This window comes from Plutella xylostella, chromosome 14, assembly GCF_932276165.1.
Source record: "Plutella xylostella chromosome 14, ilPluXylo3.1, whole genome shotgun sequence".
Lineage (NCBI taxonomy): Eukaryota > Metazoa > Arthropoda > Insecta > Lepidoptera > Plutellidae > Plutella > Plutella xylostella.
The window spans coordinates 7769566-7841654 of NC_063994.1; the positions used below are offsets into that span (position 1 = coordinate 7769566).

Genomic DNA, 72089 nt, shown 5'->3' on the forward strand with positions numbered 1-72089 from the left:
TTTGAAGTAATAATAAATAACATGTAAGTATTCCATTAAAATTATTATTAAATTATCTGTAGAAATTAAAGCTTTTTGCAATTCAAACTGATTACGATGTTCATTGACCTGAGTTGACCTGACTGGTAATTAAAATAATTTATAGCAGAATGTAATGTATGTAAAACGACATTCCGATCCTCAATTTTAATTCTGTAGTGATCTCATTCTCTGTCATATTCACACAAAACCCTCTTTGAGTTTTTATTCTTAGCAGTCGAAATAATCCTATCTATACATGAGTGTTTACATAAACGTTCCAAGAAAAAAATCAAACCACTTAACCTTAACCTACGAAACCTTGCACCGCGGGTTATCCTTATACTTCATTTTTAATCTTGCAATGATCTTGTAGTACCGCTGCCAGTTGAGTTTCTCTGCTCGGTAATGTTTGACCGAGTCCTTCTTCTGGCGGATGTCGGCGTGAACCAGAAAGCCCCCGTCGAGAACCACCAACCGGTATTCTTGGAGGCATAGCTCTAGCATCTGGGGAGAGAGGGCTGGTGTTAGTAGAAATATTATATGAGCACATATCTCAGCTATTGCAACACCCAGGCTTGCTGCTTCAGTTTACTCGGGAGCTAGGCTGGCTGAGCTGAAATTAACAGGATTACAAAGGTTCCAATTTGAATAGAATAGTAGAAATATTGTTCTGTGAATACACAAATCTGCCGAAGAACCGATAACCGTTGGGGTAGACGAGTGGAGACCACGAACAGGAAAACGATGCGTGGGGCGCCCTGCTGCCCGCAGATAGTTGCTGGATGAGGAAGGCCGAGGACCGAGTGATGGAAATACTTGAATAGGTCGGCCGGTTTCGTAAAAATCAACCACTTTATACATATTAAAGTTCTTTTTTCAATTACTTTGTATACAGGGGTTTGTATGTCGGGAAGTATATTGATTAACTACTAGTGTCATTATCATGTGTAAGCTGCTGATGTTCCTATTTAAATAAGAAAGGTATTCATTACTTATTTTGCCGAAGAGAACCATAAATATTTATTTCTAAAATTAATAGAATGAAAAACTGGAAAATTATCTTATTTCGTGAATATTTAGAATAGGTAATTTACATTAAAAGAGCCTTTTCGTAACCAGAAAATATCTCCGTGAAAAGAAAGATCTTTTTTCTTTATAAGTGGGAAGTTACATAATTTATAAGTGCGACCCTTCACGTCTACCTAAAAGTAAGTTAAGGTGAAATATGAATCTTGTATTTGCCAATCGAAAATTGAAAACTTAGTTTGGGACAAAATATTGAATGGTTTTTTATCGATACCATATACTAATACACTAATTCGATACATACCTAACATAATTGAATCCTGTGCATTTAAAAGTAAGAATTTTAAATTAAATAAGAATTCACGAAAGCTGTAGATTGATTTAATTGAATGAATACTTTACTTATTATTTAACACTTTAGAAACGATTAAATAGATTCATTTAAATGAAATACAAATTATACATTCAGAGTTTGGGCACAAATACAGATTATAATTTTGATTGCAAATTTAATTTGCGTGAATACTAACTAACCGGTACAAGATTATTGCATTCGAGTTGGTATTTGATTAACAAATGGGCACTGATGGTCTGAAGGGTTTATTATTGCATCGGATATTATATAATAGGTACATCGGTAAATATTTTGCATATTACTTACTAATTAATTTTAAAATGGTTATCTATAGGTATACAAGTTATATATATCCACCTTTCATACAATTGTAGAAATAGCAGAGACACTTTAATAGCTTTGAAATGGTTTCTAGCGGGTAGGCCGGGGTGCATTTGCATTTCTGCACCAATACTTGTTTGCGAGTCGCATCTGTCTGTCTACACTCGCGACTCAAGAGCAATGAAAAAGTTCTACCCACTAAATGCCAACACCAAACGATCCCAATGTTTTCAAACATTTAATAAAAACAGTTTTTAATTGATAATGTTCTGATGCGCTGTTAAATGTACTTACTTCAATAAACGTGTTCTGGAGTGGAGGCCGCGACTAGGCAAACGTAGTGTGGGACGCCCTCCGGCTAGATGGGGTGACAACTTGCGAAAGGTGGCTTGGTATGATTGGATGCGGAAAGCTAAAGATCGCATCCAGTGGCGTGCTTTGGGAGAGGCCTACGTCCAGCAGTGGACTGCTGATGATGATGATGATGATGTATATGCATGCATTACTGTACCTGTGTCATCTTGTCCTGCTTGCCCTCCCAGGACAGCAGCTCATTGTACCAGGGCTCTCGCTGCGTGCCGAAGTAGAGCGGCTCCCAGCGGTGGTACGGGTATTCGCGCCGCCCTATCACCATCGGCTGAGGAGGGAAGCTTTTATTAAACTTTTAGAAACTTCCACTCGCCTTTAGGGTTGCCTGTCCGAACAGCAGTTCAAAAATAGGGATTAGGGATCGGATGTATTATATTCATATTCTATGTGGCGTAAGTACTTGCACCTGGCTATTTAGAATGGAACCTTTGTGCCTAAACTGCCTTCCTAAGCTTGGACCATTTCCCATCACGCTGGCCTACTACGTGTTTGTAGGCTCACATCGAATATATAGATGTGCTTAATCTAGATATGCACGTTTCCTTACGATGTTTTCATGTCAGCGCCGGGATTCGAACCCGCATCTGGATCACCGCTCTGGGATCAATTCAGTGTTTTTTCATTATGTGAAATTATTATGATTACACAGACTGATCGGTGTCAGTCGCTGATTGCCCAGAGTGCAATAGACTACTTATACAGTTTTGTGACTTAAATAGCGTGCACCTAAAATATGAATTGTATGTGTTTGATTAATACGAATAGTACCTACCTACTTATGTATAGTGTGTCATGTGACAATACTGCCAACTTTTCAATTTTATTCTCGTTCAAATAGACACAACACAAATATTCAATTTCATACTTCCTACTCGCATCGAAATGGTACCATGCATACACTTTATATTGAAATTGAAAACGATATTGGATGTGGCGTCGGTCTACCTCGCTCTTTGTATCGAAGTGAACGACGCAATATTGTGTAAGTGGGCGAACACCGAATCATTCAGTCCCTTATGTGTATGTCCATGTTTATTTGAATATATGTAGGTACAGGGTTTTAAAAAATATACCTACCCTATTTTTTATTTGAAAACCGAAAGTGACTCAGGGTGACATTTATTTGTTCTGCGAAAATATTCTCTTAGGTACAATCTCAAATACAGGTACAATACTAATGGAAGAGCAAATTTTTTTTTGCGTATTATAAGAAAAGTTTTACATGGCCCCTTGTATCACCCCTTTTTGGATCACTATATATAATTTTTTACTATTAGGGCTATCAAAGTAGGTAGAATTGTAGTTTTTGCATTCTTATGTTGGTATTTTACCCATTTTCTTCTATTGTTCATTGTATACTTCTTCTGAAAGATTATCCCAGAAATTCATAATGTACTTATGTATGATATTTCAGCAAACGTAGAAAATACTTTAATATATTTTTTACTGCGATCATTACAGGCTGGATTCGGTCTTACGAGCAAAAAAGTAATGTCACAAGAAATATAATGAAACGTCACATTTATTAACCCGTTGACCGCCACATCACGTCTTCATCTACTTGCTTTACACCCGATAAACTAAAATATATTCAGACTTTTTAGGGTTCTGTAGCCAGTCGTCCAATAAGAAAAAAAATTAACTGTTATGGAGTCAATATTGACTGTCTATCCGTCCGTATTTCACAGTCTTGTTTATATATATACCTATCTATAATATTAATATAATACTATTGAATTCTGTAGACAACATTAAAAAAATCTTTCAAAATCGAATAAAAAAAAATACATTGAGGGTTTCATTTAGATTATAAAAAATATAACGTGTTATCAAAAAATAATGAGCTTTTAACATATTTTCTTAACTAAATAGCTTGCGTTTACATGTCTCTTTAGCTGACTGTACTCCTTGTAAAGCTTGCTGGAATGACCTGCAGCTTAACTCTAGACCTAATTAACAGTGATCAGTATTCCAAACAGCCCCGGCCGATATCGATCCCGGCACTTCAGCGTTTGAAGAGCCAACAATTTGCCAGACAAAACGCTGTTTAATTGATTCCACACACACTGCAATAAGGTCTATTTCGTACGGCTTGGCTTGAATGGAAATTTATTATGTACGGGTTTGTGTACGTTGCTGGACGTAGGTATCTCACAAAGCTTCTGTGGGATGCTATCTAAACGTTAGTAATTAAATTTAATTTCATACACACTTATGCATGGATTTTCGGATTCGAAACTAACACTAACATATTCAGTTCAAAAACATATTATTTTAGAGACTGGGGTCTAAAAAAGCCTTTACTACACTCACGGGCAATGAAAAAGTTCCACTGAGACAAACACCAAATTACTCCTAAACGGAAAAGGCTAGCTTAATAACGCCTTCTGCAAGATTGGAGTACATTTAAAGAGCATCAGGATATTACCAACTAAAAACCGTAATATTTTGTTCAAATATTAAATAAAATGTTTGAAAAAATTGGGTTTGTTTAGTGTCGGAATTTTGTGAGTGGAACTTTTTCATTGCCCGTTAGTGTATTAGCCGATAAAACCATGTACCATGTCTACTATCTCTAGTATCTTCCCATGCCTTAGCAACAACCGGGTAACACGACAATTACTTGTAACGAGGCCTTTATCGAGAATTCCCCCGGTTCTAACGATCTATTTGTCGAAAATAACTATTGGTGACGAGTAATGTCGATTTATCAGTCTAGTCACTTATCAGTGTGTGTTGTGTAAAACGTATTCATCATTACAAATTTAGTTGCGAAAACCATTTATAGGCGTACACGTCATTATCAAAGAAATATTAAAGTAGGAGTTTAAACATAAAGAAAATATAACGAACACAAAACATTATTAGCTAAACAAATTATTAAAATTATTTGTAACAAAAACAAAATTATAAAATTACTTGTAACAAAACAAATTATTTGTAACAAAAAAAATTGAGTGAAAATTAATGTAAAAATTATAATTATTTCAGGCATATTTTTTTCTTAAAGATATTGAAGGAATCGTGAAAGATGTCAATATTTAATTTATGTTTATACATATTATAATGGTCACATAACCTATTGATTGGAGAGTGGGATCCAAGATTCGTACGAGATTGAGGTCCACTGAGTAGTTTTTTTATGGGATGTCTCGGAAGGTGATGCGGGATTGGGAAAGAGATAGATGCAACAATGTCAGGACAGTCTAATAAATTATTTAGTTTTATAGAGAAATATTAAATCATGCGTTTCGCGTCTTTTTCGTAAAGAAGTAATTTTGAAGAACTTAAGCCGGTGCTCATAAGGAGATCTGTGGGAAATATTACGGGAAATAAAGGCTAGATGGCGAGTGAAGTATCTTTGTATGCTTTCAATTCGTTGAGAATAAGAGGGGCTCCAAGCAGAAGAAGAGAATTCCAGGTGACTCCGCACTGAATGAATGAATGTCTAGATACAATTCCGGCTGTATGTATTTTTAAGCATTCGTTAAAGAATTAATTTGATATGAGCTTCACGTTTGTAAAAGTCCATTTGTGTTAGTGGCGAATATATTTGGATACTGGAGCAGTATAATGGACATTCGTTAAGAAGGTTTTCATTTTACAACGACTGAAATAGTTCATTTTCATTACTGAACTAACAACTACGCCTACGCGGCTACGACGTAGCCTCTGCTACGACGTAGCAAGTGCTACGAGGCTACGCCGCGCCGTAGCATTTGTAAGAAACTATAAATCTATTCATGACTGGTAATCTTCTTACAACCTATCAAAATTAAAGTAAAGTACGATTTATGTATTAAAAAAGTATGAAAGTTACTACAAGTAGTTAGATATAGTCCTACTTAATTCCAACTGGCTTAAGTAAGACAGTAGATATCTGAGAGGACTTTACGTTTAATTTTGTCAAAATGTAAAGTTGTATCGTATAATATAAAATGCGATTATTATGCGCCCTATTCTGTGATTTCTGTGGCAGTATACCTCTACTGTCTTTTGTGAGGGTAAACATATAACTAAAATAATAAAAACGGCATCGTATCTTATAAATGATTAAAATGCTACTGATGCCTAAGGGGTTCATCAAAAATTGAAATTGTACTTTTTAAATATTTATCAGTCTATATATATTTTTTAATTAAAAAAGCTTAAATTAAATTTGTATTGTGACTAACGAACCATTAAGTATCATCCTTTAATACGGCTCAAAGCAATTATGTAAATAGGGTTCAAAGTTGAAAGCATTAGTCATTCGACATTAGTACTTGAGTAACTAACAATTAGGTTGATAATTTATCAAAGGAGGCTGCTTTTAGCTGAGATAATGACAGCAATTAATAGGGGGACAACTTTAATGAGTTTACTCGAAAGAATGTGTTTACATTTTAGTGCCTTATTATGCGTTAGTTAATTCCGTTGAAGTTCTTCTGACGGAAAATTTGCATATAGTTAATAATAATAATATCGCTGATTTTGTTAGAAAACTGCAAAATTATCTTTTCGTGAGTGCTATTTTTAGTGTCATAGCTTCAATCAAATTACAAAACGCGAAATATACAACAAAGGCCAGCTTGAGAAAGGTGAGGTTCCTTTGGCCCAGACTGTATGAATCCAGTACCTACATTCGGTGTAGTCATTTGTAGATAATTTAGTGACTATCTAGCTACAGTTATTTATACATAAATAAAAGCCATATTTTTATAAATACTAAGTACCTATAACAACAGAGAGAATAGTTTTCTAATCATAGCAACGAAACCTTATAATAAGCTTTTTTCATCATTTCATTTCTACGAAAACTAATTCAACTTTCATAGTAGATTCTACAAATAGAATACTGAAAGTGGGATTTATGTCAAGCTTTTGTGAGCTTTTATTTTATTTCATAAAGGCTTTTGTTTAGTCAATGGGCCGTCCACAATATGACAATAGCTTTTGAGTGGATGTTCATTTTTATTATCCATTGGGCATTGTATAGAGAATTTTGTGTGTCATCGTTTATGAAAATGATAACCTCGTCGTACAGTCACTTATAGTTAATTACCACTACTCTGATGACTTGTAGTACTTGTACCTATTAAACTATCAGAAGGTTTTAACACTCATTTTTGGGCAGTGTTATGTTGTAAGGTAAATTAAAAAAGGTAAGTAAGTATAATAAAGTAAATAGTAAATCTTTTAAAATTCGAAAAAAATCGATTCACCATAATAAACTGTGTGTAGGTCGTGTGACCATGTTTTTTACACAAAGACTTGAACTTCGAGTTATCACGACGACGCTTGCAAGCCTCTTGTAAATTGACAGTTCATTCTATCAACTTAGCGGCCGCTACACGGGATTGTTATCGATGTCAATAAAATCGTTTGATGCGCGTTTCACCAATCACAGCGTCATAATTACTTATGACAAATCGCAATATAGTGACGTTTACAGTAAAACTATTAAGGGCGTGTTTCACAATGTCTGGTTAGTGGCTACCTGACGGATAAAATTCACGCTGATAGGTAGCCACTAACCAGACATTGTGATACAGGCGCTAAGTCTTGAAACGGAAATGGATTCTAACTAATTGTTAAAACCGTATTTAATGGATTTATTATATAATAATTAAGGACAAATCCGTTAAGAAGTTATTATCAATCGTTTTTTTTAAACGTATGTAAATGTAAGTAAATAACTGACAATGATAACAAGTCTTAACAAAATCGCACTCTCTATTGTCATGACTTTATAGTTGGACTGTATCTTCGTCGATAACGAACCCGTGTAGCCGTGCAGCCGTTGTTTATCATCGACAAAGATAAAGAAGAGTACCTCAACTCCATAGGGCGAGGGTCTGTTGAGCCAGGTCTGCAGGCCGGGGAAGCGCTGGCAGTGCGAGCAGATCTTCTGGTGGAAGTACACCGCCCTGTTGCTGGCTGCCAGGCGGATCAACCTGGGGAGCGGAGGAAAATGGTTATTGTTTTATTATAAGGGTCCTAGTTAAAGATAAACAGAATGTTGCGTAAGCGCCGGTTTTATGATCCCAAGTTAACTCAACCATTTTTAAAATTCAGGTGTTCAAGCGTGTATATGAATTTTGATAGTTTTTATTGGTTGCGATTTTTGACCAATGGTTGAGTTAACTATGGGTAAAAAAACTGGCCCTAAGTAGTATAGTAACTCAGATCGTCACTCGAAACAACGTTGGCTCTACGACTTTTGGAAACTGAAAAAAAACTGCTCGCCATAGTAACCTACACGATGGTGTTTTAAAAAAACATATTTTATACTTTGAGACTACCGAAACGGCTCTTTATGTATTGGGTATTTAAGCTTAATGAAGTCGAACTACACGTGGAGGGTACCTATTTATCAAAGAGGTAATACAAACTATATTTATAAAATAAACTCTCCAATTAACTGCCGATAAATACACAAAGTCTTCCCACGTAATATCTACACGTGCGGACGCAAAAGCATGTCGATATATTATTTAAACAGCACATCAAACTTTGTATTGGTAAAAACAAACTTACCTACTTAATTTTCGTTGGTATCAATTGTACTCAGGGTAAGTTATTTAGCTTTCAAGAGGACCTATTTTTGATCTGTTTCCTTTCAGTTGTCATGTCTACAGTTTCGCAATACCTACAATCCAAGACAAAGTTTAAAGCTGAATAAATTGCGATATTTTTACACGAAATGAACTCCCATAAGTACCTCCTTAAATTTCTTCTTCCATAATAAGTTTGTCTGGTAGATCTAGATATGGCTATAAGCAATAAAGCCGCCTTTTTGTACTGTTTTTATTTTTTGGTTTGGTGCAAATAAAGAGGATTATAATTGTAATTAATTTTGAAGGCCATGTAAAACTACCAAGACCCCTTTTCACAACAGGTTGCTAAACTCAGTTGCCATGGCGCTGAAAAGGATCTATTTTCATGATTTATAGTGGCGCGTGCTGTATCTGAACATTCAGCATCCTTGCTGCTAAGCGGATTACGGAAGCACAGCGTAGTGAGTACAGTGGGGTAATTTCGACTTAAGGTAAACCACCTATCGGTATCGAAGGAATACATGGAGAAACGGAGTCGGAAATGCCGATGAAGTGGACGCACTTGTGTGAATTTTTTTATTCAATTCAAAGAATACTGAGTGCGATGCGTCCGTGATGTGCGATGCCGAAAGGTGGACGCTTACCTTAAACGGAAATGGTCCGACTAGAAAGCGACTACTTTTGCGATCATCACGAGATATTTGCGAAAAATAAGCGTACTTGAGTGTCATGAATAATGTTACAGCACGGGGTAACTCCATAGATAGGTACCTAGTAATAAAATTTACAATTTAATAATAAGTAAATACTGACACCGTAAATATTAAGCATCGTTACTGCCCACGACCCGTGCTGTACTATCACACTCACAACACAAGCTCCGTCATCGTTGTCAACTCACTCATCCTTGTCGCGGGGTATCCCCTCCCCCCTCTCCACCTCGAACAGCGGCACAACGAACACCGTCCTGGAGAATATGTACCCCTCCTCCCGCTTCCTTCCCCCCATGAGTTTCCTCACCATCGCCAGGAACTTAGGGGCTAATCCGTCGCTGGGAACCAGCTCTATGTCACTCACTAGGAAGTAGTTAGTCTTAGACGCGTTACGAGCGACGTTCCGCCCCACGTTTATTGGATATGTTAAACTGTGCTCTTTGCGAAACGAGGTTGCGTTCAAGTAGTTTGGCCCCATGCAGTCGGAGAATCTTAATTCGGGCCCGAAAGTGGTTTGCGAATGCACACGCGTCATCATTCGCTTTATCTTGTTCTGACGCACCCACTGGATGTATTCCGCGCGAGAACTGTCGTCTAAACTCCTGTATCTTTCGAGTTTTTGCTGCTGGATTTCTTCGATGGAAATGTTTGCGGTGGTCGTCGGTGTTTCTGTTGTGGTATGCATGAGTTGTTCTCTCGTACGCATTTTAGGTGGAAATCGTATCGGATAAAACAAATGCATGGAGACTTTAGCCATGCCGTGGTAGCAGCTGCACAGATGTGTCATTATGCGCAAGGCAATCTCCATGTCATAGTCAGGAACGAACACAGCCAGGCTGATAGGCCCTTCCCAGAATCTGGCTATTTCCACAACGTGGTACATGAACTCCGGTGTAGCTTGAGTCGCATATGTGACAGCGTTGAACTTGGAAACATTTGCATACTCTGTCCCCTGAATAGCGTTGTAGATGACTCTGTACGCGCTATGCTCACCTCCCTCCGGGGAATAGCTGATAAAAGTTTGGTTTAAACGAAAGTAGTCCGGCAATCCGTAGTTGAACTTACAGTATGTTACATTCTCTGGTTGGTGACCTTTTAGGAAGGCGCCAGGAGCGTATTCTGAGTCACCGGTTCGTGACAAGCCGTGTGTGTCCGCGTGTCTGTAGGCATACATCTGCAGGATCACAGTGATGATGAGGATGAAGGAGGCGAGCAGAAGGACCGTGGAGTGACGCCGGGACACCCTGTATATGTAGGCCCCACATATCCGGACGCATCTCAACATGTTGATCGTTCATTGTTTTTATGCTTCAAAACATCGCTTCACTGACTCTCTTTTGTTTCACCATGTTTATTGCACGGGGATTCGCGAGTTGACATTCGAAATTGGAACAGTAGGTTAGGTTGGAGGTTATGTCGGTTAAATACACATTTTTGTTAGTAAACGACAGCACTTTCTTGCAAATTCCTAGCTGTTTCGCTGGATAAGTCGAAACCAAAGTGTATTTAGCTACAGACACCAATATTCTTCGATTTTCTTTTTAGATATCGGTGTAAATGATTTGTTTATGCAAAGTGGTATTTTTGCGCGGCGGAACTACGTTTGACGTTGACAGTTGCTGCGCGCGCAGGCTGCTCTGCGTTGGATGGAAAAATCAATATTCTGTCTTGCGCATAAGGTTGCTTTTCCCTTAAGAAAATTTTCTTACATTATTGCCTACTTTGGTCTAGTAAATATTCGATTGCAAATATACGATATAAGCATTCAATGTACTCTATGCACATGTAAGGAAAACGTGCATTGATCCAAAAACGTTTTGGCGCTTACCATCACGAATGCATAAAATATACTATTACACATGTATAATATAATCTTGTAAATAGATAGATTATAATTTTGTAATACTCAGATACTTGGTGTAGATTTCGTCGTGTCAACCAACTGTAATTTATGAAGTTAACATAAACATTTGCATTATTAATTTTATAGATATATATAAAATATGCTTTTACACTTGGATTTTTTTATTAAAAAATACCTTCTCAGTATTGTTTTTTTTCTAATCCGGGGACATGTTTAACTTTGTCCTGTTAAATTGGAAAAAAAATGATTTTGTACGAGCTTCGCTTAGGCTTAAAGACGGTATTCCAGTAGGGATTCCACCGTAAAAAGTAGCCTATGTATTAACCTAGGATGTAAGCTTAGTACATGCCAAATTTAATTAAATATGATCCACTTATTTTCCCGTTAAAGAGCCATCCATGCTCATAAATTTCGTAATATTAAATACATAGTATGTTAAATTGAAGAACGTATACTTTCAAATATCTAAATTAAAAGCTCCAGGAGGTAAAAATATGATGATTTATGGGAGAGCCAATGACCCCGCTAGGAAAGCGATTATGAAAACGCCAAAACGATTCCGGATACCCAAACCACACTCACCACTTTTTGCACCAGTTTGTACAAAAACGGTAACCGGACCAACTTCAATATTCCATTCCATCGTCATAAAATATTCGAATATCAATACTGTTTCCACATTCAATTCCAATAGTGACCCAGGGGATTGTGTGCCAAGGAATTTATGTCGAATAAGAAAAGAAGACTTGCTTTTAAGTGAATGGGAAAAATGTCGAAGAAGAAATTGCAATGGCGCTGAAGTAAATGTTGACTAGATTTTAAATGATTAAAAAAAAAGGTTTCGGTGAAAGTTTTACGGTGACATAATTTTTATTATGTCGGTGACATACAAAAGAGCGGGACTAGTGTTGTCACCATGGTTAAGCTTTTACCAGTCAGTCAGTTATTCCCCTTCAGCCGTGTAGATTCATAGAATGATACCGCCAATTGGATAATTTATCTAACCCTTATAATTAATGGCTTTCGTTCTTGGACCCATACAAGATCGTTAACCCGGCCCAACGAATGATAGAGTCCAATTCTCTATTATTCAGTTGGGTAAATCTCATCTGGCGCGTCCACGTCGCGGGAGTGGGCATTGCGCATCCTAGTAGGCCGGGGCGCTGCGATGGCAAAGTTCAGTGTGAGGACCCAGTACTGTGGGGTATAACACGGTCCCCTGCCTAGGGTTACAGGTGAAGACCTCAACGGCAACAGCGGCGGAGAAGACAGGCTTCTGAACGGCAATGTTGGCGGAAGAGGCACCGGATCTGGAATACCGTTAGGCGCGAGTAAAGTCCAACTTGAAAAGCGGCAGTTCCTGCAACGAAACCAGCTCCCCACGTATCGACTTGTTCTTTCCTGAGGATTCAGCTGGGGACGTCGAGAGAGTGCCACAGATGCTGGGCAAGTTTGTGTCACTTAACTGTGTCCCAGGCGATACAGCGCTTGTGGAAAGGTCACTTCACCCGTGCCAGGCACGGATCACAACACGGAGAGCCACAGTTACCAGTTATAAGCTCATATAAATGGACGTATATTATGGGCGCTAGGGGTGTCTCTCGACGGTGGGAAAGTCCATTGCGACTTATTGGCCATTCACCGCCCGCCTTAAACTGGGCAGCCCCCAGTCAATTAGGTACTGACCCGTCCCTCATTGTTGTGCTTTATTGGGGTAAATAGAGCAGCAAGTAAATTGTACAAATGATGAGTCATTCATTTACCCAACAACAAAACAAAACATAAAATTGCACCAAACACAACCGACCTACGCTTTGCCACATGGAATGTTAGGACCATGACACCTGGTCAGGATGAACCTGTCGACGACATTCCATCGGTACGAAAAACAACTACCATCGACAGAGAACTGCTTCGTATGCGTGTGGATGTGGCGGGCCTGCAGGAGACGAGACTATCGGGAGAGGGCAGTCTGCGCGAGGAAAACTACACTTTCTGGTGGAAAGGCAGGGACGAAGGCGAGAGACGTGACTATGGTGTTGGCATAGCTATCAGAAACCATCTGCTAGACTGCACTGAATCACCGGTGTGCATATCCGAACGCTTAATTACTGTTCGATTCATGACGGAATCTGGTCCAATCACAGTAGTATCAGCATACGCACCGACCCTTAAAGCCGAAGCACATGTAAAAGAAGCTTTCTACCAAAGCCTGGGCGAGTGCATGGAGGGAATAAGCAAGTCGGATAAGCTTGTCCTACTTGGAGACTTTAATGCGAGAATTGGTCGGTCCAACGAGAACTGGCCAGACTGCATGGGTAAACATGGAATAGGTAACATAAATGACAATGGCCAACGCCTTTTAGAACTATGTGCCACACATCAGCTTTGCGTCACCAACACCTATTTCAAAAACAAACCTGCACATAAGGTTTCCTGGAAACATCCTCGCTCGGGTCACTGGCATCAGTTAGACCTCATCATCACCAGACGGCGGGACTTACGCGATACGCTTAACTCTCGCGCTTACCACAGTGCGATTTGCGACACCGACCACGCCCTCGTCATTGCCAAGACTCGTCTTACGTCCAAAAAGTTTTATGCTTCCAAGACCAAAAATAAGAGACAAGCCATTCTCAATATTCCACGTAGACCAGATGAGGCACAACTAACAAGGTTCCATGAATTTATAGAAAAACATTTATCGGACAGCCACCTCAAAGGAATAATAGACCTGGAGACACTTTGGAACAAAATAAAGGTGACACTGCTGGTAGCTGCTAAGAGAGTATTTGGCAAGAAGGCTAAAGAGAAGACAGATTGGTATTCAGAGTTCGAAGAACTTCTTCAACCACTCGTTGAGGCCAAAAGGAAAGCACATATAAACCGGAAACGACCACACAAAGAGTGCTTTCAAAATTGCTAAAGCAAACCTCCAGCGTACCGCACGGCAATGTGCGAACCAGTATTGGATAGACCTCTGCACATCCATACAACATTGTCACGACATTGGTGATATTCGAGGCATGCATCAGGGAATCAAGCGGGCCATGGGACCGGTAGCTAGAAAACGTGCGACTATCAAGGACACGGACGGGTCCCCGATAAGCGATAAATCCCTCCAACTAGATCGCTGGGCGCGGCACTACAACAATTTGTACTTTGAGGAGGTAAACATCAGTCCTGAGGCTGCTAGAACTATACCTCATTTTCCTACACTTGAAAGCCTAGATACACCTCCTACATTTGCCGAATTTCTGCGCGCTCTGCAAGCATTAAAAACCGGGAAAAGTACAGGCAGTGATAACATACCAGCTGAGCTGATCAAGCTTCCAGCCGCTACTAATCCCTTATACGTACTGCTGCTTCGCTGTTGGGAGACGGGACGGGACTGTGCCACAGGAAATGAGGGATGCTAACATTGTCACACTTTATAAAGGAAAAGGAGACCGTGGCGTATGTGACAACTACAGGGGAATATCACTGCTTAGTGTCGTAGGTAAAGCTTTTGCCAGAGTCATACTGTCCAGACTACATATCTTGGCTGACAGAGTATACCCAGAGTCACAGTGTGGCTTTCGCGCAAACAGATCGACAACTGACATGATTTTCACTCTTCGCCAGCTTCAGGAAAAATGTCGTGAACAACGCAAACCACTATTTATGGCATTCGTCGACCTAAACAAGGCTTTTGACACCGTCAGCAGAAATGGCCTCTACGAAGTCCTAAATAAAGTCGGTTGCCCGCCGAAGATGCTCGCCCTAATCAAGTCCTTTCATGATAACATGCGCGGGTGCGTTGTTTTTGATGGGGATGTATCAGCAGCATTTGACGTCAACCGTGGAGTAAGGCAAGGCTGCGTTTTGGCTCCAACTCTCTTCGGCATATTCTTTTCGGCGCTTCTATCTGCTGCCTTTGATGGATCCGAGGAAGGAGTGCACCTGCATACGAGACACGACGGAAAGCTCTTCAATATAAATCTTTTGAAGGCCAAGAGAAACCGTCTTGACCTACTCGTCAGAGAACTGCTCTTCGCCGACGATGCCGCAATTGTGGCCAACACCGAAGAAGAACTTCAGCACCTGGTCACGCGATTTGGTCGGGCATGTGACATGTTCTCAATGAGTGTAAATACCAGGAAAACAGTCGTTATGGCACAAGGCACAACTATTCCGCCTACGATTACACTCAACGAGTCCACGCTGCAAGTGGTTGACCACTTCTGTTACCTAGGCTCAACAACCACGTCTAACTTGTCCAATGACAAAGAAATTGACTCCCGCATTGGCAGAGCTTCAACGGCATTTGGGAAGCTGTACACAAGGGTGTGGAGAAATTCTAAGCTCACCACCCGAACCAAAGTCCTTGTGTACAATTCATGCGTTCTCAGTACCTTACTGTATGGTTCTGAAACTTGGACAACCTACAGAAAACAGGAGCGCCGTATTAACGCATTTCACATGCGCTGCCTGCGGATAATTATCGGAGTCTCGTGGAGGGACAAGGTTACAAACGAATGCGTCCTCAACACCACACGCACGACCAGCATTACTGCCATCCTGAAGCAGAGACGCCTGCAATGGCTGGGACATGTCCAAAGACAGGACACAGAAAGACTGCCCCGTAGAGTGATGTTGGGACAACTGGCCAATGCTACCAGACCAGTTGGGCGGCCATTACTGAGATTCAAGGACTCATGCAAGCGCGATATGGACGACTTCGAGATAGATAAAGATAACTGGGAGTCCCTGGCATTGGACAGACCAGTATGGAGACAACTGCTGCATCAGGGCAAATCAAAACACGATGGGAAATGGTTGGAAAAGTTAAAAACTAAGAGGCTTAATCAACATCTGGAAGCATCGCCAAACCCGAATTATGCCTGTGTCCGATGTGGCAAGCAGTGTAAGGCCCGTATAGGCCTGTTCAGCCACATGAGAAAATGTGGCTCTCAAAACCCACAGCCGCTGTAACAATCATCTGTCAAGATGCAGTGGCCAATGATGATGATGATATAATTAATGGTAAGTCATGACGATCCCACTGCTCTCAAATACTCTGTACATGGTAACTAATAGTTAATGGCCTCAACCATTAATTAAATTGGTTATAAACCGAGTGATGAAATGGATGAAATCCATTAGGCATTTACTTAAATTGGCTGATATATTTATCGCTTCATAAATGTATCTAAACTAACCGAAAGGAAGTGACTCAGGGGGTCATTCTGAAGAACATTTGTTCGTATTGCCTATGATTACTGCCTTGGCTAGTCCGCTCCGCTCTGGTGGACAGGCAGCCTCACAATCACAATCACAATAAATAATATGTGGGGACATCTCACACACGGCCATCCAACCCCAAACTAGGCAGAACCTGTGTTATGGGTGTCGGACAGCTGATATATCTACACAGATACATAGATAATGGTAAACCTCAATGTCCCAACCAGACCATCCAGGAAATTCAAAACCCTCCACAAACCCGCCTGCAGCACTAACTTCCGGCAAAATTTCTTTTCTATACGGACAAGTAATGCAATTAACAGTCTCTGCAACTCAAGCGAGGTCGATATATTTGGCAGTAGTTTAGAAACGGTTAAAGCAACTTATATACGCAATTTCGTATCGTCTTTGGCGTAGCGGAGTAGTAGTGAATTATTTTTTAAGCCTAAATCAACTTAATATATAAATCCATGTTACAAATGTGTATTTACAATTAGGTTAGGCTTCATTAGTTAAATGTTAATTTATAGTACAATTAATTAAATCGAACAATTTGGTTACGAAGTTAGGAATGACTGATGTTACTATAATAAATAATATTTTTAATTTAAATTAAACAATCCATGTTTAATTAAGTTATTTAGTAAAAAGTTTAAGATATGTAGTTATTTATCACATTGTAGTGTAGTAATTACAGTAAATTACTATTTAAGTAAAATAACAGAAACTTTGTTAAAATTGTTAGCATAATTAATTATGAGTGTACAATCTTGTGCTTTTTATATTATTAAGTTTTTTATTAGTGAAAACTGATAATTGGCTTTTAGCTATACTTTAAAATTGCAATCCAACTATTAATAGCTGTAAGTTTTCCTTAAATGTAAAATAAAAAATAAAAATAAATACATATTAAATAGATAAACGACAACCAGACACAAGGCAAACACAAGTGCTCATCATACGAATGTTTGCCCTGGGCGGGATTCGAACCTGCGGCCCCATGCTTCGGAAGCATCTTCACTACCGCCTAAGCTACGGTGCCGTCGATACAATACACGTTGTAAAGTAAATACCTACCAATTAATGTCATCCTTATTTAAACAAGTTCCAGTAAATAAAGTGCGTTTCGCTGTAAGGCTCCCAAACTTGGGTAAATCCGATTTACTCTGGATTAGATTCACATCGTTTAGTTTGCCCTTTCAGTTCAAGACCCCCATTTTATTTATCCTCATAGGTAAGAGTGTCTATTTTTGGAAATAGCTAAAGCTCCCACATGAATAGGATAGGATTAGCTAAACATACGTTCAACCATTTAAGTAGCTATATTGTTTATCATATTTTATGTTTTATATTCATCCCAATTTAGGGTTTATTTATTTATTTATTTATCTTTTATTGCACAATTAAATATACTACTAATGTAATTATGGGTTCTGTTTGTAAAATTGCAATACCTATAAATTATAGCTAAAACGTACGATATTTCGTACTTTATATCTGAACAAGGGTTTGTCATTGTGGGGAGTGGTTAGACAGTCAAATCTGTTAGTCTAAACACTACTTACTGACTGCCCAAGTGCCCAGGTGGGCCGGACGTATACAATACAGTACAGCAGCTGCAACACGGGTTTTTTATCGAGGTCGATAAACTATTCCACGCGATATAGTGATATGTAGCGGCAGCTGGTAAAGTACAGTTGGCACCCTTTTTGTGCACCTGTGATGGTATAGTGATGTACAATTCCACATATATTCGTATGTAAAATACACATTTTTAATTTGAACTTGTACCTAAGAGCGATGTCGAAAAACCCTATTACTAGTTAAGGCAGATAGATATACAAATAAACAATATACATGTTAACAAACAATAAACATTCTGGAAAACTCTAACATTTTAAAATGTACACTTCACGGGAATTTAATATTTTGAACTAATAAAAACTACATTCCGGGAAATCTGTGCTAGGTACATTTTAGGAATTTAACTTTACGGAAAATAATATTGATGCATTGAATTTTAGACGAGTTATTGAAGCTACATGAAAATTCGTATCCAAATGAAAGAATTCGTTTTTTTTATAACATTTTATTAATACATTTATCCTTACAATAAAATACAAAAATATGTACCTACTTATAAGTATAAAATTCATGAATAAATATTTTTTCAAGTCCTCAGTTCTGGCGGGAAGCTGAAACAAACAAAGCAGTAATCAGTATGCTAATAATTTGAATAAAATTAAAACATTTTTCACCTCATAACAAAATTTTGAGAAGGAAAAAGTCTTATAAAAAGTTTATCTTTCAGTATTTTTTTGTTACATTTTACAAAAGTATTTTTTAAGATAAGATTTGTTATGGAAATAGATTGTGAACTGGATCACAATCAGCACATAAAGCTTGTGAGAAAAAATACACGTAAAATCATACAACTATTGCTAACGTTATTTTGGTATCACTTTATGGAGGATGCAGTAAGCTAAAATAATTGAACCGTGAGTTATTAGTTTACACAACTCATGATGAATGCGTTTCTAACTTACGAGTACATACAACACCTCGCAGCAGTATGACTCTTAATACCGCTCCGTAAGGGTGATATTATAGACATTTCTTATGTGAGACTAGGTATATGTGAGGTACAGGAAAAGCAGAAATCAAATAAAATAACGTGCTGTATTGGGTAAGTAGCGGCTTCGTCATCCGCTTCGGATCAAAGAAGCGAAAATAAGATCACGAGGATTATTTAACCGTGACCCACATCCTGTATACATTGGTACATAGAGGTATATGTATACATGATGGTGGAATATTATCATTGATTTCACGATATCAGATTTGCCTGTTGGTGGTCTTCATAACTTTGATACATAATTATGAGGTTATTGATACCAATTTTTTTTCGCGAATTTATTCATATTAAAATTAATATCGTAGCATAAAATTTACCAGAATTATGTGGTCATTTTGTGTCATGATTACAATTTGCTTTTAAGAACAACCTGTATAAATTGACCTCACCTTCGTTTAAATAGTAAACACTCTGAGTATTTTTCAGGATCCTATTTTGATTTTTCATTATTCATTTTCCCCTCTCAGAAGACGAAAACATGGTCAGGAAACCTTCGATCCTGAAACATGAAAATACCGAATGAGTTAAGCCATACTTATTTTTGACAGGTAAGATAAAATTCTTACCAAAAGTATGTTTTATTTAGTGGTGGTACATAAGTAAAGCAGGTTCCAAGATTATCAAAAACATTACAACTCTGGCTTAAAACATTCAGGTACTTTCATGTAATTTGGCTACTTCTATTTTTTCATAATAACTACTTTATAACGACAAGAGCAAGGCTCTTACATTTAAGAAGAATAAAAGTTAATTATTTTCTATTTTAAATACAGTGGTCCTGGGTATATAGCTATCTAGCTAGATACCCAGGACCAGATAAGTAGATATACTTATTCATAGTATAATATACAATCTAAGAACTTTATCGCAAACAAGATAGATGACTAAACAATATTTTAAGGTTCAAAAAAGGAGAAAGATTTTCCTATGTATGTGTTTTTTTATTATATTATGTTCATATCGATACATACAAAAAAAAATATTGTCACGGAGTGATCAGTGCACCACAACATTAAGGGTGGGTTGCACCATTTAACTTTAACTATTACAAACGTCAAATCCCTTGACGAGAGAGATTTGACGTTTGTAATAGTTAAAGTTAAATGGTGCAACCCACACTAAGTGTTTGCACTGGAGAAGCCTCTATATATATCTCTTTAGCTAACCGTACTCACTTGGGTTGCACGAGATGGAAGGGCATCCGTCTGACCGCCTCCTCCGCGATGTCCAGGGGGAACGCGAACTCCGCCATGTTCTGATTCAAGCAGTTATTGTATGTGGACGCTAGCTGGCAACGCTCCGTTATACCTGGGAATAGTTAGTTAATTAACAAGAGGTTTGTTTTTTTTTGCCATACTTTATTACAATATTTTTTTACCTCCTCTGAGTTGACTTGTAGAAAATGCTTTTAGCATTAGTCTCACCTTTTGTACATTTATATCCTATATTTATGTAAGAGAGGAATAAATAACTGTACCATAGTGCGTTGCGTTGCGTCGTCAATGCAACATGTCATAATAAAAAAAGGCAAACTACGCAGCAACGACGCTACGACGACGCAACGCCCTAATACAGTGTTTTTCAACCTTTTTCATGATGCGACCCCCCTGGTATAAAAAAATATTTCGCGACCCCCTTGACCCTTTCGGTTTTTTATCATGTCATTCATTCCATACGACGTATTTATGGTCTCCATGATTAGTATTCGAAGTAGTACATACTTATCGGATTTAAAAACACATTATTTTACAATTACTTACATCGGATACGTGTGGCCATGTACAAACGTACGTACGACTAATGCCATTGCGACCCGGAATTTCTTTTTCGAAATTAGCTTTTTCTTTTCTGATTTTTTGAGCATTTAATGTTCTCAAGGGTGAAATGAAAATAAAAAGACATAATATCTGGCTTTACAAAAAAAATTATACTTGTGGTCTTCGTCTTTGAACCAGACAGGAAGGCCTCTCACGCTGCGTTTGCCTATTCGTGGTCTCTGCTCGAGAACTCGTTTACCCCAACGGTTATCGGTTCTTCGGCAGATATGACCAGCACACTACCACTTCAGCTTGCATATTTTGACAGCTATGTCAGTAATCTTAATCCTCTGACTGACGGAAAACCTCATTTCTGATCGATTTATCAGAGAAACCCCAAGCATAGCTCTCTCCATAGCACGCTGAGCTTTAAATCGGTGGACTAGTCCTACCGTCAATGCCCACGTCTCTGCACCATACGTCACACTGGCAGGACGCACTGGTTGAGGGATGGCCAAGGAGAATATGTGCTGACGAAGTTTCCCGAATGCGTGAACAACAGCGCCTTGCAGCCCCCTTGTCGAAGTAACTTCTGCCTGGCCGAATAGTCTGCCAACTTCGCTTGTTGCCTCACCAACGATCACCAGCTCCGGTTCGTCTTGTCCAAGTTAAAACCCCAAAGCCTACACGTTGGGAAGCAGCATTTAAGCCACTTCCATCATCCATCTGAGTTCCTGCAGAGATTCTGCCATAAAAACGATGTCGTCCGCGAAGCAAAAAGGTGTGACATGTACTCGCCATTTAATACATACGCCATGTCTGCTCAACTCGTCGATATACCGCCAATCGATTTGAAATCTCTTCAACGCTTCCAAAATTGCCCATGTCTCGACGGAATTGATGACATTTTCATAGTCCACAAAGGCTAGATACAGAGGCTGATTATACTCTTCCGTCTTCTGTGTAATCTGCCTTACTGTGTGGATGTGGTCTATTCTACTAAAACAGATCCACGATGGGATAATTTAATTAATAAAAAACAAGCTCAACCTTCGCATTTAAGAACATTTTAAGTAAAAGTATTTTTAAAGTAAGAGTCAAACTCAACTCAAACTCAAACTCAATTTTTTTTATTCATCGTACAAATATAAAATTTTCTGATGAACGTCAATTTTTACAAATTACTCTCCGTTCGGATAAGGGGGGGCTCTTTCTGTCTAAGGAGAAGAACGGAGGCAAGAAACTCCTGAGCCATCTTTTCAAAAAAAGACTTAAAACTAGTTGGTATACAATACATATAAGCTTAATAATTATTATTATAATAATATGAGCAGAGCTAACTACTTATCACAGCCATGCATTAACGTCCTCTAAGTAATCATCAATTTTATAATAAGCTTTTTTACTGAGTTTCTCTTTAATGTAACACTTAAACTTATTCTCTGGCATTTGAGCAACTTCTGCTGGAAGCTTATTATAAAATCTAATACAGTACCCTAAAAACGATTTATTAACTTTCGCCAGACGCATCGCTGGAAAAGCCAGCTTATGCTTGTTCCTGAGTCTTTCTTAATAAATGAATACAAATTGTCTTTATTGGTTTTTTACTAAAGTTCCCAGATTTTCGCCTTTGGCGACCCCCCTACAGAAGCTTCGCGACCCCCTGGGGGGTCGCGACCCACAGGTTGAAAAACACTGCCCTAATAAATGCCTCTACACCTAATACTTACTTACAAATTATAACGTTGCCCCACAAAATTCGCTACAAAAATACATATTTTTCTATAGTTATTATTATTAAAAACCGGATTAAGGGCAAAACATATTTGGTTTTCAATTTTGAAAATAGATAGGTAAAGTGTGGTTGGAGGCGAATTGGAGGTGGGTTGGAGACAGATTGGAGGTGTGTGGGATGCGAATTGCAGATGGGTTGGAGGTGAATTGGAGGTGATTGTTGACGAATTGGAGGTGGGTTGGGGAGATTGGAGGTGAGTTGCAGGCAAATTGTAGATCGCAGTTACCTTTGATGCTGCCGAGACACACTCGGGAGACGGTGTTGAGTTTCTTCACCACGCGGGAGTTCCGGCCGTTGACCAGACCCGCCAGGTGCACCAGCAACTCGTGGTTGATCTGATTGTTCAGAAACAAACACATTACACCTTTTAATGACATAATGGTAGCTATTCTGAAGGCAGAAATTCTAATTTTAACACTGTCAAACTATAAATTCTGCTAGCAAAAAATGACATTTACGGGAACACTCATAGAGTCGAATTTTTATTAAAGAAATTAAGGTTTTGACAGCTCTAAAATTAGAAAATCTGCCTACAGAATCGACATCATTATTGCATTAAGTCCATCTTTTGTAAACTCTTTTTTTGTAATATTTAAAGAATTGAATAAAATATCATCATCATGCTGAGAGAGTTGTCGGGTAAGTGGGCAACCCGACTGTCAGATGTTTTCAAGCTGCCCGGAGGCCTCTGACTAGGCTTAACGACTGCTGCCGAAGCTGCAACCGGGACCGACGACTTAACGTGCCGTGGAATAAAATAAATTAAATGAAATAAAAATAATAATGAATAAAATAATAAGCTAATAAATGTTCCTACATACCTAGCGACACATGCTAGGCAATACGCGCGCGACGGCAACACGAAAAAATATAAGGAGCACTTTCTTCTATTTAACTTGCGAAGTAAGTAGATTTTTTAAAATATTCGTCTTTCAATATGAAAGCTATAGAATTCTCGTTCATCATTGCATGCCTTCTAGGTGAACAAATAAGTTTAGTAAACAAAGTAACCACCCGTAAAAGTTGTGAAATCCTTCAAAATATAACTCAAGTAAAAACTTGGAAGTTTAATTAAAAATGAATCTTTCAGGAAAAATGTAGATTTGCTTACTAATGAGAAAATCTGGACTAACTGCGGACAAAGTAACGACATTTTGTTAAAAAATTAAAATGCATTCTCGTTTTTTTTTGTTTTTACTACATTTCAGTAGCTTGTGGCTTGTTTTGTTGTTTTTTGATTTGTTAAAATTATCTGATAATTATACAGAATGCAACATTTTGGGTTAGATTTAAGTTTCAAATATCAATAACATTGACTAATGCCTACACCTACTAGCTGTGGCTTATGGTAATGGTGGTATGTGTTGTTTTTTAATTAAAATTTCTATAAATTCAATTTGCAAAATTTATATAAGTATAATAAATTACGAGAACCTAGTCATAAAAGTTATCTGTAGTTTACCAACAGTAGTTGGACTTACACTATGTATATTCCTTTGAAATAGCAACTAAGAGCGGCTTTGGAGAAATTAATTAACAACAGAAGTTATGCCTTTGTTGTGTGAGCGCAGGTTATAACTCGATGTCAAAGCGGAAAGCGCCATCAAAATCAGATTAGTCAACCATGAAACTAATCAGATATTACAGTTCGGAATTGGAAATCAAATAAACTTGAACAATGAATGAACTCTGAAAGCGTTTAAACTCGGGGAAAGTTTTATTGGGGAAACTTTGAATGTTGTCGACAATTTTAGACAGCGGAGGTATTTGATGACTTGGTCATAAAATTTATGGAGTTCGGAAGAAGTTAAACCTTTTTTAATTTTTTGTATTTTTTACTATGGATAGGTATTATAGGTTACATTGCCTTGGTTGATGACGTCAGACTGCTTCTTATCAGATAAATTACCTGCTCTACGTAGCACCTTACCTTGCCATGGCTAATGAAGTTAATCCCAGCCGTGGTCTATGTCACTCTATCTGTCGAAAAACTAAGTTTAGGAGCGCTGTTGCGCGAGCCACGACTCTATCTCGTTGTACTAAACGTACCGATTGCACGACAGCTGTCGTTCGTTTGTTTTTATCAGTAAGTATAGAGTAACCATCCTGCATCTTACCTTCCCATGGTTGACGACGTCACTCTGCTCCAGCATGCAAGCCGCGAAGCACTGTCCCGGACGGGTCTCGGGCGCGGTGTTGGTGAAGTAGGCGCGGACGTCCTTGGGCGCGGCCTTGACCTTGATGACGCAGGACTGCGCCATGCGGACCAGCGCGTCCAGGTGACCTTGGACCTGGCAGAGGAGAGGACAGAAATTTGATACACGTTGTTATGGTCACAATATTTGCTACCGTACCACCACCGACACATTAGCAATAAACAATCCATAAGCAGCGTCGCTCGCCTGTGAAAAATCTGACAGATCCATACAAGTTACGTCAAATTTGACAAGCGAACGATTGCTTATGTTCGATGGTCTTAACCCCATTGATAGAGTAGTCAGAGGTGCAAGCGAGCCACCTATGAGAGGTATCAACATTTTGAACTTTGTATACTCAATGATGTTACCTCACGATGTTTTCCTTCAGGATTAGGATTTGTGTCTTTGAATTCCAAACATAGATGAGCACATAGATAGATAGGTAAATAGATAGTATATTTAATTGGAATTACCAATACTTTTTTATGTGTTTGTGTGTGTGTATACTCGTTGAACTTAATTAAATAGGATTATTAGATACATAATTTCAGTAGGAATATAAATCAATAATCACCCACATTTGAAACACGAGTTCCCAATTAGCGGCAGTGGTCATATTATAGGGAAATAGGCAGTAAATGTTATTCCAATATGTATTTCCTTTATTAATTCGGACGCCGTAGGTCAAATGTTCGGTCATTCAGAGTAGAGACATATTAGATTATTCGTTTTGCAATAGATGGTTATTTATTTGTGTATGTAATCACAGATATTGAATAACTAGCTTTTGCTAGTTAACTTACGCTTTAGCTTATTATACGTTGGCTTATTAACAATAACTCACATGCATTTTTATCCCGATAAACCTACCCATGAGAAAATCTTTTACAGCGAAGCGAGGGTCGCGATAAAAGCTAGTTTATCATATTCCGTCGCTTATTTAATATGACACGGAAGAGGGAACACAAACATAAAACCTATTTATTGTACTAAATATGGATTATATTCGAATTATACTGCCTGTTCTGCTCATTCCAGCGTTTAGAAGGTTTTGTCACTGTGGCAGATTTATCACATTATATTAATAAAGACGTGTTGTAATAATATTATATAATCTGTTGTTTAATAGTGCTGATAATGGTAATCAAAGACAGCCTATTATCTTGTCTAATGGCTTCGGATATACAATACGTATCTATCTTGATATTGAATCGTGGTGGCGTGGCGTAACGGATAAGATCTTGAATCTCATTCGATAGGCTGTGGGTTGAAATCCTGCCTTCAATAAATTCTTTAGAAACAAGGAATCTAATTAAAATTTACACCACGTGCTCTTACGTTGAGGAAACACATCGTGTGGTAACCTGCACATTAAGATTTTAGATGTGAACCTTGATTGAATGTAGTCAGCTGGCGACCTATCACGTGGGAACAAATGTACAGCGAATAGTAGCGACACTTGAGTCATCTCTGACTTCCCCGGGATAACAGAGTTGTGAGCATTATTACGAATGTCTATGTAAAAAAATGCATAATTGTTTATTTAGGAAACCAAATCTCAATGTAATTTCATAAACAAAACACGATCTTTGCGCATTGATGCATACATAAATAACGACGCCTCAAATCTCAATCGTTCACAAAGTTCAAAGTGATCCCTTTCAGAGTACCTCGGCCACAGACAGTTGTTTTGAGAGATCATTAATTCTATGCCAAATCCTGCTTCCCATTTCGATTCCCATCAATGGGGTCTATTCGGGGTCTGGTTGAGTTCCAGTGATTGATGTAATTGGCTCGTGAATGCCGTCCGGAGCAGGCACGGCCTTTCAGTTGACAGCTTGTTGTAAAATGCCCCCCCTACACAAACATGGCTAAACCCTAAACTACCTAACTGCTACGTAAGCTGCCTAATCGCTATGCATTTTTCCTCCCTAACAACCCTAACTGAAGTGAACGTAACGCTAAATGTGTTTTGCATTATTCGTTTGGCCAATACGTGATCGTCTAGTCTAGTGGTTAGGACTCTACATTGCCGATGTAACACAAGTTCTTTTAGGAGTTTGAGAGAATCCCTAGCCTAGCTCATAATACCTAGCCTATCTATTTGTTAAGACAACAGAACAAAGCACAACCAATAATTATTTCTTAATATTACTATGATTTAGAAAGACAAAATTTATTAAAATAAATATAAAATTATGTACTAAAAATGGTTTGTAGTTAAAATAAATGGTATATATGAATGTGTATGTAAAATTATGTTATAAAAGAGTTTGTAGTTAAAATAAATAGTATATAGGAATATGTATATGAAAAGATGTATAAAAAAGTTTGGTAGTTTGAAAGGAAGGTATGCCCCACCTCGCACACCCTATGAAGTTCGACCAGATCTATCCGCCAGACCCATTTACCTCTCTAGCCCACTGGCTCCTTTCAAACTGGTCTTGTTAGTATTTAGTCAATCTTTAGACATAGATCTATTGATTGGGATTCAGATGATGCTAATGATATATAATAGATATTTGGCACGGGTATCCCCTGAGCCTAGTTATGCACTTTGGACACGGACATTTCCTGAGTCTACTAATGCATTTTTTTGACACGGATATTTCCTGAGTCTACTTATATAAATAATATAATGTGTAATAATTATTTGGCACGGGTATTCCCTGAGCCTATATATGCACTTTGGACACGGACATTTCCTGAGTCTACTAATGCATTTTTTCGACACGGATATTTCCTGAGTCTACTTATGTATTACCTCACAGTACAATAGCTTCCAATAAAAGATATTATTAAAATATTATTACTCTCTCCCATTTCAGCTTGTGTCAAGGGCAATCCCTCAAATGTATCTCCAAATTGTAGCTTTCAGAGTTATGTGACAATTAATATTTTATCAATGCTGACTTGTATCCGCCATGGAATTCCTACAGACCGTTGGAGACGGGACTTCCCTCTTCTCTTGGTCTCACACAGCACAAGTGCAACATTTATCAATAAATAACTGTCATCATGTCCTCTTGTATATAGTAGATCAATATAAAGAAGAATCCAATTCAGCAACTGCTTTCCTTTACCCAAGCTGATAAGAAATCAACTCAATTCACTAATTAGTAATAAGAAGGTTATGTACTATGAAAAATACTGTATTTTGTCTTAATCAATCATATAGGAAGTTTAGTTAAAATATAGATGAGTTGGTGCCCTATGATCATCAACCAACCATTTGACTATAATGATATAAGTAATTGAAGGTATTTATTTTATTTAAATGATAAGGTATAAAGTGAGAACAAAGTTGGTGCTTCTATGCCACCATCAGACTCAATGAACATATTAAATTTTAATTTTGTTTAATAAATATTATCAACTTCTCATCCAAACCCAAATCATCAATCTCTGAATAATTATGTAAGAATTGTTATAGTAAAAATAGTCATAGTCAGTCAGGTTAGATGTATATAATCTATGTACAAATATATATATATATATATATAAATTTATATTTATGTAATGGGAAGGCCGTACATGTACGTTATTCTGTTGTCCAACATTTAATTAACCGTTTTAATTCTAAAGATATATAAAACTATGATTCCTAATGATCCCTGATTTATAAATTAAGCGCCTTTACCTATTTCATACTATAACAAATAACACCAGTTCTCCAAATAGCAACTAACTAATAAGTATAGTAATTTAACAAACGACTAATATATTACCGATTATCAACATAAAACATGCCAGGTCCCTATATCGTAGAATTATCAAATAGTATTCTTCAACACATTTACTACCTATTTATATCGCCATCCGCCATACAAAGTGAACTTTTCTATTTCAATTTGAAGATATTATCCCATTTAACCCATATTAACAAAGAATTAACAGTAATCAAGTCTTCTAAGTTCAATAGATACCGAAATATGCCTGCGTCATCTGTATAATATATTATAATTTTATACCCTATCTCCTATATGAACACAGTTTATTTATTTATAAGATAAGGGCACATAAAATACAGTAAAATATAAAATCAATTCACTGCCAAGGAAGATGAACGGTATATTAAGTAAGCCAATCTTAAGAAGGTAAATTGAAATTAATAGATGCAAGTTCATCAATCCTTTCAATGAATCAAATGCAACCATATTGGACCTTTAGATTCAATGAACCTTAGTTTACACAATATGAGAATTACTACACAACATTCCACTAGTGGGACGGCTCATGTAAAGATTAGGAAGGATGATCCAATTTAGTTTATAAGAAAATTCCACCTACCTGTAGCTTAGAGACCCCACATATTAACCTGTAAGAAATCACGCCATCCCGCCAACTCGTTCAGGAGATGTAGGGTCTCTTAGCTTTACTTAACTCGACAGCACACGATGAAAATGATAAAACCCTCAAATCTCCAGGATCACTGCCCTTCTGAGCTTAAATCCTGAAGGTTTCTTAGGGAAAGCCACTGTTAGATTTTACTTACATTTACCTATTTATTTCTTTATAATTTTAGCATTATAATATTATGAGTGATAATTACCAATTATTCTAACATATTTAAGAATCGCAACCCACCCCCTAATTAACACATAATAAACCGCATTACTCTGGGTATTTTTAGTTTGTTGATTTTGTTTAGTTAATTTTAATTTCTCTGATTATTTCTGGGTTATTAAATTTCAAGAATTTGTTACGAAACATAGTCTTTGTAGTAACAATGGAACAAGTAGTTAATTTCTAGATCCAATAAACAGTCCCAAATTTCTATAGATTTTGCCAACGACCATAATTCATATTATAATAGTAGCCAACACCAATAATCAAATCTTGCTAAAATAATCATCATGACTTAAACCTTTAGATTTTCTCTGCATATTTATTTAAGGTTATAGCCAAGTAGGTAAATAATGAATTACTAAATTATCTTAGACCCTGGTTTTGATTAGCTTACCCTTTCTATTTGTCTGCCTACCAGTACATACTCATAATAGCTACCCTTTACCGGAATAACAGTAACATAACTCTAAATTAAACGTGTCGGATCGAACGACAACGGGGCCGGGGTAAGTAATCGACTTCAACGTTTCATTATTCTTATCAAACTATAATTGAAATAATTATGAATAGTTTAAATCCAAATTCCTCATAAATGCTGTAAAAGCTAAGTCAACTCGTTCGTCAGTACATATTTATCATCATCATCAGCCCTCTATCGTCCACTGTTGGGTATAGGCACAGTATAATAACTAGGCTCTTTCCTTATACCTAGTGAAATATTAATTAAATAAAGAAAGATATAATTTTAAATTTAACGTGTCGAATCGAACGACATCGTGGGTAAGTAATCTACTTCAACGTCTCATTATTCTTATCACTCTGTAATTGAAATAATTATTCATTATGTATATCTAAATTCCTCCTAAAATACTGTAAAACTAAGATAATTCTTACGTTAGTACATATTTAAAGATCTTCATCATCATCAGCCTTCTATCGTCCACTGTTGAACATAGACACAAGATAATTACTAGGAATTTTCCCTTATTCTTAGTAAGATATTAATTAAGTACAGGGAAATATAATTTTATAATAAATGTGTCGGATCGAACGACAACGTGAGGTTTCATTATTTCTGCCAAAGCATAGTTTAATAAGTAATTAACCAAAACCGGAATTTCACACATTCTACAAGAAATAACCTACTTGGCTTGATATTGACCTAACAGTGGCTAGTAAATTTGCCTAAGGTACTTACCTGAGTTCTGCAGCCTCGTGCACACTATGAATATCACTGTAATGTAATTCTATTAATTAAACCTGAGGAGAGAAATTGATAGAACACCCTCTAAAGAAAATAGACAAACGATCCTACAGAGTTTCCACTCTATCAATTATACCCGAATGCCCCGAGCCGAACCCCATGAGTCCCTTTTATAGTCGCTCCTTCCAAGCTACCCCCTAGAGACGACCATATTATCGATCTATTGATTATATTTAGCTCTCACTTATCCAACACCAAAGGGCGCTGATAGTTCTTTAGTAGTCTATTACATGTCGAAATAGTTCACATGTTGTACAACAGATGGCGCTATCCATAGATTATTATTTCTATTTCGATCTATTCTCTATCCTACTTAAAATAGATGCCGCTAGTAGTAGGTTAACATGAATAACATGTTTGTTGAAATTTTCCTATTAGGGAGTCCTACTAGATGGCAGCAGATGGCGCTTTACACAATTAATAATAATTAGTTAAGTACAATCTTATTTTATTTTATTGAACATTATTAAATTTCGGATTAAAGATACCCTGACCAATGTGAGCCCCGTCCTTATTACAATATAATATTATGTTCTATTACAAACATGCATTTAGCTATAAAGCACAACCAATGAAACAATGTATAATACTTGATAGACTACGTTCCGTTACATTGTGAAGGCTTCGAGTGCCAAGGAAGTTGAAATGCAACCTGCTGCTGTTCTATTCTTCTCCTTAAAAAACAGTCTCAAACTGGCATTTTCCATTTAGCTAATTATTTGCCAATATAATGTGCTGCATAACTAGCTATACACTTTTGTACCTTATCAAACTATGTCAAACTATGTATTATATGTCAATATCTGAATGAATAGGTAGTTTGTGATTTTGACAAGGTACAAAAGTGTACTTATAGCTTATGCAGCTGACTGTACATTAATATAACACAGTATACGATGCAAAAATAAGGGCTCTTCCAAAAGGTATTGTTCACTATGCTTTCCCCGACTATACTTACTCAGGCTCCGCTAATATGCACAATAGGTAGTTATGGATGTATGTATGTGTTCCAGTAGCAGATGTCAAGGCAAGCCTCATTTAACCGAGTTAACACTTCAGTACGCACCCTTAGCTTGGATAAAATATTCGTGTCAGGGTGCGTTTTCAGACCATTTACTGTTATTGAGAAATAAGCTGAACTGATGAGTGAGTCTTAAAACACGTTGACTCAGAAGCGGGGAAATATGCAGGGTGACATTTATACAGTGTTGAAGGACGGGTAATGCTCGATATAGTAAAATACCTAGGAACTGCTACATATAATATAACAACTGTTTATATGCATATTGTTAATTTCTTATATAATTAGTAAGTATTATATATATATATATAGTAGTAAGTGTTATAAGTTTATCTGGTTAAGTGAAAGTAAAATCTTAATGAGAAAAAGTGAAAATTCTAAAGCAATCGCTATTACAAGTGAAAAAGATCTTGAGAAGATAAAGTGACATTATTATAATGCGTCCAAAATAACTATAACCCACATGCCTGGAGTAATTGTTATGCTTTTGTTGCTGCATATGCTTAGCTCATACTATATATCCAAAGCGTATTGCTTAAACTCATGGTATGTACAATTTTACACAGCTAGCCCAATCTGCTTTCCTCACAGTTGTCCTACTATAAAGTTAATAGCCAAAACCTTGCATCTAGGTCTCAAATATTATACAAAGATATTTTTTTATGTTATATGTCACAGTAATAATATCACATGCCATATATTATATGTTACATCACATTGTAAAACGCACTTGTTAATTAAAAAACTCAAGCCCAAAAAATATACATGTAAACCATTTCAAATATTAATAATGACCATCATAAACACTTGTAACGCTAATATCCTGTATGTTATGATCATTTATGGGTTACTAAACAATATTATGCCCACACTTGTTGCAAGTGTTATTTATGGCTCTTATTTGGCAAGTCCACTAGGTTCATTATGTACTGTAAAAACAATCTTAACATTCCTTACTGTTATAATGTTGTATCTATTGCACAACTATGTATATGTATACCTTGATACTCCTAAGTTCGCATTAGTGGCACAAACTATAAATCATACATCATTAAATATCAATGAACACTAACAATAATTTATCTATTTATTACCAGAACGTGAGAGGGTCCCGTACAAAATCTCATTCATTTTTCGAAAACGTCTTAATTCACGATTACGACATGATATGTATAACCGAAACTTGGCTTACGGACGGCTTTTACAGCTCAGAAGTGTTTCGCTGTGATCGAGACCAAGTTGCTAGTGGCTGCGAGCGGGGAGGCGGCGTGCTGGTGGCCGTGAGGCGGGAGCTGTGCGCGACGCTGCAGGGCGCGTGGGCGGCGCCCGCTCCAGCTGATGAGCTCTGGGTAAGTATACGCTTCTCCTCCAAGCTACAACATGTTGCTAACCGCGGTTCCGCCGCTTATAGTCCGGGAGCTTTGCATGTTATTTGCACTTACATACCGCACGGTCCTTCGCACAAGGAGCGATTATCTAATTTTTTCGAAAGAGTTTCTGAAAAATATTTACAATTTCCTAATGATATTTTTTTAGTTGTGGGAGACTTTAATGTAAGTAATGCCGTGTGGTACTATGATGAGGAAATCGATAGCATGAATGTTCATACTAATAATGACAATTTAGCCATCTTAACATCAAACTTTATGAATTTATCCGCTTTATCTCAGTACAACTCAGAGTTCAATATCAATAATAGAATCCTTGATCTAGTATTCAGTAACACTCAATGCTTAGTATTATCCTGTGAGTCGCCACTTCTCAAGGAAGATCCTCACCATAAATCCTTGGACATAAAAATACCTACATGTTTTCCTGTTCCTTTAATTCCCAATCAATGGTCCAAAAAAATGTTTTATAAATCAGATTTTGAATCAATTAAACGGGAACTCTCATGTATAGATTGGAATGCTAAATTTTCCGTTCTTAGTGATATAAACCAAATTACCAATTATTTTTATTCTGTCTTAAATGATTTAATTGAAAAATATGTTCCTAGTCGAATCGTGTCATCGAATTCTAGATATCCACCCTGGTATAGTAAATCTCTTATAAAATTAGATAAGGAAAAAAATAAGTTTCACAAAAAATGGAAAAGATATCAAAACTTATCAGATTTCTATGCTTTTAGATGTCTTAGAAAACGGTTAAAGAAAATTGAATTCCTAGCACATCAAAACTACATAAAGTTTAGTGAAGAACAAATAATCGTTGATCCTAAATACTTTTGGACCTACATAAAAAGTAAAAAAAGTAATTGTAATGAAATTCCTAGCGAAATGATTTACCAAGGAAAAACATTAACCGATGGGAACCAAATATGTAACTCTTTCAATGAATATTTCCACTCAGTTTTCGTAGACGACACACATGACCAGGCCAGATGTTCATCAAATCCCACCACACCAATGACCTTTAGCTCAGCTATTAATATTAACTCAATACCAATTGACTTGGGCAGAACTCTGAAGGAACTTAAATCAGTAAACGTTAATAAAGGAGCGGGCTCTGACAGAATACACCCGCTAATGATATCTAAATGCGCAGAAGAGCTATCAAAGCCACTATTCCTTATCTATAAGCAGTCACTCAGCACTGGCATCTTCCCAGCTATCTGGAAGAAGGCTCTTATTACACCCGTTCCCAAAAACGCCAAAAGGAACTTAATCACAGAATATAGACCCATCTCAAAATTGTGTATTTTTGGTAAGATCCTGGAGAAGATTGTAACTAACAATCTTACATCACTCTTGTCTAACTTTATCTCTAACGATCAGCATGGTTTTAGGAAATGTCGTAGTGTGGAGACAAATATGCTAACTTTTACGGAATTTCTACTAAGTGCCATGGACTGCAACCTACAGGTAGATGTCGTGTACACCGACTTCTCCAAAGCCTTCGATAAAATTAATCATAATCACCTAATCAATAAGCTGTGGAGAGCCGGTGTTCACGGCAGCCTGCTGCGATGGATTGAGTCCTACATAAAAAACAGAAGTCAGGCTGTATGTATGAAGGGATACCAATCTAACTATTTAAACGTCAATTCAGGTGTACCGCAGGGATCCCACCTCGGGCCCGTTCTTTTTACGCTGTACATAAACGATATAGGTGAAAACCTTACCAGCAGTCATCAATTACTTTATGCTGACGACACAAAAATATTTAGAGTTGTAAACGACATAGAGGACTGCAGAAAACTACAATCTGATTTAGACAAATTAATTCATTACTGCTCAATTAATCAACTATTCTTGAATATAGAAAAGTGTTTCATAATCAGTTATACTCGTAAAAATAAGCCAATGCATTTCCGATATTGCCTTAATGAATACTCTCTCATACGAGTGAAAAGTATTCGAGACCTAGGAATAGTTATGGATGACAAACTCTCCTTCAACCTTCACATTGATAAAATCGTAGCACAGTCGTTTAAAATGCTTGGTTTTATTAATAGAGTTAGTAAACCTTTTAAGAACACACATACCCTGAGGATTCTGTATTTCTCTTTCGTCAGATCTATTTTAGACTTTGGATGTGTCATTTGGAGTCCAGTATACCAAATACACATCGACAGAATAGAAAAGGTTCAAATGAAATTTATTAACCTACTCAATCATAGGGGTTATGAGTACTCTTCAGACTATATGCAATCATTGAAACACTACAACTTATCATCTCTGTATAAGCGACGCTCTTATTTTGACCTCTGTTACCTTTACAAAATTCTCAACAATACTATAGACTGCCCAGACCTACTGCAAAAGATCAACTTTATTTCGAAATCTAAATTCATAACGCGCCCCTCTCGCGTTGCTAAACTAAATAATCAATACCTACATGTGTTTGTGCCACCTAATGCGAACAAAAACTATACCCGTAACCGCTTTCTTATAAGGAGCCAACAAACTTATAATGTCAATTTCTGTAACTTAATGGATGTAACATCCGATATTGATATATTTAGTAATGCCTATGGCAGGTTTAAACATCTAATAACTAGGGGACTTTGTGATAAGGATGAATCATGATAATTATTCTCAAACACTAAATTGTGACTCGGTACTGGGTACCAATTACTAACCCATGTTTGTTCACGCTAGGATTATAGTCAGGTAAGGCTAGTTTGCTGTGTATAAATACCCATTTTTATATCCTATTTAATACATAATTTACTTACCTATTGTAATAACTTTATAAATACCTACTTAGTATGAAAACTTGTTTATCACCTTAACCACTTGCGCTCATTCAACAAGACTGACCAAAATATTGTAAGTAATAATAATACCTATTACTATTATGAATAACGCATAGATATCTGCAGTTCGTTGACGGTATGAGTGTGCTTGGCGGCCGAAATACTTTTTATGATTATCAGTCTGTATAAACTCGATTAGCTGCTCTCGAGTGTACTCTGGCTGCTAATGGACTGTAGTTACCTACCTCACCCAACTTCAACTAGCTATAAGTTAATCAATTGTTTGTGATTATTGTCGGCACTATAGGTCTATAATAATACCACTATATATGTGTAAAATTTATTGTAAATGACTGTTTGTTGCCAAAATATAAATAAATAAAAATAAATAAATAAATTAGTTTGTGTATAATGTATACGATACTTATAGGTTTGATCAACGCATATAAACGTTATCACTTCATAAGACCACAAGAATAAAATAGGAACTTTCTTTTGAATTTTCATAACGAAAATAAATAACTAAAATAGTATCCGAGGTCAAATGGACCCTTGCAAGCAGCAAGCGTGCACTGCAGGGTTAGTTTCCCTATGACGTGCGACTGCTATTTGTGTCCGGTGCTTCAATGACGTACGGCCCGGATGCCGGGATGGCTATTAGAATACGACCCCCGGCGCCGGAATCAGCCTGTTTTTGGCAAGTTATTGTAACATAGAAGGATTGTGGGAGGAATTAGGATCGTACTTTTGGTTTCCGAAGCCTTTCCTTGTTGTTGTTTTTCTTTTTTCATGAATTTCCAAAAGTTAAGAATTATGTGAAGTAAGTATTACTCCTTTCGGCTTACTCATTTAATCAGCCTGTATATTTTATACGAAACATATTGATTTCTGGTTGGCACACATTGGTTTCAACAGATAACGTGTAGAAGTACTATTAAAAACCCCCAATTCAATTATATTTAAGTAAGTCTTTGAACGTACAACAGGAACGTATCGTGGTTATACATATTTATTTTCTGGAGATTAAATACCCAATCTTCCTGTTAGCATTTATCCGTCTTCACAGAAAAAGTAAGATAAGTATCTTAAGAAGAACTATTAAGTAATGAGCAACTCGCCCAAGTTCTTCTGAAAGTTAGTTTTCCTGTAACTTTTTGGTTAATTTAATCTTCATTCAGTTAGTTATTCTCCAAACGGTAAATGTACATGAGAATAGTTTCAAGGTCACGTTTTTTTTTTCAGAAAGTAACAAAAACTACACCTGGAGGTGGTTTTGCGGTGACAAAACCTGTGGCGTGTTGAAAGGATTATTAGCCAATCAGATAAGTAGTTAGGCACTGACTGCCCAGTGTATGTAGTATTACATGTTACACAATAGACTTTTTAAAGACTATCCTCCTCTATGGTTGCGAAACGTGGAAGAAACAGGTCTAAACCATTAATAAGCTACAGGTTTTCGTAAACTGATGCTTATATGCAACTAGCTGTTCCCGCGCGCTTCGCTTCGCCTTAAAAAGTTTTCCCGTGGGAATTCCGGGATAAAAAGTAGCCTATGTTCTTTCCCAGGGTCTAGACCGTATGTATACCAATTTTCATTCAAATCCGTTCAGTAGTTTTGGCGTGAAAGAGTAACAGACAGACAGACAGACAGACAGACAGACAGACAGACATGCAGACACAGTTACTTTCGCATTTATAATATTAGTTAGGATAGAGTGCAGTTCCTAGGAATCCTTTGGTTTGACTTTGTCTCCAACGATGAACTTTGGCGAAGTAAATGATATAGGTACTTAAGGTCTAAAACTTCGTATATTTTCATTTGCGCAGCATACATAAATTATATGTCACCATACGTAATATGTTAGAATATTTGCATATTTCACAAGATATATATTCAAGTTATTATTAACTTTGCTAACTCAAAATTTATGTTACAACTTAAAATTCAAAAGGCCCTTTTTGTGAGAATTTGTCGGTATAAATTTTCTTAGAGATTGTTTTATGTATACTTACATAAAAGTTGGTTTATTAAACTGTAAGTGATTTAAGTTTCTCTAGTACTTTCCCCACTGAACTTCCATATCTCAACCCCAAATTTACTTGTATTCGTATCAAATTAATTAGTTGAATTTCGAGGAAAGTTTTTCCCATAGTTTTTTCCTACGCTTAGGAGCGCTAACAACGATTCTATTTCGTACATTTGCACATGTTCGTTTGTTTTCGTAATTACAGTTGCCGCGTCACGGGTTACTTATCATCGTAGATATAAACATCACTATGTCGCGATTCGCCATAAATACGGCTTTGTAATTACCGCAACGCGTATTTCACGAGTTTATCGACATCGATAACCAACCCGTGCAGCGACAGCAGGTGGCATGGTTACCTTAGGGTCCTCGAAGTCGACCAGAGCCCCTCCCAGGTACTGCTGAGCCTTTAGGGCCGAGGCACCCAACCACAGTGACGTCACCGCTAGCAACAGGGTCAATAGTGTTCTGTAACAAAAGTATCATGCTGGTGACATATTTTTTCAATATTTATGACTTAAAAGGCATGGTACCTTAGAGTAATAATCATGTCATGGTACACACATTATAGGGATCTGAAGGTACGACCTAGTATAATTATGTGCCATACTCTTGCTCTTACAGTAAATCAGACCAAGACCACGGTAAAATAACAACCTAACCCTGGTTCTAATATCTAACTTTCAGCAATCATTTATATAGGTACTTATACTACACTTTGTATACTTATTTCAAAGAAGAAGTAACCAACATAGACACATACTCATAAACTTTCGGCCACACAACCAACAGATGGCAATAAATGTGCAATACACAGAACATGGATGGAACCGAAGTAAATTTATATGAAATCCTACATCGCGGTAATAAAGTTTCTCAGCTACACTGCAATAAATACAAAGCCTATTCTGTCTATCTATTCTACATAGACAGTGGCTATTCTGCATACATAGACAGTGATGTCGATTCTGAAGGCGGAAATTCTAAATTTAGAGCTGTCAAAACCTTAATTTCTTTGTTTAAAATTCGACTCTATGATTGTTTCTGTATATGTCATTTTATGCTAGCAAATTTTTTAGTTTGACAGCGTTAAAATTAGAATTTTTGCCTTCAGAATCGACATCAATGTCTATGTAGAATGTAGATATAGACAACGTAACTGTCTGTCTGTCGCTACTTTCGCATTTATAATATTCAAAAAATTCAAAATTCAAAATTATTTATTATGCATATAATACAAAAACATAATTATAAAATATACACCTTGCCCTTACAATTTTACAAAATTTTATAAATAAATAAATAAATAAATAAATAAATATGTGGGGACATCTCACACACGGCCATCCGACCCCAAGCTAGGCAGAACCTGTGTTATGGGTGTCGGACAGCTGATATATCTACACAAATACATAGATAGATAGATACTAAATATAAATATCAACACCCAAGACCCGAGTACAAATACCTGTGTTTAAACAAATATTTGCCCCAGCCGGGAATCGAACCCGGGACCTTCGGCTCAGTAGTCAGGGTCACTAACCACTACGCCATTCGGTCGTCGTTATGTTTATAACTTTAGCGGAGCGGTGGTAGCTCAGTCGGGTGAGCGCCCGCTTCTCAATCAAGAGATGTGGGTTCGAATCCCGACGCTGACATGTACCAATGAGTTCTTTTAACTTAAGTAAAATGTATACCATCGCTCTTACGGTGAAGGAAAACATCGTGAGGAAACCTGCATATCTAGATCTAGCACATCTAGATATGTGAACCCACCAACCCGCAGTGGACCAGCGTGGTGGGAAATGGTCCAAGCTTAGGAAGGCAGTTTAGACCTTGGGGATATGCACAAAGGTTCCACTCGAGAGAGCCAGGTGCAGGTACTTACACCCCCACAGAGAATAGAATAGAATAGAAAAGAATGTTTATAACTGATATTAATTATAGTGGCCCCACACTAAGCAAGCTTGTATCGTGGGTACCTTTACAAAGATGAATAATAAATAATAATTAGGATTTCATAATGTTTATTTGTAATGAACTAATGAATGAATTTAAACCTCAGAAAGGAAATAGACCGACATTTTATACCTACCACGTAATCCCACTTTGTATATACTAAATTCTATTGAGAGTTACACAGCTTCTTTTATAAAAGGGGTCCTTTTCACGTTTCCGTCATTAATAACATTATCTGAAAACCCTTCAAACAACATTCTACAGCCGTGGAGGGTGACTCTATATAGACGAAAAACTAACGAATGACAGCTGTCGTGCAATCGGCACGTTTAATGCAAAGACCGCCATATAGAGTGACCCCCCTGCCCTCTGATGTCCTTTATACATTAATTAAATGGCTATTTTGAGGAAAATCTCAAAGGTGGATGGAGTACACTCGAGTTGCTGTCGAGAAAGAAAAGACAAGTGACAGTAGCACTCTCCAACACTGCTGTGTGTCTACAGTATTGCGTTACCGTGTTGTAGAGGGATTAAATGTAGTGATATTTATAAACGATGCTAATATAATATATGTAATACTATACTACATTTAATGTATATATATATGTAATACCATATATTAAATGGTAATACACTCGTGAGCAATGAAAAATTTCCACTCACAAAATGAAACACCAAAAGACCCCATTTTAAAATAAGTTTACTACTCGTACTGAACATTTAGTATAGGTAATATGCTTATGCACTGTTAGGTGTACTTACTTAATCACTGCAGACGGCGTAATTAAGCAAGTTTGTTTCGTTTAAGAGTAATTCGGTGCTATATACTTTACTATAAGTATACATGCTGGTAGATAAAATTATTTCAAATAACCAAAATTAACTTACGGGTACTCCATTTTTGTCGCGACGAAGCACTCAAGCCGATATGATCTTCATATGCTCACAGATAAGCACTCTGGACTCTTATAACAGACGGCAAAAGGAAAAAGGAAAGATTCGGTGGAACAATTGCATTGTTGCGACACTCGTGAGTGCCTGTAGATTATTGTGTTTTGGGGTTCCGTATTGGAATATTCTACCACAGTTTTCGCATAGTTTAGCTTTTCCATGGAAAGTCTTGGAGAGGTATCCGTTAGTGCTTTGATGAAGAAGGCCGAAGACCTTAAGAGACCTATATATTGGTTGATGATCCTAGTCATGACCTGCTGAACTTTTCGTCCACATTTTCGGACATCCGCGAATACCCCCGTTAAACAAATATTAGCCCAGGCTCAACGGAGCTGGGCGATCAATGTGTGGACCGTGTAGCCCTTTGTAATTCGATAGCAAGTGTAAACATATTTTCGCGGCAGCGTGGACCAATGGCGGCTGTGTTAGCTCGCTCTTCGCTGTGTATGGCAACATTCGTCGTTTTTCAGTGTTCACAGCGCCAGATGTTCGAAACAAAAGGCTACATCGCTGCAGCTTGATGTCTGACAGACTTCACTGTACAGGCAGCATTGTAAATTGGACGCCATGACAGTTTTACATTGCGTGGCGATTTCGAGGTGAAATCTTTTTGGAAGCCAATCGGTTTGAGTGAATCCTTTCAGTTCAATACATTTCTCGATTGTATGTATTGGTTTGTTTGTTTTCATTACAAGTGTGAAAATTAGTAGTAGTAAGTAGTACAAAAAGTTTTTTTTTTTAATGTAAACGTATTATGACGTGTTATCAGGTTACCTAGCTTGCCTGCGCCATATAGTAGAGGTACAGTAAGGTGCAGATAAACCTGACCCCCCTCAGAAGCATTGTTAGTACCTTCATAGTAACAACGGTATAAACAGGCGGTCTTATTGCTGAAAGTCACCTTTTAGGCAACCTTTTGCGCTGTGCGAACCAAGTCCAGCCATATGGAAACACATCTAAAAACAGACCAAGACAGAGCAGATACGGAGACCAACTCACTCCCAAGTTCTAACTTACTTGTACCGCTCGGAGATAGTCCAACTAAAGTTTAAACAAACTAAATATGACGCGGTTAACTAAGTTTTCATTAACAATCAAGTCTCGGCTGGTTCTTGACTTGCACACAGGATGATAACGACGACACAATCTCGGCAGGAAAGATCCAGTAACATTTATTTATTTATTTAACAGCACATCCTCATAAAAGGACGCTGATAAAGCTATATGGATACGGAAAGCTGTATGATCGCATCCAGTGGCGTGCTTTGGGAGAGGCCTATGTCCAGCATTGGCCAGTATAGGCTGAAGAAGTATATTTTCCAATAGTAGTATTTTTATCAATTGCTTTAATTTATTTTCTTAGTCATTGTGGAATGTACCAGATTCGAGAGGCTTTGCGTAACAATGTCACTGAGAACTTTGTTGTTTTAACAGCATGTGTCGCAGCTACGGAATAATCAAATATATCAAACGGGATTTCCGGATGAGGTTAGCTACACAAGATATGTTACTCAAACTTTACCTACGTATTTCATTTACATGTAGGATGTTTCTCTCTTACTACTATTATTATTAGCTATAATAGCTAGTCGTATTCAATATTTAAGCACTTTTTCAAGTATTTCATCGATAGACTGTGCAGAAACAATTAAATCTAATGCAGCTATATGCTATCCTAACAACATAATTGTGACCGCTATCGCTGTTTGTTAGCTGGTAACTGTCCGGGCTTTTTGGTAATAATAACCTGAACAACGTTACAAACCCCCGACATTCAAGACTCAAAGTCGCATATCTTTGGAACTGCTGAATCGATTTTCATGAAACATGTCTAAAAACACGCGGAGTAACAATACCTACGACTAAAAAACTAAAATCGGTTCAGCTGTTTGGTACTACGTTACTACAGACAGAAACACACACAAACATGTAAAACTTATAACACCCATCTTCTTTTCTTTCAGGATTTTCTGTGGGGGTAAAAATAATTTAAGTACATGTAAGCAGTACCTACGAGTACCTGGCAGCCCGACCAAGCTAATTTAATCCGAAGGCGGTATAGAAACTCAAACAGATAAACTGCAAACTTTTCTATGAAGTTAGTTTTCTGAGTGCGAGAGATTTTCTAGCTACACTAACTCTAGAATTTACTTTTGTTTGTATTTCCACCGGCTAATCTCGTTTATTTTATGTAGCATTTAGAGTTGCGAGAATAATGTTTACGGGTGGATTTCATCAGTGATCGAGCAGAAGCTACGTCAATATCCCTACAATTCAGTTTATAATAATATAATATAATAATGAAAAGCTCAATTAAGTAATTAAATGCTGTGCAGTATTGCCACGGTCAGGTGTGCCTCGGAGTGGTATTTTCGGTTAAAATTGTATATGTTTTGTTATATTAATGATGTAAGCAGTGTTCGATAGATTTTTCAAGTTTTTGTATTCGATCTGAGTGTTCATTTCAGTGTGAATAAATATTTCAATATACATGTATTTACTCAATACTCATTAATTTAGTACATCCATAAGTTGTACACTGTATAGGTTCTAATTAATATGCAATAAGTGACTTACGAGGGCTACACCGAAAAGATCGGGAATAGAATACTTAGGAATTAATTAGAGTGAAACCTTTTTGGTGTATCAAATGTAGTGTTTTTTCAAACATAATTCCATTTTCGAATTTTAAAAAAAGTAAAAAATAAAAGAGTATTGACCATTTGAATTTGACAAGTCGGTGTAAAAAATGGAGCTTACGCGGGAACATTTCCGTGCAATAATTTTTCACAACTTTCGTCGAGGTTTATCTCAAGAACAATGTCTCGCCGAGCTTGTTTCTATTTATAAACTTGAAGCACCAAGTAAAACGACTATATATCGTTGGTATTCTGAGTTTCGCCGTGGACGTTCTTCTCTTACCACAGTCCCTTCTACTGGTCGGCCAAAAACAGCGGTAACACAAGATAACATCGATGCTGTACGCCAGTTAATAAAAGAAGATAGACATGTGACATACGAGCAGATTCGGGCTTCTCTCAGCATTGGTATGACAGCCATTCAAACCATTTTACATGAAGAACTGGGTGTCAAGAAGTTAGTTTCGCGCTGGGTGCCCCACCGTTCGACCGAGGAACAAAAGTCGGCTCGTGTTAATTGGTGTCGATCTGCTCTGCAACGGTTCAATGGAGGCAGTTCAAATGATGTCTACAATATCGTCTCTGGTGATGAATCGTGGATTTATTCATATGAGCCCGAAAGAAAACATCAATCGGCAGTTTGGGTCTTCGAAGGTGAGGTCAAGCCAACAAAAGTTATTCGCTCACGCAGCGTGTCGAAAAAAATGGTCGCTTCGTTTGTATCGAAAACTGGCCATGTGGCTACGATTCCATTACAAGAACAAAGGACGGTTACTGCTGATTGGTACACAACAGTTTGTTTGCCGGAAGTCGTAAGAGAACTTCGTAAAACTAACCCGAATCGTCGTATAATCCTTCACCACGATAATGCAAGCTCTCATACCGCTCGCAAAACAAGAACGTTTTTAAATATGGAAAACGTGGAGTTGATGGACCATCCTCAGTATAGCCCTGATCTGAGCCCCAATGATTATTTTACATTCCCAAGAATTAAAGATATGCTACGTGGTCAACGGTTTAGCGGCCCAGAAGAGGCGGTCGAAGCTTACAAATCAGCTGTTTGGACAGTATCCACTTCAGACTGGAATTACTGTTTCAATGATTGGTTTAATCGAATGAAAAAGTGCATTGAATGTCACGGAGACTACTTTGAAAAACAATAAAAGTAAATAATATTATGATATCTTTGTACTTTTTTCTATTCCCGATCATTTCGGTATCGCCCTCGTACTGTCAGTAGCGTCCCGATATTTACTAGGATTAAGAAAGAACTTAAGTTCATTATTTTGCTCAAAGGGTAAAGTAGGTGTGTAACATTTTAATAAAACATTAGTTAAGTTGGATGACGCCTTGCGAAGGAACGAAGGTAGTTTAAGTTAAGCAATCTAAGTTTTTCCCGGTCGCTTTTCCATCAAATTGCATACCTCCTAACATGATACATCAGTATTTTGTGGTCGAACACATATATAACAACGCGGACTCGGGTGTGGTCGAACAGAAGCTATTTAAATAAGGCTTTTAATACTCACATTGTATTGATTTAATTGAACTTGACAAACGCCAAATTGGTGGGTTTTTTTACATATCTTTTTATTATCATTAAGTACCTACCTAGGATCAAGTAAAAAAATCAATCACTTTAATATGTTTATTACATTTAAGACCAAAACACTTTCACTACCCCCAGAACTTCCTTAAAAAGCTCGTGGGTAGAATACCAAAAACCAAAGTTAAATAAAAGCTTGTTTAAAAAGCTCTCCAACTGGGCACGTGAGCTTCGTATTTCTCGAAAGCTTTATAACTTGCAATATTTTCGAGTTAGCGTCAGGAGGTCTACTCTGTAGTACTCTGAACTGCCGAAAAACTAAGTAACAAGAGCTGCCGTGCAATCGACACGTTTAATACAACGAGATAGAGCCGTGGCTCGCACAGCAGTGCTCAGTAACTTAGTGTTTTCTTATATAGAGTGACCCCCCTTGAAAGTAAGTGAGTTGCGTAGAAAGTCGGTCTGGAGTCGAGAGTAATTTAAGTTAGTGTCTTCAGTTGTCGTCAGATGTCGTCGCCAATTTGTCGCTTGACATAGTTCACTTGCAGTTTATATCCCGAGCTTCATAATTTTGCGTCAAATTAAACCATTTCGACGACGCTAAATGTTTTTGCTCGGCTGCGGTGAAGCCTAAAATTGAGGTTCTTGTGGCTTCTTTTTTGTGTGTTCTGTGGATTTCTTTTCTGGTGTTGAAATGTTGTTTTGGCCATTTAGGGAATTTAGACACTTTTCTTTAGCACTCAATCATCATCACGACTCATCACGTCCCCACTGCTGCTGGGGCACGGGTCTTCTTCCAATGATGGAGTCCACCACACTGGCCTAGTGTGGCCTAGTTCGCACTCAATATTAAGTAATAAATAATATGACTGTAATGGATATCATCGTATTAAATGTCGAAGAGATTTGGCCTTCTGATATTCATTTATTTTGATTATTAACACTTCTTGCGAATCTCGAGTATTGTCTAATCTAGATATTCTACACTCCCCGTTTATGTGATAATAATTTTCAAAAGTACGATTGGTCCCTATCCCTTATATTTGTATAAAATCGGGGTAAAGATGAATATTCATATGTGATATGATACCCTATTTAATACGTGACTAGCCTCATACTAAAGGTCACTTCACAATTCACAATATGGTAGGTACAAAATAATTGGAAAATACTTCGAATCACATTACTTTACATGTAAGCTTAGTTAGTGTTATAAAAAACCACATTACTCAGGGGTAGAATATTATAGGCATAATATTATTAGCACAGAGTACATTATTTATACTGAGAATAGAGTAATCAGTCACTGACATTGAGAAGCGCCATCTAGTGAAACAGAAATAAACTAGTACAGAATATATGTATAGCTATACCACCTGCTATAGGCACGCCCTCCCCTACCTATACATTATATTTTGGACTAAGGTCTGGTTCCACCATTCTCTATTAATTACTAACACCGCTGATAAAACATGTTGTAACAGGGATGTTAATAATTAACAGAATATGGTGGAACCAGACCTTAATCTCGATTTTTAAAAAATGTAATGTAACATAATCATGATTCATACTTAGAAATTGTAGTTGAGCACAGCTTGGTGTACAAACATTTTAAAATAAAACAGCAATTTTTTTATCAACGCTTTTTATGTTTATTATAGTAATCTAAAGCTAATGCTTTTATGTAGTCATCATTGACTGACTCTATTCTGGTGCCGTTCAATAATTTATTTACGTCTCGGCACCAGTTACAAATAAAAAACCTACAAGTTAAATCAATCACAAAATCTTTTAAATTTTTGTGATCTTTACAATTATTTATCAGATTTAATTCACAAATAGAATAAATTATAGTTTTACAATAATTTTTGATCTCTTTAATATTGCTTTTACTAGCTAATATATTATATACTGTCCTGCATATCTGAAAATAATTTTAGAAGTTGCTCAGAAGGATAAGTAAGGCAGTGTATAGAGGAAAAATACTCTCTTTTCGACAAATATTCATTGTTCTTTTCAGTATCATATAAATATTTTTTGCATTCTTGGCAATTTTTAAATATTTTTGTTTTAGCTTGCCGTAATATGTAACCAGTGACGTAATTTAATTGGGAATTTATTTTAGGATCCTTTTTTTTACGTCAAAGCCAACGAATTTACAATTCAAATCTTCAAATTCTACATGATGTGTATTTTGCGGTAACACCTCGCCTTGCTCTTTTTCTATAAACAAATTTTTCATAGATTCAAAATTTTTACAAAAATCTTTTTCGCAATTTGCCCCTCGTGAATAGTTATTTATGTTTGAAACTAACAGAGAGGCAAAAGCAGATTCAAAGCCAGTGGGGCTTGGCGAGGTGTTACGGTATCCGTGGCTTCGTATTCCTCCAAAAAAATTTTCTAATGGATCCTGATTAAAATGGCGCATCCAAATTGATTTAAAATTATATTCATTAAATAATTTACTTTTTAAATATTCCATATTATCCAAGGTGCGGATCCAGTTACATATTGACGGCACACTACCTTCCTTTCCTTCTTTGGTAACAAATTTCATAGTACGAAGTACTTTTTTTGCTTGTGACCAAACTTTACTGTGTTCTGATTTAGGAGTCACTGGTCCCAGGAGAGTCTTCCCACGTCGTTTAGTGTAGTTTTCAAATGATCCATTAATTGAGTCAAATAAATTATCAAAAAATAGTAAAACATCAGCAGTTTCTTCGCATTCTTTAGGAATAATTTCTTTTTCTGAAAGTACGAAAGTTAATTTTTAATACAAATAAACAAATATATTTACCATTATCCTCAAAAATCTAAATTAATTATAACGAAGTAGTAGAATGATGGGCTGTGTCACCCCCTTTCTGCAATATCACCAACATGATAGAGAAGAGTCTTGTAGAAGAGTGTCACACAAGTAGAAGAGTGACTCAGCCCAAATTGTTAACATAAAGAGAGCAACAAACAACTCACCTGCTAAATAACCCATATTTGTGGCAACAGTTCTACTAAAAACTTGCGTCGCATATTTCACTTTCATTTTGCTGATCTTCTTAGGGTTGACGTGTGCCTCAGTTAAGTTTTTAATTAATCTGATTCCCTTGTATGCTGGATTCTCTTCATATAAGTTTATTATGTGATCCCATTTTGCTGTTTTAATTGTATTTTCAATTATGCACTTTAGGTTTTTCGTTATCAAATTGTTTCTTATACCTTTGATCAAATGGGGGGGGTCAAACAGAGGTACAACTTCTTGTCCATTTACATAAAATGTCTCATTATGGGGTTCTGTATTTTGCCTTAAGCACTCTTCCCTGGTTTCATTTATTAAGTAATTTATCGCACTTACATTTGTCGTGCCTTGATCACACACAGTTGCTAATACTTTTAGCCCACACTTTTGCAACTCTGAAATAACATTTTTGATCAAAGTTTTTAATTCAATCTTTGGAGTGGTACCACTACAAAATGTGTAAACAAGTGGTTGTTTGTAGTTTTTTATTACCCCTCTAAGCATGAATACTAATGCGTGATCGGCAATTTTTCTTTTTATTTCACACCCATTACTTACAAACCCATTTATTAAATCCTTTCTCCTGTTATACTCAAAGTTTGGAGTGATTGATATTTCATCAAACAAGAGCATGCATAATTTTTCATCGTCTGTCATTGACACAACTCTTTTTTTTAACTGGGAAAATATATTTTTGTTAATCCCCGGCTTTATTCCTGCTTTTGATATAAGCCTGGTCAGTGTGAGCGGTGATGGCAGAATAAAAATTCTACTGAGCCACCTATAAGCACGCGGTCCTTGTTTGTATAGACTCAAGGCCATAGTTTTTTCCTCTAATGTAAACCTCCTTCCCATTTTTTCCTTACTAATTTCTCTAAACTGCATGACAGTAAAAATTGCCGCAAGTGTTGTAAACTGTTTTAAACATTTCTGGAAAGTGTTATTTTCACTCAATCTTAGAGCTTTCTTGAGTCGTGCTGCATAACCATCTTTTTTTTGTGTTAATTTTTTTATAAGTTTTTTCAGCTGGGTAGCACTCTCATCTCCTGGTTGCTCTGAAAATAAGATAATAAAATATTGTGATGCATGGTAGGACATGAACCTTAAGGGGATATTTAAAAAAAACCATTTGTGTGAGCCAGGTGCAGAGTACTTACACCCCCGGAAAGAATAGAACATCTAAAATATACATGTCTAGGAAAGAAGAGAGAAAATACATACGTTTCTTCATCTTTCGAGATGTTCTTTTATGTGTAGATGCCAAAGTTTTGGGAACAGGTACATCAGTGGCATTTTCATACAATGTTCCTGAAAAACAAAAAAAAAATATTTATTAAAACACATATTACATTATATTTTCTTCTTCTTCTTCTTAAATCCCGCTACTCCTCCGAGGAGTCTGGGGCTGACACCAGGCGCTTCCATCCTTCTCTGTCGTGGGCCAGCAAGTTGAGCTCTGGCCACGACTTCCCTTTCTCTTGGGCCTCGCTGAATATGGACCACTTCCAAGTATGAGCTGGTCATTATATGTGAAAATGTAAAAACTAAAACTTAAGTTTAAGGGTTAAAGGATGATTGACTGATTGTTCTGCATTATCCTGCAATGACTGATGTTATTTCTTTTGATTAAGTGCCTACTCTAGTTTTACCAACATTTATGTATATAACAGGGAAACACCTAATTCATCATTTCACTTACCAGTAGATGTTGTAGGCTCATTTTCATTTTGTTCTCGGTGGATATTTTGATGAGAAATCATTTCATTGGTTAATGTTCTCATTTGTTTTTTAGCAAGATTCATTCCTGTTGAAAAAGTATTAAATAAATCCAAAAATATATGTAGTCTCAAAACTAATCTGAACAGAATCAAATAATAATACACAAAATTTTTCAATTCGAGGTTTAAGTCATCATGGTAAATTCACATGTTGGCTGAGGCTTGCCAAACTTCGATCATCTGCTTAAAATATATACCTAGTCCAAAATACAATGATGAATGAGCGATATAATGCTGCAAAAATTTATATTACTTGGTCTGGATTAGGGCCCCCGGATAAACTTTATCGACGATCAAATTGGATATTGATACTTGGTACCAATACAATAAGGGTAATACCCCAGGAGTCTCTATTCCAAATTTCAGGTTTAGGAGGCAAATACCTGTATGACATATTTATGTGTCAGTTCACCGAGAATGTATGGCACATGACATTATAGTCAATATCTCAAAAACTACTTGTCTCCTAGATGTGGGGGTTGGAGGGGGAGGTTCCCCTACCCTCCCCCTTTCTCCCCACACACCCCCCAACCCTTATTTCTATTGTCGCTACTTATTTCTTTTACCGGGCCCCCAAGTGGGAATTGTGAATATCAGATACACTATGTAAGTCTAAAAAAACATAGTTACCTGGTAAATGCAAAGTTGGGACAGCATTAGCAGTTAAGGTTTTTGTCCATGTGTAATACTTTGACTCAAAATGTTTATGACATACTCTTCCTTTCTTTAATATTGTGTCATTGTCCAATGCTAATATTTCTCCACCAATAGCATAGATCCAAGAACGAAAACGGTCTGGATCTTTTTCAAATTTGGGAAAATAGTGTAATGTAATGTGGTCGTTTCCTGAAAGTATAAAATTTGTATGGTTATATAAAAAGTAGGAGCGTATTTAATTGTAAAGTAAATGATAACTAGGCTTTGTCCAAATTACTCGTACAATTTAAACCAACTAAGATGACTCACTACCTATATTATATTATTTATCCCTTAGTTGGATTTGTACCTACGATACATTTCATCGCAATTATATTTCTCCAAGATGCTACAATGGCTTACAGTTAAAATAAAAATAATACTTACGGGTCACGTTACAACATGGTACACAGCATTTATAGGCTGAAGCCATCTCCCAAGCAGCAACGAACTGGTTCCAAATCAGCAGCGAAGTCGAACACAGAAAGGAGAATAAATCGGAGTCCGGGTGATAGCTAGGGTCGTCGAATATAGCAGAGAAAACAGGTTCCAATAACAGATGCACGGTCAAACAGCAAGCAGAGATCGGAGTCCGAAGAATAGCAAGGGTCGTTGGTAATATCTGGAGCAGTAGTAGAGCACATTCAGGTCACTTATAACAAGAAAACGAGAATGAATCGACCATTTTAAATTAACGACAGATAGGTTAAATACGTTCCTATACAGTTACTTCATATTGCGAGCTTATATTATTTGCTTATATATTTAATAATTGAAAATTACAAATTGAACAATTAGCTTACAAATATGATTAATTGTGAAAAAAAATCATACCCAAAATTACTGGTTATATTTCGTTTATACAAAATTTGTAATGGTTTCTATTTTACTAAAAGTTCATTCAAAATGTTTGTGCGTGGAATGGAACATTGTCTTGACACATAATTTACAGTGTTGCTATAATAAAAAAATATAAGCTCGGTGATACCACTGTAAAAAATTCAATTAGCGCCATCTGGTGAAACAGAAATAAACAAATTTCATTGAATATTTCTTCATACAAAACGCGTTGAATGAAGTGATAAGACCCTGATTATTAGAATCAAATCTTCCATACTACTACTGCATGTTCAATACTTAGATACTCTGGTACTTTACATCAAATGACATAAATTATAAACCAGCTATTGCATATAAAAAATATTGAATCAGTCCAAATAATTATAGTCGTCCGTAAATAAATTTCCAGCTGAATACCGGAGAATCCCGGGCCTCCAAAATGGAAATCAGCAGGATGATTGCCAACCTTCGCTAAGAGACGGCACAAGAAGAAGAAGAATAAGTAAAAAAATACTCTATACAACAATTTCATCTTCACTTTCATGAAATGTGGCCACGCCCTAATCCACCTAAGGCTCAGTAGCCGAATCATCGCACGTTCTTTACTTTGCGGGTCTTATCTCACAACGTGATATCATAATCTCGTGGGAATGTCCCTTAAGCCTTTCTATGATTGAGCTCTTTGTGAGGGTAGGCCTAGTGTACACGGGGTTTCGAAGACGATATTGGATTTTGCGACTTATTTTGGATATTCATAGGACCAAACCTGAGTGTGTGAATGACATGGTCTCTTCAGCGTGTTGTGTGTAAATACAAAAAAAGCTTATTAGTGCAATTATTTAATCATTTAAGGCTACAAGTTTTAAAAAAAATCTTTCATGTTTTACCCGTTGCAAAGATAGCACTGGCAGTGCCTAGCACTTATGTATAATCTTTGGTAGTAATATATTAATAAAAAGATTTTAAACTAGTTTATTATAAAAAACTATCGTTTTAGAATCGCTTAGTCTGAATAGGCTGTGTGTGTTGGCAGCCCGCCACACTGTAGTTGATTGCTTGGGATATTGCCTGCCTTGGTCCACATAGTGTTCCATCAAACGAAATTTGATCGAAACTTCGACTAGATAATACCGACACACACACACACACACAGCATAGGTACTAAAAATAACAATCAGTGGGATGTAAGTTAGTCGACAAAAAATGTGTGTCATTGTGTTTGTGTATGGTGTTTGTGATGGTCTTCTGGACTTACGAATGAAAACCAAGAAAAAATTTAACTGCATTTTACAAAGATATTGCTCGGGGATCGAACCTGGAATCTCTCAAAATCGCACATTTAATAACCACTGAGCGTCACGACAAAATGAGCCACCGACAGAAATGTTTGAAGAGCGGTATTCAACAAAGTACCAACCCAAATGGAAATTCAATTCACTCACATGATGTAACAAAGCATTTAATTGCGGTTTCCAATCGGTTTAAGTACAACTAAATTAGATCAATTTCGCTGAACGACATTTGCTAAACATTTTGTGGTCCCAACATCAAAAATAATTATTACATCGAAATGGATTTTGCTCTTCCACCATTGTCATGCCAACAATTATGGTCAACGTTTATAGTATACGTAATTACACTTTAAAATATGAGTATTACTGCATCAATTTAATATTGGCTATTCAGTGGAAAGTTTAGTTTAGTTACTATACAGTCTATACACAAAGCTGCCAGTAACAGAGGCACAGATGAAATAGATACTTAACAGAAAAAAAAAACAATATGTTCGTACGTTCTATTTTTAAAATATCGCTCGTATTGGTTGTGGTTTTGACAGTGACGTCATTGGTGGGCTGTCAGGAGACTGAAGCTAGTCCAGCTGCCACCGAAGAACCGAAGGCTGATGAACCAGTTGAAGAAGAAGAGAAGAAATCATGTGGCATTTGGTGCTGGATACAGAAAATTGCGCTGTTTGTTGTGTCTCAATTACTGAGTGGATAGAATAAACATGTACCTATGTGTAAAATTGTGTTTAAGTTCTCTCAGTTTTAAGCAGTTATTGAATTTTTTTATTAATTAAAGCTTTTATAACTATCAAGAGTAACATGAGCGCTTCGTAAATGTAAGCCTAATATTAAGTACTATATTCAACGTTTATAGTATACGTAATTACACTTTAAAATATGAGTATTACTGCATCAATTTAATATTGGCTATTCAGCGGAAAGTTTAGTTTAGTTACTATACAGTCTATACACAAAGCTGCCAGTAACAGAGGCACAGATGAAATAGATACTTAACAGAAAAAAAAACAATATGTTCGTACGTTCTATTTTTAAAATATCGCTCGTATTGGTTGTGGTTTTGACAGTGACGTCATTGGTGGGCTGTCAGGAGACTGAAGCTAGTCCAGCTGCCACCGAAGAACCGAAGGCTGATGAACCAGTTGAAGAAGAAGAGAAGAAATCATGTGGCATTTGGTGCTGGATACAGAAAATTGCGCTGTTTGTTGTGTCTCAATTACTGAGTGGATAGAATAAACATGTATGTGTAAAATTGTGTTTAAGTTCTCTCAGTTTTAAGCAGTTATTGAATTTTTTTATTAATTAAAGCTTTTATAACTATCAAGAGTAACATGAGCGCTTCGTAAATGTAAGCCTAATATTAAGTACTATATTTTTCACCACACTACCCTAACCCAGCTCTAGTATTTATCACTGAGATACTAAGAGGAAGCAGTAGAATTTGTAAATAGATTCAAATTCAAATGATTTATTGCATACCAAGTGTGTTCATGGTGTTATATTCTTAATACTAGGCACTTACAACTTAGTAACCTTTTTCAGGTGTAGCAATTGAGGGCATGCAATTTATATAATTTAAATTATTATAATACAAAAATCGATGTATACAATTATAATGTCTTATAATTATAGAATGCACGCATAAAGTATTTACAGGATATTGTAACGGAACATAGTCCGTCCGTAGCAGACTTATACATTATTACAATATTTATGTATAGATGGGAAAAGGGGATAGAGAATGTATTTTTATAAGTGTGTGGATACGGTGGATTGCAGCTTCGACCAGCCGGCGGCGGCGCAACAAGGAACCTCAGCTAAGTGTCGATTGGATTTTATAATAACCACTATTTCGAGGTATCACAGCATATTATTATCTATATTCCACTCCATTCATAATATCAAAATATCTATTTATTTTGTTCTGGTTTCAAAATTCGAATATTTTCATAACCTAAAAATCCACTTGTTCCCCATTATTAATTGTTCAGCATCTTGGCCATTTTGAAATTGAAGGCTGCTAGGGTACCTAGGTTTATTAGGAGAGACCCAAGGAAACCACCTTTTACTTCATCAATCAGCCTTAAAGATTCTATCACATAAAACAATCAATTTACAAGAATAAGTACATTCGACTATGGGAAAATTACCCCACTTGTTTCATCAAGCTATGTTTGTTTACCTGGAAGGAATAAACTTAGTTACTTATATCAATATAGTACAGATATTGAATAGTATGTTCTATTGAGATGATGGCTAATGAGTCAAGTATTTAAGTATGTTACTTTTACTCACAGCAATCTATCTACCTGAAATTGTTTCACCCAGCAGTCTTTGCATACCCAGTAAAGAACAGTAATTAGCATAATACAGACCATTAGGTGTACCTATGTTTCATTGTGGTGGATCATAACCTATGTTCCAACATATTTGGTTTACAAACTTACTAGGCTTGCACAACAACCTGAATAAGTACCTAAGTAATAATAATGGATGATTCATCAGATATATAACATAATTATGTGGAATCCTATTCAGTGATAAGTGCTTGCAATTTAAGTAAATCTATTAGGTAACATATTAGATCATTCTGAAATTGTGTAGGTTACAAGAAGATTCATATTCCTAGGTAGTCGGTACTTATTTACTTATCTCCTGAGATACACAATATAAACTTATTTCTACCAACTCCATCTAGTTCTCATGTAAGCATGTACTTATCTATTCAGTCTTGAAACCAGAATGAAGAATATGCTTCAGGTTATTCATATTAAGCTATGAATCTATTTAGCAAAATGATATTCTTATTTGAATCAGCATTTCTATTTAGTACTTAAGTAATTTAAAATCTACAGCTAGCTCAACCTACTTTGATTCTCTAAGAGTGGTTATTATAAACATTACTTATTACTTGTATTCTTAATATTTGAAATGATTTTAAACATTTTTCCACCGGGATGAAAATTGGCCGGACCATATTTTCATAGAATACTATGTTTCTACTTGAATAATTATTGTGTGTACTTGTGTGATTCACTAGTTTAATGATTCTCTATGGTTTTATTATGGGTTTAGCTACACTTGGTAAATTCAGGTATTTGAAGTATTGTTTATCATAAAAGAAAAAACATACTTAACAATTAGGCAGCAACAAAACCAACAAACATTTAAGGGACACCAGTGTTATACTTACTTGCTAGGTACTTGATACTAGGAACATTGTGTAAAATATGGGATTGTATAAAATGCATTTCATCTTCAAACCACTTAGATGCTAAGCAGTTAGGTTTAGGCTGTGGGAGAGTAGGTTATTGAATTGAAAAACATGCTATCCTTTTGTATCTCTTGTGTTGTGTGGTGAATGTTATTGATGTATGTATGCTTAGTGAATCTAGGCTTCTTACTGATCTACATATGTGATAGGTATGATTGTGGTACTTACTTACCCACCTAAGTATGTAAAGTTTGTTTTATTGGAATTCAATAGGTATTTACTTACTACAATAACTAGTTATGTATCAGACAACAGAATAGAATTCATGTAATTATTCCTTTTATTCAATGGTTACATTGGCCATAACTTGTACCTGACTGACTGTGACTAAGACAATTCTTATATATTCAGCAAGTTAATGATAATTTATAATACTTAAAAACCTGCATTATACCCTTTTATTAATATAAATAAACATTGATTTTGCTTGAAAAAGATGTTAAGAATATTAAACAAAATTAATAAATAATAGGGTCAATGAGTCAGTTGCCGACCTAGTTGAGCACCAACTTTACTTTTACTAAAGTTATCTACTTGTATGATTAAAATAAAATAAATACCTTCAATTAGGTAATTATACCAGTAGGGTCAATGTGTTGGATGGCGGCCATAGGAGCACTAACACTATTTTTATTTAACTGAAATATTTGGATAAGATAAAATAAATATTTTCAAAGTGAATATTCATGCAATTTTACTTTTGATGGTTAAATGGATATCATTGACTATATATTGTTGACTGTGACCATGACAACTTTTACATATTCAGTGATTAATATTAATTTATTATACTTATTATTCTACGTTAATTCTTCTAATATAAATAATTATTGATTTGGGTTTGGATAAGATGTTGATAATATTAAACAAAATTTATAATTAGGGTCATTGAGGCGATTGGCGACCATAAGAGTTTCAACTGTATTCTATTCTAAATAAAATTTACTAAGTTTTGAATAAGATAGGAAAATATTTTCATAGTTCATGAGTTACTTACTACCGATAAATAAATTGAAATGACTTCTTATCAGCTTGGGTAAAGGAAAGCAGTTGCTGAATTGGATTCTTCTTACAAACTGACCAATATACATACTATATACAGGAGGAGATGATGACAGTTAGTTATTAATAAGTAATGTTGAGCTTGACTGTGATGAAGTTAATTAGAGGCAGGGAAACCACCTCGAACAACTTGTAGGTACCATGGTAGACACAAGCCAGCATCGATAAAATATTAATTGTCACATAACTCTGAGATCTACAATATAGAGATACATTTGAGTGATTGCTCTTGACACAAGCTGAAATGGGAGATAGTAATTATATTGTAATTATGTCCATTATTGGAAGACATTGTACTGTGACGATACACATGAGTAGACTCAGGAAATATCCGTGTCGAATAAATGTATAAGTAGACTCAGGGAATATCCGTGTCGAAAATACAAGAGTAGGCTCAGGAAATATCCGTGCCGAATAACTATTACACATTATGGATATATAAGATATCCGTGCCAAATAACTATTACACATTATTAAGTAGACTCAGGAAATATCCGTGTCGAATACATGTATAAGTAGACTCAGGGAATATCCGTGTCGAAAATACAAGAGTAGGCTCAGGAAATATCCGTGCCGAATAATTATTGCATATTATGGATACAGAAGTAGGCTCAGGAACTATCCGTGCCGAATAACTATTACACATTATTGATACATTAAGTAGACTCAGGAAGTGTCCGTGTCGAATAAATGCATAAGTAGACTCAGGAAATATCCGTGTCGAATAAATATTTAAGTAGGCTCAGGAGATATCCGTGCTGAATTGTGAAGCTGAATAAAATATTATTAACATCATCTGGATCCCAATCAATAGATCCTTTCCTAGGGACTGACTGACAAAAAAAAACAGTTTGAATAGAGCCAGTGGGCTAGAGAAGGTAGATGGGTCTGGTGGACAGATCTGGTCGTCCTTCATAGGGTGTGCGAGGCGGGGCGCACCTTCTATTCAAATTAAAAACCCTTTTTTTATAGATAATTTTGTATATATTTCAATTACTTTTGTTTAATTAAATCATGTATGTTTTAAGAAATAACTATTGCTTTAGCTTTGTTCTGTTGTCCTAACAAATAGATAAACTAGGGATTATGAACTAGGGTTCTAGGGATTAGTGCTAGGGTAGGGATTCTCTCAACCTCCTAAAAGAACTTGAGTTACTTCGGAAATGTAGAGTCCTAACCGCTAGACTAGACGATCACGTATTGGCCAAACGAATAATGCAAAACACGTATACCGTTACAAGACTTCTCTTCAGTTCGTTTCAGTTTAGTTAGGGCGAAAAATACGTCTCAAATAGGTAGGTTAGAGTCCGAAGGTTCACTACAGGGGGGGGTATATTACAATTGGTGCCGTGACCAGGATAGGGTGATCAGAATTATTAGAAACAGGATCGGGTTATTAGGAACGTTATTTTATTTGTGTGTTGCATTATTCAAAAACTTAAAAGGCTTTTAGCCTACAATTGTTGCCGTGAAACGGAAGGAGATTGAGAGAAAACGTTAATAGAAAAATCATATGTGTAGGCGTACAATAAAATAGGCATTTAGAGAAAAAAAAATAATAATAATATAATGTGTACACTTAGGTAATACATTTTGTTTGAACCATTTAAAAGGTCAATAACTGGTAACTTTACCCTTTACATAAAAAAAAAAAAAACTTAGCATAATATTTGTATACTTGTATACATTTTGCTTGAAACATTTGAAGTGCCGATATGTGGTACTTTTACCCTATTGTATACAAATTGTTGCATTCAAACTTAGTGTGCTTAAAATACGTGTAGGTTGCCTACAAATGCATTAGTAAAACAATCAAATAGGTTATAGGTAGCGTCCTGTCATTATTATTTTGGTATTGTAAGACATGACATTGTGATTTAGAAGCTGCGCACACTTTACATGGTTCATTTATACCGATCTTACCATGGTGCACTTGAAACTGGTAGGTTTGGCGCATGGATGTTGCGTCATTTTCTGTAATTATTTCATTAAATTAATAAAGGAAAAGGGGTACCTATAGTAAAATAAAGTAGGTACCTACTAAGTAAACGAGGATAAACTAGTAAGGTCAAAGACCGTTCGAAGTTAGCGTGGTAGGTAGCTATAACTAACAGATGTTTTGGTGAATGCAAACTTTAGTAAGTACCTAAGTACTTGTTTACCTATTTAATTTTTTCTACGACTACGATTGTCTAGGGAATAGATTTTTTGTTATTTATACATACATATACACATATTATAGGTAGATAGTAGACACATTTTAATAAGTGTCAGTTTCACAGCGGCGGATGAGATATATCTACTCATGGCAAATTTATTTTGATTGTGTGCATCCGATTTTAGGTTTAATTCCAAGTGTACTGTCTGTCTACTGTTATTTTATACTTCTACTTACCTTTAAATAAAAGGTAAATAAGGATACAACAGGAAGAAGTTAGCTAGCTGTATTTGATGTTCGAACCTGATTACCTGTAGATATCAATGATTAATTGCAGTTCAAGAGTTTTATCACAGGTGGCGCTGGTATACATATTAAAATATTTTGCATTGTATAATTTTATTTTCTTACTCATTTATTTAGGTAGTCCGTTATGTGGGTTTAATTAAACCATAAAGGAAGAGTGTTGTTATAGGTTTGGTGTATGTTTATATGCTGATATATTTATACTTTCAACGCTAGAGAAAGGGGTGTAATGAGAATTAGTTATGTATGACAAATAAATTTTGCCAGCATAGGAAAGATAGGATTAGTGTTGGGTCTTATGTCAAGGTGACTTTTACCCACGATAGAAGGGGATTGGTGTCATGAATTTGGTATGGATGTAGGTGAGTTCTAGATACCTGACGTGTAGGTACCTTACGGACAAAGGAAAGGGCTGTTATAAGTTTAGCGAATATTATTGTTATGAGTTTTGTGGATTTTAGTAATAGTATATTCAGCTTTCGTGGGGTTAACTGAATATGTATATAGTTACCGCATTCGTGTCGACAAAATTAAAGACTGTTTTGTACAGGTTCAATGACCTTCATGTATGTACCTATTTAATTAGGCAATGATAGGTAATGTTACTTCTTATTATAATGTCAGTGACAAACAGCTGTCCAGCTCCAGTGATTGTCACTAAGGTGTTTGTCACCGTGGTTAAAAGATTATGTAGTGGGATCAGTTGTCGGTGGCTGTTTGCCGATGCCGAAGGCACTGTTCGTGTGTTGGGTACAGTGGATATGTCACTCCTTTCGTTGTACCTACTTCAATGGCATGTATGTAGTAGGTATGCGTTTTGCTAATACGCAGGTATAGGTAATTAGGTATATAATTGGAACTAGGAGGGGAAATCGATACCTAGCATGTGGAGAAAGAGAGGTTATGATATTATGATCTTATGTTTCTACATGTATGTAAATACTTAGCTGGCTACACTACCGAATGTTGTGGTGGATAGTGACCTTGACTACTGTCTCGAGTTCGATCCTCGGGTTTTTGGTGTTCAATGTGTGTTGTGGTGTTAAATTTATGTGCATGAAGATTGTGGAGGTGGCTCTCTGTTGTTGGGGAATTGGAGGAGGTTCGTGTCCTGCAGTGTATACCTAAATACAGGCTGCGCGTGAGTGCGTGCTAGCTACATATAGTATAGGTACTGGATTGCTAATTGCGTGTAGGTGCGATTGAGTATGGATTGATATTGTGAATAATGTGCACGACATTAGGGATATTATGAGATAGAGGAATGATAAGATTACGGTGTAAATAAAATGAGCTAGTGAAGGAAACTATGTTCGTATTTACATACTTACTTATATCTGATTTTATCAATGTGTTAAATTAGGGTGGCTTGGGTTCATCATCATCATCGGCCGTAACATCATTAGATTAAAAGTTACACACAAATAGGTATTCATAGGGTTACTTCAATGTCGTCATCACATATAGGGGGTGTTTAGGACTGTTCCCAGGAGAGGAAGCTGGAAGGCATAAGATAGTGGGGGTGAGCCTAGTGAATGTATGTTACAGTTCTTTAAAAATAGCTTGATTAGAATGACAGCTGTCAAATCCATACATTTTATTTGTCACTTCTTCGCTTTCAAGGGAAACCCAACTTTATTTAGCAGGCATAAGTCAAAGTCAAATGGTTTCATCATCAGCCAATAATCGTCCACTGCTGGACATAGGCCTCTCCCAAGGAGCGCCACAACACTCGGTCCTCGGCCTTCCTCATCCAACCACTACCCGCCACCCGTCTATGGTCGTCGGTCCGGCGGGCAGGAGGGCGTCCCACGCTGCGCTTGCCTGTTCGTGGTCTCCACTTGAGAACTCGTCTACCCCAACGGTTATCGGTTCTTCGGCAGATATGACCAGCCCACTGCCACTTCAGCTTGCATATTTTGACAGCTATGTCGGTAATCAAATGGTTTAGTCGACGTAAAACTTTACAATTATTTGTCGATAGTCATCTACCAGGAAGATCTGTCAATCAAACGTGGTATATTTTAAAGGGCTCATGCTATATTTTATAAACTATAATATGTGTTTTAGATTATAATGATGTGTTAGATTATGATGGCCAAGATTCATAATCATCGGGCGGTTCAACATAATATTAGGTAAATGTCACAGAATAGGTATCCTTAGGGCTGCTCCGATTTTATAATCATCATCATCATCATCAGTAGGGGGTGTTTACGAATAGGTGACATAAGAGAGTGGGGGTGTCTCTTAAAGTGAGTAAATATGGGCTGCTCCAATTTTATAATCATCATCATCATCATCAATAGGGGGTGTTTACGAATAGGTGACATAAGAGAGTGGGGGTGTCTCTTAAAGTGAGTAAATATGGGCTGCTCCAATTTTATAATCATCATCATCATCAGTAGGGTGTGTTTAGGAATATGTGACATAAGAGAGTGGGGGTGTCTCTTAAAGTGAGTAAATATGGGCTGCTCCAATTTTATAATCATCATCATCATCAGTAGGGTGTGTTTAGGAATAGGTGACATATGAGAGTGGGGGTGTGTCTTAAAATTAGTAAATATGGTTTAAAAATGTAGGAATGTTTATGAATGAGAGTGTAGTGAGGTGATTGAATTGAGTCAATCAATACTATAAAATAGGAAAGACGGTCGTGATGTGAATGTGGGTTAAGTATTGTTCTGTTGTTACACACGTGGGGGTGAGAGTATTCATCTACAGGAATAGATAAGAGCTTAGGTTATTTGACAATTTGAATGCATTTTAAATTTGACTGTCTTGGAGTGAACGAATGTGCCTAACTTACCTAAGTATTTCATCAACATAGATAAATATTTTAGAGTTGTTTAATTTTGGGGGTGATACACCATTTAAATCATTGGTACTCAACCTTTTTTATGTAAGGGCCACAAACACGTTTAAGTCATTGTACGCGGGCCGCAGGTTGAGTATAGCTGATTTAAATTCTCATTGCACTCCTTTAAATAACTAATTGATTTTGTAAAGGATTTTGGGTTAAACTAAAAGTTATGGATTGGAATAGGATTATTGTTATTATGATTAGTGATTAGGAGAGTGGATAAATTCTTAAATCAAGGGGGTGTGTTGTGTACTTACACGAGAGGGATAGTAAATAAGTTTCTACTTGGATTTAAGTTTAGGTACAGGTTATCTGAAGGTACAGTGATGATGGTCACACCGTGTAACCGTGTCATTTATTCATTGGCCCTGTAAATTTTATACTTTTGGGCGCGCTAATGTCGGTGACTATACTTTGGTATGGTAATGAAATGGAATGTAGTTTTGGAGTACTTCTTCCTATACTTAATAACTTTACCGTGATAGATTACATTTTATAATATATATTTTTTTGTGAAGGTGATAAGTGATGGTTTTTAAATACATACCTACTGCTGAACAGTTCGGATAAACTACTGATAGGCATATAAGACATTTGCCGAGCTTCTATAAGGGGGCTATCAAATGAGTTATCTAGTAGCATTGCTTATTGGATAATGATATCTTTGTCGTTTTTATTGTCTCGACCGACTAAGACTTTCTGCGATGGTCTACAGTGCGGGCTTTCAACGATCTCATATTTGAGAAGGGAATAGTGTGACTTTGGATCTCAACTCAAATATTTTTCATTAATGAGTTATTATTGATTTGCATAAATCACAAAGACATTGAGGAGGAACTAATTTAAATGTCACTCAATGCGCCGATCGTTCTAAGAAAGTACTGTGAGACATATAGAGCGTCTGGTGAGCTTCTATAAGGGGGCTATCAGATGAGTTATTCATTAGGCTAAAAATACAAGCCTCTTGAATAATGATACTTTTGTCGCCTTCGCGGGAGTGCTGGTTTGGTGGGGCGATATTAATCTGCAGTGGGGGATTCGAAGTTGTTCCGTGTTCGAGGTAGCGAAGGGCACAACGACTGTTATCTCGAATACTTTGTCTACGCTTACCACTGGTTACAATTTTAGTGTGCCGTAATTTATTAATTAATATTTACGTAACTAAGCTATAATTAAGAAGTACTTCCAGAGATGCATTTCTTTTCGTTAAAAGTTTCGTTCAGTTATTTGTTTTTCTTATAAACTTTTATCCTGTTGTCACTATAGCTTACAGGTTTACATAAAGCTAGGTAGGTTTAGTAAATGCTGAAGGTGATAAGACCCAGGGATTCTTAAATTTACCTTACAAAATTCTGTTGATAAAAGTGTTGTGAAGGTGTTGAAGTGGAGTTAATCCAAGTAGAAAAGTAAAACGATTCGGGTAAACCACTGATAGGCACATAGGGCATTTGGTGAGCTTCTATAAGGGGGCTATCGAATGAGTTGTTCAACAGGACTACTGATAGTGTAAGCCTATTGGATAATGATACCTGTGTCGTAGATGGTGTCTGCTTGACTGGACATTCGGTGAGGATCTACAGTGAGGGCTCTAATCGATCACATATTTGAGAGGGGATATGGGTCTCAACTCAAGTATTTAGTTTAACTTTGTTACTTAGGTTCTTTTCTTAATTGCAAAGACATTGGGAAGAAAACAGTAAGCAATTCACCCAATGCATCGATCGTATGGAGAAATCACTGAGAAACATATAAGGCGTTTGATGAATTCTTATAAGAGAGTTATCAAATGAGTTGCCTGATAGGATTGATTATGTGCACGCCTGTCGGGTAATGACACCTTTGTTGTCCTCATTGGGTGCGCTGGCCGAGTGGGTGGTATCTATCTGCAGTAGGGGGCCTCGAACTCGTTGCATATTCGAGATAGCGAAGGGTACAGCGACTGTTACCTCGAATATCCTGGTTTTAATATTACTAAGTGACAATAAAACACTGGTTACAATACTATGAATTAAGTAAATTTAATATGAGAGTATTGGGGTTTATCACCTTCACTAAGATATAGAGTTATCATTGTCTATCAAGTTAAGTAGGTAAATTTTTATCCAATTGCATTTCCTAAAAATTTAGGGGGTGGTTGTAACGGAACATAGTCCGTCCGTAGCAGACTTATACATTATTACAATATTTATGTATAGATGGGCGAAATTTTTATTATAAGCAAAATAAGACTATACGCTGGTTGGAAAACACAACCATACCGAGATGTAGAAATGCCACACTAGTGCCATCTATTGGGTTAGACTCGATGACGCATTTCCTTATATGGTAATGTTCGGGGGGTGTTGTGTCGTTCGAATCGACAGATACCTAGAATAAGTACAAGTCTTATTGTTGACGCTTAGAGTTTAAAGAGATATCATACTAGATTCGGTTATATTATGTTTCAACCGTTTATACGGCTCTGTTAATTATTGTTTGATTATTGAAATGAATGACGCCATAGTGATAAGTTATTATTATGAGGATCAGATTTGCACAACACTAATTTACGCGACACTTTACGTACTACGCCTCCTTGACGCTCAACTGAGTATCTTTTAGTTCTAATTAATCGAATCAGGACTTGAAATTAGTAAATACTAGTTAAATAATAATAATATTAATTATCAATAATTATAGAACAATAGTCCATCGGTTTATTACCTTAAAAATATTTAATAGTTGTGTTATTGTCTAGCTCAGTGGCGCCACCTGTAGTCTAGGATCTTGGGGATGGAGTTGAATCGATAAAGTTCGATGGATGAACCGAAAAAAGAAAGAAAAAAAAAGAAAAAGGGAGTCGATGGTCAGGAGAGGCTATAAATAGATTTCGGGAAGAAAACTCGCCCTTGGTCTTCCCGCGGGATTTCGTGTGATAACATCAAGCCTTTGCATTTTAGAGTTTTATTTAAAGGGAAAAGGGGATAGAGAATGTATTTTTATAAGTGTGTGGATACGGTGGATTGCAGCTTCGACCAGCCGGCGGCGGCGCAACAAGGAACCTCAGCTAAGTGTCGATTGGATTTTATAATAACCACTATTTCGAGGTATCACAGCATATTATTATCTATATTCCACTCCATTCATAATATCAAAATATCTATTTATTTTGTTCTGGTTTCAAAATTCGAATATTTTCATAACCTAAAAATCCACTTGTTCCCCATTATTAATTGTTCAGCATCTTGGCCATTTTGAAATTGAAGGCTGCTAGGGTACCTAGGTTTATTAGGAGAGACCCAAGGAAACCACCTTTTACTTCATCAATCAGCCTTAAAGATTCTATCACATAAAACAATCAATTTACAAGCATAAGTACATTCGACTATGGGAAAATTACCCCACTTGTTTCATCAAGCTATGTTTGTTTACCTGGAAGGAATAAACTTAGTTACTTATATCAATATAGTACAGATATTGAATAGTATGTTCTATTGAGATGATGGCTAATGAGTCAAGTATTTAAGTATGTTACTTTTACTCACAGCAATCTATCTACCTGAAATTGTTTCACCCAGCAGTCTTTGCATACCCAGTAAAGAACAGTAATTAGCATAATACAGACCATTAGGTGTACCTATGTTTCATTGTGGTGGATCATAACCTATGTTCCAACATATTTGGTTTACAAACTTACTAGGCTTGCACAACAACCTGAATAAGTACCTAAGTAATAATAATGGATGATTCATCAGATATATAACATAATTATGTGGAATCCTATTCAGTGATAAGTGCTTGCAATTTAAGTAAATCTATTAGGTAACATATTAGATCATTCTGAAATTGTGTAGGTTACAAGAAGATTCATATTCCTAGGTAGTCGGTACTTATTTACTTATCTCCTGAGATACACAATATAAACTTATTTCTACCAACTCCATCTAGTTCTCATGTAAGCATGTACTTATCTATTCAGTCTTGAAACCAGAATGAAGAATATGCTTCAGGTTATTCATATTAAGCTATGAATCTATTTAGCAAAATGATATTCTTATTTGAATCAGCATTTCTATTTAGTACTTAAGTAATTTAAAATCTACAGCTAGCTCAACCTACTTTGATTCTCTAAGAGTGGTTATTATAAACATTACTTATTACTTGTATTCTTAATATTTGAAATGATTTTAAACATTTTTCCACCGGGATGAAAATTGGCCGGACCATATTTTCATAGAATACTATGTTTCTACTTGAATAATTATTGTGTGTACTTGTGTGATTCACTAGTTTAATGATTCTCTATGGTTTTATTATGGGTTTAGCTACACTTGGTAAATTCAGGTATTTGAAGTATTGTTTATCATAAAAGAAAAAACATACTTAACAATTAGGCAGCAACAAAACCAACAAACATTTAAGGGACACCAGTGTTATACTTACTTGCTAGGTACTTGATACTAGGAACATTGTGTAAAATATGGGATTGTATAAAATGCATTTCATCTTCAAACCACTTAGATGCTAAGCAGTTAGGTTTAGGCTGTGGGAGAGTAGGTTATTGAATTGAAAAACATGCTATCCTTTTGTATCTCTTGTGTTGTGTGGTGAATGTTATTGATGTATGTATGCTTAGTGAATCTAGGCTTCTTACTGATCTACATATGTGATAGGTATGATTGTGGTACTTACTTACCCACCTAAGTATGTAAAGTTTGTTTTATTGGAATTCAATAGGTATTTACTTACTACAATAACTAGTTATGTATCAGACAACAGAATAGAATTCATGTAATTATTCCTTTTATTCAATGGTTACATTGGCCATAACTTGTACCTGACTGACTGTGACTAAGACAATTCTTATATATTCAGCAAGTTAATGATAATTTATAATACTTAAAAACCTGCATTATACCCTTTTATTAATATAAATAAACATTGATTTTGCTTGAAAAAGATGTTAAGAATATTAAACAAAATTAATAAATAATAGGGTCAATGAGTCAGTTGCCGACCTAGTTGAGCACCAACTTTACTTTTACTAAAGTTATCTACTTGTATGATTAAAATAAAATAAATACCTTCAATTAGGTAATTATACCAGTAGGGTCAATGTGTTGGATGGCGGCCATAGGAGCACTAACACTATTTTTATTTAACTGAAATATTTGGATAAGATAAAATAAATATTTTCAAAGTGAATATTCATGCAATTTTACTTTTGATGGTTAAATGGATATCATTGACTATATATTGTTGACTGTGACCATGACAACTTTTACATATTCAGTGATTAATATTAATTTATTATACTTATTATTCTACGTTAATTCTTCTAATATAAATAATTATTGATTTGGGTTTGGATAAGATGTTGATAATATTAAACAAAATTTATAATTAGGGTCATTGAGGCGATTGGCGACCATAAGAGTTTCAACTGTATTCTATTCTAAATAAAATTTACTAAGTTTTGAATAAGATAGGAAAATATTTTCATAGTTCATGAGTTACTTACTACCGATAAATAAATTGAAATGACTTCTTATCAGCTTGGGTAAAGGAAAGCAGTTGCTGAATTGGATTCTTCTTACAAACTGACCAATATACATACTATATACAGGAGGAGATGATGACAGTTAGTTATTAATAAGTAATGTTGAGCTTGACTGTGATGAAGTTAATTAGAGGCAGGGAAACCACCTCGAACAACTTGTAGGTACCATGGTAGACACAAGCCAGCATCGATAAAATATTAATTGTCACATAACTCTGAGATCTACAATATAGAGATACATTTGAGTGATTGCTCTTGACACAAGCTGAAATGGGAGATAGTAATTATATTGTAATTATGTCCATTATTGGAAGACATTGTACTGTGACGATACACATGAGTAGACTCAGGAAATATCCGTGTCGAATAAATGTATAAGTAGACTCAGGGAATATCCGTGTCGAAAATACAAGAGTAGGCTCAGGAAATATCCGTGCCGAATAACTATTACACATTATGGATATATAAGATATCCGTGCCAAATAACTATTACACATTATTAAGTAGACTCAGGAAATATCCGTGTCGAATACATGTATAAGTAGACTCAGGGAATATCCGTGTCGAAAATACAAGAGTAGGCTCAGGAAATATCCGTGCCGAATAATTATTGCATATTATGGATACAGAAGTAGGCTCAGGAACTATCCGTGCCGAATAACTATTACACATTATTGATACATTAAGTAGACTCAGGAAGTGTCCGTGTCGAATAAATGCATAAGTAGACTCAGGAAATATCCGTGTCGAATAAATATTTAAGTAGGCTCAGGAGATATCCGTGCTGAATTGTGAAGCTGAATAAAATATTATTAACATCATCTGGATCCCAATCAATAGATCCTTTCCTAGGGACTGACTGACAAAAAAAAACAGTTTGAATAGAGCCAGTGGGCTAGAGAAGGTAGATGGGTCTGGTGGACAGATCTGGTCGTCCTTCATAGGGTGTGCGAGGCGGGGCGCACCTTCTATTCAAATTAAAAACCCTTTTTTTATAGATAATTTTGTATATATTTCAATTACTTTTGTTTAATTAAATCATGTATGTTTTAAGAAATAACTATTGCTTTAGCTTTGTTCTGTTGTCCTAACAAATAGATAAACTAGGGATTATGAACTAGGGTTCTAGGGATTAGTGCTAGGGTAGGGATTCTCTCAACCTCCTAAAAGAACTTGAGTTACTTCGGAAATGTAGAGTCCTAACCGCTAGACTAGACGATCACGTATTGGCCAAACGAATAATGCAAAACACGTATACCGTTACAAGACTTCTCTTCAGTTCGTTTCAGTTTAGTTAGGGCGAAAAATACGTCTCAAATAGGTAGGTTAGAGTCCGAAGGTTCACTACAGGGGGGGGTATATTACAATATCCTTGCAGAAAACTTTTAACTTAACTTATAAAATACGTTAATAAAATGATTACGAAGCACGTCCATTTTTATTAATAAGTTTTCAAAGATGCTTTCGCTTCGGGCGGTAGTAATTAATTCATTTAAAAAGCTCTTCAGATAAAAGAAACGTTTCTCGCGTATTACAAAACTCTTAAATATTCAGAGCATCTTAAAATTTAGAAATTTTTGCTAAAAATGTTCCGATCGGATTCCTATTTATGGGCTGAAATTTGAGTGTTTTTGTAGCCCTTTCCATTTAAGAACGGGTAAGAATTTATAGAAAGAGCTGTCTCACTTAAAACGCTCTTCTGGCGTAATTAGCGATAATAAAGAAAAAATGTTTAAAGGATTTTCTTTTTGCTGTTACTTTTTCAAAAGTAATCGAACCATTGGAGGTGTAGTAGAGGTACTTATATCCAAACCAGCACAACACCATTCAGATGATGATGATGATGATGATTCTATCTATTCTATTCTCTGTGGGGGTGTAAACAAGTACCTGAACCTGGCTCTCTCGAATTGAACCTTTGTGCATATCCCCAAGGTCTAAACTGCCTTCCTAAGCTTGGACCATTTCCCAACACTGCGGGTTGGCGAGGTCACACATCTAGATGTGCTAAATCTAGATATGCAGGTTTCCTTAGGTTTTTTTTCCTTAACCGTAAGAGCGATGGTATACTTATACCTACTTAAATTCCCAAGAACTCATTGGTACAAGTCAGCTACGGGATTTGAACCCGCATCTCTGGCGTAAGAAGCAGGCGGCTGACCTACCACCGCTCCTGATCCGATGATGATGATATTTGTATAAGCCGCGTCATACTGTATCCGCGTTTTCAAACTCAATAAGAGCACACCGTACAGTCAACTGTCTTTTCTTTGACCCAAAAAGAAATTCGCCCTTACTTGATAAAATATTTAAACGGTAATTTTCTTCGTGGGCGGTGAAATAAGAAGGAGGGTAGTAGGTGTTTGTATATCTATGTGTTTCCCGTATCATGAATTCAAGTGAATTCTAGAAACTCATGACTCAAATAACAGACTATTTTTCTAGTAAATGTAATTAGTGTGATTAACAAGTTACATTTCTATTTTAAGTTCGTCGCACTTTAGAGCTGCTTATGCTATTGAAATATTATCAATAATGATATATTTATTACAAACAAAAAATAAATAAATCTAAGTATAGAGAAAGTTTTTGATATTACGTTGTAGAATCTTGAAATAGCTGGTCGTTGGCCCCTAAGCAACGCTTTTGAACACCTATTTTCACTAATATAAAGCTCACAAAATCTATATAACACCACCTTTTGTAAGTGCGGTCTCTCACAAAATTAATTATCACTAGCTAAAATGTCCTTTTACACTGTGGCTTGCCGTTTAAAGTGATGAGAACAAGTAAGTATTACAACTACATTGTATGTACCTACTGCAGTGTAAACTAGGTACCAGCCATATGGTAACTCATATGTTAACTCATATGAATTAACTTATGACTTCACTAGAATGCATTATGGTACTACAGACGAAATTATGCCATCAGCTAAGGTCCCAAGTTCACTCTACACGGGGCTATTCTTAGAATGATTATGTACAATTTGTACAAATTCTTTGAAAACAAGCTAACTCTTTATATAAGACTATCTTTTCTTAGTAGTTGTTGAATTTTTTTTCATTGCATTTCTTTTCTTCTATCAATACCCACAGGTGTTTCAATTATATTTAAATTTATCCAAATTACTGAAAGAGATTACTTGTAATAAGACCGCTAATTTTACCATAGTTTTTAGTATCTCCTGTTTGTAATTTCTATGACATCTGTTGCACGGAATTAAAAACTTATGTATCTAAATAATAAATGTAAAGTATTTTGGCAGCACCGCACTGCGCAGGTTCTACCTGCGTACAGCAGGGGGTGACATCAAAAGTGGCTAATCTCATTTTGCCACTCGTGCTCTTTGAAGTCGGTTTTTGATATTTTAATTATCTAGTCTCAGCTCCCTCGGATCAAAATTACAACTTCTGTTTCTGCTAATCAACGTTGAAAATTTAAAGTAAGGTAAGAAGCATGTAAGTACATATATACCTATGTCAGAATTTTTGAAAAGATATCGGTACTTTTTTACGGACTAAACAAAGCTTCGTAAGGCCTTTTCTGATATATTTTCATTTCATCAAAGAAAAGCCACTAACGGCTAATGAGAGGCTAAAAAATAAGCAAGATTAAACATAAGCAAGATTTACTATATTTAACTTGTTTCCTGGTTATTTGACGGAGCGAAAAGCTCATAATCCCATCAGTTGGTGGGCTCAGCCGGGGTTTCTTGGCTTGCTTATTATGTGAAAAAGTGCGGGCCTAATACTATTGTAAATAGAATAGCATTGAATAGAATATGAAATAATTGTAAATGATAGAATTCTAAATCTAGCCTAAGCAAATTAGAATTACATACAGAACACTAGCAATTACGTAATGTATTGTACGAGTATAATAGTTAATGAGCGAGTGGTGCAGTGGTTAGTGACACTTGCTATTCCGAAGGTTTGATCGCCTGCCGGGGCAGATATTTGTACTTTCGGTCTTGGGTGTTAAATGTAGAAATAGCCCAAGCATTTCAATGCGACTTAGAATCTATTGATAAATTTATTCACTTTAATACAAAGGACTTTTATTTAATAAATCAAAACATAACAAGTATATACTGTCACTTTGATGACTTATTGGTTACTCTTGCAAATTTAGATTTTTGTCCTGACTTGATTGTTCTAACAGAATGTTGGCTCAGTAAAGACAAACCGATACCTATTCTACCTAACTATACTTCATATGCAACAACTCGATATTTTAATCAAAATGATGGAGTGATAA

At 36.3% G+C, this 72089-nt stretch overlaps 3 protein-coding genes across 3 annotated transcripts in view; 1 reads left to right on the plus strand and 2 right to left on the minus strand.

Moving 5' to 3' along the window:
• The window catches only part of LOC105388197 (beta-1,4-glucuronyltransferase 1), an 11469-nt gene extending 509 nt beyond the window's left edge, over window positions 1-10960 (minus strand). The window contains exons 1-4 of the mRNA XM_038120609.2: window positions 9533-10960; window positions 7908-8028; window positions 2235-2360; window positions 1-525 (exon numbers count right to left, since the gene is read on the minus strand). The exon at window positions 1-525 is cut by the window's left edge and continues 509 nt beyond it. Coding sequence (XP_037976537.2) covers window positions 331-525; window positions 2235-2360; window positions 7908-8028; window positions 9533-10629 — 1539 coding nt within the window. The 5' untranslated portion in view covers window positions 10630-10960 and the 3' untranslated portion in view covers window positions 1-330. The remainder of the gene's footprint in view (window positions 526-2234; window positions 2361-7907; window positions 8029-9532) is intronic.
• A 3274-nt stretch (window positions 10961-14234) lies between these two features.
• On the plus strand, window positions 14235-16182 carry LOC119691490 (putative uncharacterized transposon-derived protein F52C9.6). The gene is made up of 2 exons (XM_048625562.1): window positions 14235-14378; window positions 14833-16182. The coding sequence occupies exons 1-2, from the start codon at window positions 14235-14237 to the stop codon at window positions 16180-16182; spliced, it is 1494 nt and encodes a 497-aa protein (XP_048481519.1).
• Window positions 16183-19519: 3337 nt separating this feature from the next.
• LOC105391759 lies at window positions 19520-38496 on the minus strand. The gene is made up of 5 exons (XM_038120649.2): window positions 38261-38496; window positions 24739-24912; window positions 22848-22956; window positions 20245-20377; window positions 19520-19568 (listed from the first exon to the last, which is right to left on the minus strand). The coding sequence occupies exons 2-5, from the start codon at window positions 24880-24882 to the stop codon at window positions 19520-19522; spliced, it is 435 nt and encodes a 144-aa protein (XP_037976577.2). The 5' UTR covers window positions 24883-24912; window positions 38261-38496.
• Window positions 38497-72089: the final 33593 nt, after the last annotated feature.

What these genes read in the sequence shown, in the direction of transcription:
- LOC119691490 (XM_048625562.1), top strand. Translation starts at nt 14,235, where the DNA reads ATGCATCAGGGAATCAAGCGGGCCATGGGACCGGTAGCTAGAAAACGT. An exon ending in ACAATTTGTACTTTGAGGAG is followed by an intron (nt 14,379 to 14,832) that starts GTAAACATCAGT and finishes ACTCTTCGCCAG; the next exon opens with CTTCAGGAAAAATGTCGTGA.
- LOC105391759 (XM_038120649.2), bottom strand. Translation starts at nt 24,882, where the DNA reads ATGGCGCAGTCCTGCGTCATCAAGGTCAAGGCCGCGCCCAAGGACGTC. An exon ending in ACGTCGTCAACCATGGGAAG is followed by an intron (nt 22,957 to 24,738) that starts GTAAGATGCAGG and finishes CTGAACAATCAG; the next exon opens with ATCAACCACGAGTTGCTGGT. An exon ending in TTCCATCTCGTGCAACCCAA is followed by an intron (nt 19,569 to 20,244) that starts GTGAGTACGGTT and finishes TTCATGTTTCAG; the next exon opens with GATCGAAGGTTTCCTGACCA.